Below are 69,772 nucleotides of genomic sequence, written 5' to 3' on the forward strand. Positions count from 1 at the left end.
TGAGAGTCAAAGTATTTACTTTAAAAGGTACAATGTGTAAGATCTGGTCTAAATAAAACTGCTATCTTGTAATCCTCACGTGTGGCGTCGGCCTATAGTTTGCATTAGCCATCTTTGTGTTTACTGTGCCACTAACCGGGTTCTGTACGGTCCGTGTACATTTTGATACGAGAAAACGAAACAAGAGAACAGCTTGTGTTTTTGTTTCGTCTTCACCGCCACTAGGAGACTACTTCACCGGGAGGAGAGGGGCGGCAGCTCCGGTGGAGACGGACCTTCAGTTAGCGGAGCTGTAGCAACACAAATTCAGCCAGCCCCAGGGGTTTCTGATCCCAGGGCATTGCCCCAGGTCCCCGGCAGATCAGCAAACTTTCTGTTGCCGCCGTTACACAGGTCAGACCCAGCGCTCCACCATCCCATGGAATAAAATATTAACAAGTATGTTTTCTTTAGTGTATAATCATACACTGGGCATGTCTGTAAAGGGGAGACTCGTGGGTACCCATAAAACCCATTTTCGGTCACATATCTTGAGGTTAGAGGTCAAGGGACCCCTTTGAAAATGGCCATGCCAGTTTTTCCTCGCCAAAATTTGGCATAAATTTGGAGCGTTACTTAGCCTCCTTCCCAAAATGCTAGCATGACATGGTTGGTACCAATGGATTCCTTAGGTTTTCTAGTTTCACTATCTAAGCTCTCAGCTCTAAAACTGAGCTGAAGGACAGTAAAGTCAGCCGAAGGCGGCAGCGCCCTCAAGGAGTGAAAGAGGTTAAAGAATTCGGATCAATATATGAACTTGTCAGTGCTCTCTGGTGGACAAACACTGTTTCTAAATTACAAAAAAAACACAACTTTGTCATCTCTTATCTTAAATCTGTGCTCTAAAGGTTTTTACCAACATATTTCATTATAAAACAAGTCATAAATGTGATAAAAAGACATCCGTTTGTGTGTTTTCTGGAGGCTGATTTCTGCCAACTGGCTTTTTTTATACTGGTTTATAATGAAATGAGTGAAATGTCATGAAATGGTTTATAATCCAGTAAGATGTGTCTTACCTCTGCTATGATCTCAATGACGTCTCCTATTTTCAACCCTAGCTCGTCTTCATGCTGAGGCATGTAGCTGAAAGCCGCTTTACACCTCCGCTTACGGATTTGATCTGCTGTATTACACACACACACACACACACACACACACACACACACACACACACAAAATATATATTAGGTTTACGTGTGACATAATTGGCTCCCGCTCTTATCCATAATCCATGACTTACAGTGAGCAGGTGTTCACTGACTTATTAAAAGCTTTCATGGCTGAAGACTGACACGCAGACCTTTGACCTTTCACAGTCCTACTAACCAGCTCCGACACCGAGCGCTTCCCACTGGCCTTTGCAGTTGTTTGTCTTACACTCATTAGCCTGCTCATTACTCTTGACTCATTCTACACCAGCCGGGGCATTAAGACGCAGCCCTGCGATTCCTCTTTTGTCCACAAGGTGTCACTCCTCGTGTTAAATGTCAGGGTGTGTATGCATGTACAGTATACTGTATGCAGTGGTGGAGGAAGTATTCAGATCCTATACTTAACTAGAAGTACTAACACCACATTGTTATAAACATTACAAAGAAAAGTCCTGCATTGAAAATGTTGTAAAAAAGTATGTAAGTATAATCAGGAAAATGTACTAAAATTATTAAAAGTCCCCTGTGACTGTGATACTATTTTATATTATATATTATATCTATAATGAAAATGGATGGCTCCTAGATGATAATCATACATTTAAACATCTTTTTTAATCACTTAGCCTATAAGATGTCAGAAAATACTAAAAAATATAGTTTCCCAGGGTCCAACGTCTTCAAATATCTTATTTTGTCTGACTAAAACCCAAAGATCGACAGTTACATATAGTACTGTAAAATAAAAATAAAAGAAAAAATAAAGAAAAAATAAAGAAAAAAAGAAAAAGAAAATATAGATATATATATACACAAAAAAAACAGAAAAACTGGAAATCCTCACATTTAAGAAGCTGGAATTAGGAAATATTTTACATTTTACATGAAAAACAACGATGATCAAAGTAGATACCAATTCATATTTTGTCAATCGACTATTGACGTTTCAGCTCTACTTGTACATTTTCACATTTTTGTGTGCAAAAATCTTAATTTGCAAAGTAACAGCTGATTGAAGAGGAGTAAAAGTTCAGTATTTCCCTCTGAAATGTAGTGGAGTAGAAGAATAAAATGGCCTGTATGGCTGCAACTAACGATTATTTTCATTGTTGATTAATCTGTTGATTATTTTCTCGATTAATCGATTAGTTGTTTGGTCTATAAAATGACAGAAAATAGTGAAAAATGTCGATCAGTGTTTCCCAAAGTCCAAGATGACGTCCTCAAACGTCTTGTTTTGTCCACAACTCACAACATATGTGTGTATATTGAATGAATGTAAGAGGAATGCTTGACCCAAATCCTTCCTCACACTAATAGGATCTATGTTTGAGACTGGAGACTTAAACCTGCGTAATGATTAACATGTATGGATGTGTTTGACAGTGTGTGTGTGACAGTGTGTGTGTGTGTGTGTGTGTGTGTGTGTGTGTGTGTGTGTGTGTGTGTGTGTGTGTGTGTGTGTGTGTGAGGTGAGCACCTTTCCTGCCCGGTCGTACGCTGGGGTCGGACACGGGGCTTGCCCGTCCGTTAGAAAGGTCAGATCTGATCATGCTGACCTGTCCTCCATCCCTCTTCCCCTCTTTCTTTATCTCCTACAACGAGAGAGAGGAGCAGGAGATGATTAGTGGATGAGGAAGAGGAGATGAGGAAGGAAATAAAGGAAGGTTCAAGTGAAAAAATGTAAGTTACAGAAACAGAAATGAAGCAAGAATGAGGCAAGACAGGACAGAAAAAATTAAAAAGAGTTGAACTTGACCCGTACATAATGACGAAAAGCACAAAACCACAAGGATGACAGTGGATCACGAATTTGACACAAAACAGGAAATCCCTTTTGTCAACTACATTTTAACTGAAACTAATGCACCACATGATGATTAATATCTGGCTTAGATACAATATAAGTCTGTGAATTAGTCTAGATGGCAGCTTTAACATAGAATAAGATGTCTTCCAAAGTTGTACTTGACTCATACAAAATAATAAATAGCATAAAAATAAAAAAATATGGTGCGGTTTACTGTGTAATTTTCTATTTAAAAGCACTTAATTGTCAATCATGACAATACATTTTCACTATCTATGACAAATTTGACTGTATTTTTGGAGAATTTTGACAAAATTATGAAACAACAAACCACAGTGGAGCAACAAATAACTAAAATAAGAAAGAAACTATAAGAAAAATTCATAATTTAAACAAATGGACGTGTTAAATTTCATAACCGAGCCGCCATCCAACCAAAGTACCTGAGGAACCGCCAGGTTGCACCTCTTATTGCCAAAGAAAGGAGCAATGTTTACTTGTAAAAATGGTAATATTGGATTAGGTTTGGAATATTGGACCACTAATATAGCATAGAAACAAAAGGTAATCTCACATCAAATGAAAATGCAATAATAAACTATATTTGTATTAATAAACCCACTTAATAATAGTATTAAAATCAGTACCCATATTTGCAGCATGCACATAATATACATCAATAAACACCGCAGCAGCACCAAAAATGTACTGAAGCATGTGACTACAATTGGACTAAAATGTTGGCGATCAAATTGTCGACAAACAAGTCTAAAACTCTGTAGATTTTGTCAAAAACGAACTCTTTATGTCATGAATTTGTAGTTATATGTTATATATTGCATGTCCTAATGCAAATATTTGTGCATATTTCTCATATTCTCATTTATTTTTTATTTTATTACGTTCTTATATTTCTTTACATGCTGTATATTGTGTTTATGTTGTAGCATTATGTACAAAATGTACATGTTATATACTCCTTTATTTCTATTTTCTTACAGTTCTTTATGTTTATATAAGAGCAACTGTAACGTCTGTGAATGAGTTGCATACAAACCTGAAGGTTAAACGTGCTTATGTATTCAATATTAAACTGTATCAATGTGTATGAGCCCCCCGGCTCTGCCCTGCACTGAGCTGCAGTATTAGATGTCAGTAACAAAGGTGAGCCTTCCTGTTTACCTGCAGACGATCAGCCAGAGCTCATGAAGCAAACACAAACACTCAAACAGAGTCCCCAGTCTCTCCCTCTCACTGCTGCAACCTTTCCCTCTCTGTCCACATGACTTTCACTTGCATAAAGAATCACAAGACAGCACGCGAAACTGATCAAGAGAACCGGCAAACAGACACAAGAACCAACAAGCCGGCGGATGGGACGACCACATCCAGGGAGACGTTCACACACAGAGAGAGAGACCCAGAAGAACCAGACATGACGGTTCACATCTCTCCACCACATTCATCATGACACTGTTTCATAAGCTCTGGCCCTGTGGCAAACGCAGCTCAGTGAGGCATACTGCTGTACTGACTCACAGACTCTAACCCCTCACACTCACCCTGGTTGTGTATGGCCTGGTGTGGCGTGAAAGCCTTAATGAGCCTCTGAGATCCAAAAATATCAACAAGAGAAGACGTTTCCTAGACAACAGCCAAAGCTCATCTTAGGCTAAGAGCCATTTTAGGAGCTACAAAGGTTAGAGACCGGACATGACGCTGAAGGAAGGATGATTTTTGTGTAAAAAAAAGCAAACTAATTTGGCACTCAGCAGAGAAAAGATCCACAACCTCCGTAGTGGAGAAGCCAATTAAATTCTGACATGTGGTGTGTGCACTCCTCTTCCAACAGGAAGTGATGGATTAGAACTTAAAAGCACAATGAATAGGATTTTCCCAAAACAAAAATAATCCTTCGCAATCATCACTTATCATCACTAACGAAACAAAACACCGGTCTCGAACACCAGTCTCCTGGTTAAAAGTTGCGTTTGTTCCGCCCACCATAAGCGGTCTTTCTCACTTTTTATTCTATGTCACTAGCATATTTACACAGATGCATTTACATTACAGTCGGTACAGATTACATGATGTACAAATAACACGCCAAAAGCCAGAAAAGGTGTTCTTATTGCACGCTAAATGCCTTGCTTGCGTGTTATCGTGTCATTCATACGCCTTTTCGTGCGAACAGGCTGGTATCTGCAGAGACCCTGCCCTCTGCCTGGATTTTCTTTTCTGGGTGTCAACCTCTATAAAAGCGTAGCCACCAAGTGCCAGATCGTAAGCGCGCATCGAAGAGGAAGCTACAAAAGTGGCGGACACAGCTCTGAAAAAAGACCTGCAAATACAGCGAAACACCTATGAAACACCAAACGGATATCTGGGGTTGGCACGACCACAGTCAGGGTACAGAAATTGTCCTCTAACACTCAACACAGAGAAAACTGCACTCATCAACATATTTTTTTTTGGCTTTCTACTCTCTATAAAAATATAGAACTGTATTTATAAATAAAGGAATAGGGAAGATTTTACTTTGGAAAAAGCCGGGCGAGCTGTTTCCTCCTACTTCCAGCCTTTATGCTACACTAAGCTAATCGTCTCTTGGCTGTAGCTTCAGCGCACAGACGCTGAAAAATTATGTTCCCATACAACTAAACTGCATTGTGCAATTATGTTTCGAGGGAAACGTATTTTGACGCAGATTACGTTTGTTTTTGTCACAAATACGTTTGTAGTCCACTTAAGGAGGAGGTCGTGGCGTTGGATGGGTCAAATAAACACAGGATTTTCACCCAGGAGACCACTGTTCGTGCCCAAAAGTCAACGTTCACTTATTTTAATTTCCGTCCGTAGCTTAATAACATAACAAACGTCATTTTAAGCCAATCTGTGATGTTTTTTTTACTAAACCTAACCAAGTAGTTTTGTTGCTTTTTTTGTTTTGTTTCAATTTACAACGTTAACCACGTGTTTAAAACGGCGACTGCAATCAGGGAGAAAATATGTTTCCCTCGAAACGTAATAGAGAATGCAGTTTAGTTGTATGGGAACATCATTTTGTGTTATGAGAGTGGTATCAATCTTCTCATCTTAGTTTTGGCAAGAAACACAGTAAGTGCAGTTAGTGTTTGTGTTTATTGGAGCATTTTCACTGAACCAATGAGACTGAACCAAAACTGGCAGATTTCTTGTTTTTTAATAACTGTTATTATTTCTGTCGACTGAGGTCAGGTCAGTCACACTGTTATCTTTCCGTGACATTTGGTGTTTGCATTTGTTAAGTAGGCTAATGCAGTGTTAATGTAGAACCAGGAAAATACACATTGATTCTGCAGTCAGAGTGCAGATGGACTGGCTTTAACTCGGCGTGCCTTCGTGTGCTGCAAAAACAGATACACACATTCATTCAGAAACTCACATGCACAGACACACTGGGAAAAAAAAAACACTTTTAACTTGGAGACAGCAGCCAACCTACGCAAAAACCCACAGCGGCCATTTGTTAGCCTACAGCTTTCCTTTTTTTTATGAGTGGGGGAGGTGGTGTTTACTAGCTGTTTGGCTTTATGCTTCATGAAAAGCAACATCAAATCTAAAATCCATCTGTTATCTATTAAAGCTGCTTGTTTTAAATAATTAATACATTTGAGTTTGGGAACCGGAGACTAATGACTGCATGATTTTGCAAAATGAAAATCAAGAACAAAGCAAACTGTGCTGTTCTTGGAGGCCTTTGTTACTACTTGGACCGCATTCATGCTCTACTGCAATTCCTCCTGTGGGGATATGGAGGTAACCCAGAGTTAGAGGAAACCCAGCTGAAAAGAGGAGAGGAAGACAACGTGATTCATCATATCTGAACAGGAAACACCTGCACAGTGTTAACTGCGGTGTTGGTTGTGTTTGTCTGTGTAATGTGTAAAAGCCTGACAGTAAGTATGTAGTTTACTCTGCGCTGCTTTTAATGCTAAACACCGCTTTGTGCATCCCCTCTCACCAGACCTCTGACCCCTTTTCCTCCCAGTTGCAGATAATGCAAAACAATGCAGTGTAACATCCCCTGTGTTAGCACTATAAAAGAATCAGTAACTCAGAGACATAGAGAGAGAGAGAGAAGAAGAAGTATGGGGAAGCACAGAGAGCTCTGCTTGTAAAAAATAATTGTGAAATGCAGAGGAACCATGACGCAAATTATTATTTCCCTCTTTTCATAAACCTCCTTGTTATTTCACAACTCTATTCGCTGGTCATACTGGCACAGAAAGAGAGCTGTTATAAAAGATATGTTAACATACACAGTGGGTTCAAATTAGACCTGAAACAATAAGAAACAGAATTCATCTGCAAGCATTTTGATCTTATTAGGCTATATGTAATGTCTTGTCCTTTATCTATAACCTGTTTCTGTAATAACGCTTTGACTGATTGATTGATAACTGATTTAAGGCTACAACTAACGTTTATTTTAATTGTTGATTAATCTGTCAATCATTTTTCTCTATTAATCGACTTTGTTTGTTCAATAAAATGTCAGAAAATATCAAATCAGTGTTTCCCGAAGCCCAAGATGACGTCCTCAAATGTCTTGTTTTGTCCACAACTCAAAGATATTCAGTTTACTGTCATAGAGGAGTAAAGAAACCAGAAAATATTCACATTTAAGGAGCTGGAATCAGAGAATTTTTACCTTTTTTTTCTTAAAAAATGACTCAAACCGATTAGTCGATTATCAAAATAGTTGCCGATTGATTTAATAGTTGACAACTAATCAATTAACCGTTGTAGATCGAAATTGATTGTCTTTTTTTGTAGCAAAAATGTCAAAGAATTTCCAGATCCGCGCTTCTCTCTGTTTTTGTTTTTACATATTTAATGTGTTTTATGTGTAACTATATTATCATTAAGTTTTAATTGGGCAAAGCAAGACATTTGAAGATGTTACCTTGGAGTATAATAGGTATTTTTCACTATTTTCTGACATTTTATAGACTAAGCGGTTAGCCAAATAAAAGAAATTTAAATGTATATAAATGTTATGCTCAACTAGGAATGACTCACTTCCATTACAAAAGCAGTTAAGTTGCATTCATCAAATAAAAAGAAGGTCAACTTCAGCATGTTTTTTGATAAAGTTTTCAATTTCTCAGACATCCGCAGTGACTTTACTTCTTAAACGTGACTAATGCAGCTGCTCTTCTGCACCATGAAGGACAATCAGAGCATGTGATTGTGATTTGTAACACCTGCTTATCTAATCCACAGAGTTCAGATGATTACAGCACTTCCCATAAACATGCACCCCAGGCGATGTTCAGACATTTTCATGGGGAGTTTTTTGGACTGTAGCAACTTTTTCATTGTTCTAAAGAACATCATTTATTAAGTATCACCCTTTTTATTGCGTCCGCACCGAAAGAACTAGGAACGATTTTAGCTCCTATTTCAGGGTCGGTACTTTCCCAGCACAAGAGGAACTGTGATTGACGTAGTTTATTAGTCAAACACATGAGCCAATTCATCACCGCCAACCGCCAAAAAAAAGTGTAAACGACAAACAACACAAACAACAACTCGTAATGGAAAAAAAAATGGAAGAAAAAAAACCGTAACAACGGGCCGACAGTGGCTTTACTGAGGCTTTACTGAGCATATATGCAACGGGGGAAATACAACGCGATTTTGACTCGTCAAAGCGTTGCTATACCAACAGCCGGCCGGCTTACACCTTTTCTGGCAAAAAGTCTGGCGACCACTATGTGTGTTCCGCCATCTAGCGGCGCCACCATTACCGCGGTTGCAAGTCGTAGTGACTCTACGGTCTGCTAAACGTGTTAACTGGGGACTTTCAGCCGAAAGGGTCCGTGGTTGTTCGTAGTAACTTACGTAAATGTTCCGCGTAAATAATAAACACAGATGTATTTAAAAATGATTAAAGAAAAAGTTTGTGATGCCGAGCAAATGTTTACTTTGTCGTCATTAGGTTGCCCTAGTTAGAGCGTTATATATTTGCACAATAACGCCACCGTTGGTTGATTGAGTTCATTTATTCTGTGGGACCACCGCAGCCCCTAGACAACGTCTTCAGTCCACTAACATTAGCTACGCTAGCTACACGGTGTTAACTTAGCTGACGTTACTTGTTTCACCATTTTAACTAACGTTAGGCAGCTGAGAACTGCTCAGGTTCTTCCTGTACTCCTAGACATCGTTGTCAAAAGTAACGTTACATAGAAAGTAGAGGTATAGGGAAAAAATTGTACACTTCTTAGGGACAGCTTGGATTCAAACTTGTCTGTATTGTAGGAAGACGCCACCGCCGTAACGGCGACTTGTTTACTTCCGGTACTTCCCCGGATTTGTGTATTGGCGGTGCGAATGCAAACGGGAAAAAAAAGCCCTTGAAGATATGTAGTCTCCAGAACTGTTCGAAAATGCCTATTGATGAATCCATTAACTTAGAATATTCAGCCCTAATGTTGTGTTGTATACTGTTTTGTAAGGCAGCGATATTAGAGGTCCTTGTTGTTGAGAAACAGCAGCTGATTGTGTTTCTAAATGCACCCTGCAGAGTTTAACAGATATGGTTAATGTCAAGAACTGAGCGTTTCCCCAGAGAGCAATTTGGTTTTTAGATACAAATCTGTTAGTTGATAACAGCTCCAGGCTTTTGACAGCTCGTGATATCTGTAACATCGGTTGCTTTGCTAAATTAACCGTCCAGGCAACTATCAGCGGTTTGTTAACCTGAGTTGACCCTGAAATTACAACTCTCAAAAACACCTTTCAAACTGTCTTTTACTGAACAACTTAATTCAGTGACCTGCTTCACCTTAATAATCTCAGACGTGCTGGTTGTCAGCCATGACGGCACCAGACGGGGGGTTGCTCGCATACCATCACTTCCTGTCCCCCTTTTAAACCTGCCTGTCCACATCCCCCGCTTCCTACGCACACACACACACACACACACACACACACACACACGCACACACACACACACGCACACACACACACACGCACGCACACATTCATCGGCATTGCAAAGCTTAATGTCACTGATTCCCATAACTGCAGTCTTGTGACAGACCAGTCTGGTATTACTGCATTACTCACAGCCCTTCTCTGTCTCACACACACACACACACACACACACACACACACACATGAACACGCACATTCACTCAAACACCACCAGTGGGACTTCACAGGCCCATTGTCCGGCTCCCTGACAGTGAATGAGAGCTGTGACATTCAGTCAGCACAAATAAAGCCGGGCTACACGGCCAACCACCTGACAACAGACTGACTTCTTCGGCAGCGCTGTCAAAATGTGAACGCTATTCTCTTTCACTTGGCTTGTGGCACTTCTCTACTTCCCCTCATGTTACAAGTGAACTAGATAGTTCCCTCTTCTCATTACCGCAAGCACACTGTTTTACTATGCGTACACTCACACCTACATGTCTATTTTGTGCCACCGGCAGACTGGAAGAGAATTGGAAATCTCGCCCCCACTGCCCACAGATACATTGTCGTTTTATCTGCCGGTTATTTCTTAATTAACCAGTAATCGTTCAGTCTATAAAAACATAATAAAATGGAGCAAATTATCCATGACATGTCCCCAGAGCCCAATGCGACGTCTTCAAATGTCTTGTTTTGTCCGATCAATCATCCAAAACCCCAAAGATATTCAGATTTCTATCAAAGAAGATCAAGAAAAAAACAGCATTTACATTAGAGAGGCTGGAACAACTGATTGTTTTGGGCATTTTTGCTTAAATAATGACTTAAAGGTACAGTGTGTAGGATTTAGTGGCATGTAGTGGTGTGGTTGCAGATCGCAACCAACTGAATACTGCTCCACTCACTCCTCCCTTTCCAAGACTGCGGTAACGTGAGCCGCCGAGTGCAAAACCGTGGTAACGCCGTTCACCTCGCTCAGAGGCCATCCTTACCATAATAACACTTCTTTAGGAGCAACGGAAGTCAGACTGCTGGTGGCGGAACCACGGTTTTGCACTCTGTGGCTCACGTTTCATAAGCGTGTCTGAGGCTGTCTCTAGAGCCAGTGTTTGGTTTGTCCATTCTGGGCTACTGTAGAAACATGGCGGAGCAACATGACGGACTCCATAAAGAAGACCCGCTCCCTGTGTAGATATAAAAGGCTCATTCTAATATAACAAAAACACAAAGATTCTTAGTTTCAGGCGATTATACACTAATGAAAACATAGTTATCAATATTACAGTCACGGTGACACAGGTCACATAAAAACGCGAAAGGCTGTCGCTAGAGCCAGTCTTTGGTTTGTCCATTCTGGGCTACTGTAGAAAATACATGGTAGTGCAACATGGCGGACTCCGTGAAGAAGACCCACTCCCCGTGTTGATATGAAGTAACCTTGCACGGCAGCTGGATCCTCGCGATGCACGAGATCACATGAGAATCGCAGGATCAAATGTCACACGAAAATCCATCTCGTCAAACTTCAAGTAATGTGTTTGTGTCCGGCCTGCCAGCGACCGGACCAATCAGTGTCCTGTGAGGAGATACTGGCAGCTATGGGTGTGGTTTAGGTGTGTGAGTCCCAGTGAGACCATACATAGCGTGAGACAACACAGAGAGGCAACTGTTTGTTCTAAACAACAATGGCGGCTCCTGAAGAGGTCAGCGTAGATGCTGCATTAGCATCAGTTATATCAGAACTGGAGAGGATTTCCTCATCGAAAGAAGAGCAAAGAACGAGACTTCGCCTTCAGTTAACTTCACGGTCGTTCAACAGATGATTCATCTAATCACCTGCCAAGTATATTTTTGAAAGTGCCTGCCCTTTTCCAAACAGTTTCCAATGACGGCCTCTCAGATGGTTCTGTGGAACAAACCATCATGATATTCCATTTCTGCTAATAGATCCCCCTAAATGCTACACACTGGCCCACCCTTTAAACTATGAATTCTCATTTTACCTCTGATTTGTACAGCAGAGAATTTCATTAACGTTTACATCGCTGCAGTTTCGGAATTCATATAAACTACCCATGTTTACTCCGAGTGTTTACAGCCTTATGTTTTCTGCGTTCTCACTCACTTGTCACTGTGGCTGTAAGGGTGTAGTCACAGTTTTAGCAAAACAGCTTGGTGTACGAAAGACGGAAAAAGTAAAGTTGGAGGGGAGAGAAAGAAGAAGTCGTGAGATGTGCTGAATTAACAAGTCCGCCACCCATTTTTAGTTTTATCCTTATTAGTGTTGCTAGACACTGCCAGCTAAGGATAGACTTCCAATGTACTAACTCTAACCCTTCAAGGAGACAGTACACTTCATCAGAAGTGCTTGTCAAACTTCTGAAACCCCCTCCCCACAGACATTTCCAACTTCGGAATTGCGGGGGCTGCATTCGACAATTTCTGTATCCGACATTCACATCCACTTCTGGCAGTGGAACCTTAATCTACGGTGGAATCCTGACCACAAACTCAACCTTAACGTAACTTTATCTCTTTGTCTGATTGAAATATAATCCTCATTTCCACCTTAAACTCTCACACTTTACAGAGAAAAGTGTGAAAAGATGTCTCTCACCTGCGAATGGGGCGAGAGTGTGAAAGCGCACACAAACACCCCGAGCACAACCATACTGCAGTGACACACTGGAAACTGCATGTTTACTCTGCTGCTATTTATGGAGGGCCTCTTGTGGGTTTATGGAGCGTGTAAGAGACTGAGAATGAGGAGATAAAATACATTGTGATTACTCACCCTGACAAAGTTATCCGGGAACAGGCCCCTGCGTCCCCCCAGCTCGCCCTCCCACCATCCGCCATCGTCCCGCCGTATGTTCAGGATGATGTCGCCCACCGTCAGGTTCAACTCATCGTCCTGCTGGGCCTCATAGTCGAACTCCACCACGGCCTCCACTGGGAGGAAAAGAAAGAGAGAGTAAGTAAACTGCAATAAAAAAGGTCAAGAAAGTGCAGAGGTGTCACATTGTTCTATATTTACACAGTGGTTTTCATTGTGATGATTCTGCTGCTTTTATTTATTGATTCAAAACCGAGAGTGAAAGACAAACACACAACAATGGAATTTTGCACTGAAATGCAAATTTACTGGCATGTAACGCCGCAGAGATAAATTAAACTTGAATTAATTCCTCTTTGGTGCAGCATTGATTCTGATGAGTGTTTCATTTCCTCAAAAAAATGGCCAACTCTCAAATGCACACAAACAAATATAGACCAGAAAACGCCTCGGGGGGGGGGAGGCGGAATTACCTGTGCTCACACATAACTCGAATGGTAAATTCTGCTGCTCAGAGTATCGCTTTCAAACAGGAAAACTGTTTTCACTCACTAATTAAAAGGTGCCATGTGGAGTGAAAGTCATGTTTACATTCAGTGTCTCTCACCGACAATGAGACTATCCTCTCAAGGAGAATGAAAGAATCAGTGGCTTATAGTGTTTATTATTGAAACCGTGACGACAAAGCTCCCGTAACCTTAACAAAGTAGTCATTTAAACCCAAATCACAATGTTTCCTGTGCCTAAACCTAACCAAACCTTTACCGTAGTTCAACAGTGATTTGCAATGCTTATGGAGAGAGCATCAAATCAGAAAACTATGTGTAGTATTCTAGATGGTATGGATATATTTTGTCGTTCTGTTTGGAGAACTTGTTGCATAAAACACTATTTTTTAAAACATAAAATCATCATCAATACATCTATGTTTGCTAACTTGAAATCTTCTATTTCCTAGCCTTTGTTGGCACATTGCTGCACTTCTTATTTTGTTACCACCACAAACTCTCGATCAGCGGACGTGAAACTGAAGGCATGACTGGGTATCTTGTTGGGCGTATAAAGTGCAAATGCATCTGTGAGAGCATAAAAAATACAAGTGCATACAAGCAAAATGCTACACTGTGTTAGTAGTGGTCAAAAACTCCACGAATACCTTTAATTACAGCTACTTGCTGTTCTTTCAATCGGTATCCAACCTACTGTCAGTGAAACCGAATACTTCCTGCAGATGACTTGCATTAAAAGGTCATGGTTCATGATTTATTTCATTGTGACGTGTTCCAGTAATACAAGACAGAAATTCTGGCTTCAGAACCACTTTAAACCAGAAATGTGCTCATAGGTTTGTTGGAAATCAGTCATTCAGCATGAAAAAAGCATAAAAAAACGACTAATAGACTAAAGAAATCTTAGTCGACTGAGACCAAAACGACCGATTGGTCGACTAATCGACTAAGAAGGGACAGACCTAAAAATATGCAATAAAATAAACAATATAAATAAACATCTTGACATTTGTTGTGCTAATTATTGATATATAAGGTACTGATGAAATTTATTAAATGTGAAGGAGTATATGGTATAACTGTATAACTACATGGTTGCTGCACAAAGCTGTAAACAAGGTAGACAGAAACGTAAATGTAGTCTGTCATGTCAAATCTACCAGGACAGAGAGGGATTATACGCTTTATGAGCCGCTGGAAGGTTTTCAGTGTAAAATATCTGTGCAGAAGTGTTGAGTTTCATTAACAGTAGCTTAACACCAATCAATAAAATGACAAAGTAGTTGTTAATAAGAATGAAAACAGTATTTCTTTGCTGTGGAAATGTAAATTATGCTGAATTTACTTACTGAAATTTGGCAAAAGAAAATATCTCTAAACATCACACAAACTTGTACATTCACACGCACACACAAGAAAAACTTGTGACCACTTGTGCAGCTGCTAATACTTGTAAAAATGTACTGAATGTGTCATATCATATATAGCTTTCTTAACTCTAACCTCTCACACACATACACACACACACACATACTAGCCGCCGAGGCCTGATCCTTGTCTAAACTGTGTGGGCAGCTAAAGGGGGGGCAGACGGGGGAGTTTCGGGGGTGTGGTAACCATGGGAACAACAGCATAAAAGGGGTAGCTATGACTCAGACACACTGGTGGCTTCCTCCCCAAAAACATCTCTCATTCACTCCCATGCGTATAGTATAACATGCACAAACACACAAGTGTACCAACAGGCGAACACCAAACATGAGGACACTGGTCAGAATCGGCCACAAGACCACACTTCTTGTGAAAGCAGTTGTGTTAAAGGCAAAGGTCAGAGGGCGTCGATGAGAGTTTATTTCACAGTAAAGAAGGAAGACGACTTCCATAAGACATCAATATTAAGCAGACGAAAGCACTTGATCGTAGACGAAGTTGTCCTGGTGCACAGATGGGAGTATATGATTCTGGCGTGAGATAACTAAAGAGAGATTAGCCGCAGATGAGACAGCGACGTGGCACAAATAGCATTTTCCTTTCTTGCTCTCAGTTGTTTCTGGGGGAAGTGGCACACACCACATAGTGGAAGTGGAAGGTTCTTCAGTAAGGAGAAGTGAATTGATAGCTTGTGGCAGTTGTCTTGTAAACCGCATTACAGTACATCTGAGTGGCAGAACGGGACAACACACTGCAGTCCACCCACCCATTCACGTCAGTCAACGACACGCACACTACCGGAGGAGACGACAGCTTGTGGCTCCGCACATCACTGAGTGCAAAGACGGGTGCAAGTTAAAAGTGACACAAAGTTAACGCCAGATAGGCTCTAGAGTGGAGCTTAGTCTGGTGTGAAGCTGTGCAGAAAGAGTGGATCTGAGCCTTGCAGTAGATATAAGCAAACAGCCTTCATTTTTTATATGATGTACAACACGGCGTGATGGAAAAGATGCTGACACACAATGCCCCAAGAACATTTTACAGCAAAGTAATAATGTAATACTCTGCAAAGCAATATGACAGTCATGGCAAACTCATTCTTACTAAAAGCCAGTTAAGGTGCATTAATTAATTGATAAATGAGCAAGTAATAGTTTTACATTAAAGCTACTATGAGGAACTTTCATTTTGTCTCGATTTTGGTGGAATGTATATTTAATATTTATATTATGATATTTTTATATTATGATTTATATTATGAATTATATTAATTAATTTATTCACATGTATTATTATTATTATTATTATTATTATTATTATTGTTTCATTTTAATTTTTTGCTTTTTTTTATTATATTATTAATTATAAATATATATATTTATATTTGTTTATTTTTAGACACAGTTAAACTCATGATTCAAAAGAATAACTATGTAGAAATAGCCAACCTTTTTGCGGGTGGTGTCGTTTACTTATGTAGGTCATATAGAGGCATCAGTACCAAATTGAGACTTTCATAACCAGTTAAAAATCCCTCATAGTAATGTTGATATTCTATATTTGTCTTATTGTCAACTAATCCCAAGACCAAAACCATCAGTGAATTTATTCTATAATCAACTATTGTCTGTGTATCCAAAGCCTGATATATCTTATACCTCCATTCTTGTCCAAAAACTATGTAGAAACCCATCAGTGAGCCACACTGTTGAAGTGGGTGACATGTTCCCTCATTACCATGAACACACACGCCGTAGTTTATTTTGACTCAATCCCATATGCACTGTCCTGCTGCTGTAAATACTCACTCAAGCCCCAGATTCACAGCTGAAATTAGCTCACAACAAATACATTATTTACTCATGTTTGAGTAACTTTTGCAAAAATTAGCATTTGGTTCCTCAGTAAAGGGTACATAAATTGAGCCCATACAATACCATTGCTTGACGTGGGATACATAAGCACCGTGTGTAGAGATCCGATCACAAGGCGTGCAGAATCAAGATAACAACAATGTTTATTAAATACCAGAAAAGGCCCATGATGATATAACATGTCCATATACAGACTGCATGTTAATATTCAGTGTAAATGGAGTAACAGTGACAAACCAACAGAGAATAGACCCGTAGGCTACAGCTCTAAGAAGCAAATTAGCCTCTTTTAGCTCATTGTTGTGATTTTATGGCCTGCTCATTTACTGTAGCTATATGGATCAGTCTCATTGGCTTTAATATACCTCAAAGTATGTGTTTCCAGCAATAAAGAGCTCAGATAAACTCACTGTATGGTACCTGCAGCACCAGACGATAAAGTGAATGATTAGCTGGTGAAGAAAGTTGAATATTTAGCAGCTAAAATAAGTTTGAAACAGGTTTAGGTTTAGTTTCAGGTGATTATACACTAATGAAAACATAGTTATGAATATTATATTCAATTTCTGCTAATAGATCGCCCTAAATTCTACACAGTGTTCCTTTAAACACTCCATGTTGGTGGTAATACATTGCTTTTGTGTGAAAGGGGCTAAAAATGACAGACAGGAGGCCTTGAGAGGACAAGAGACCGATTATCTGAAAGTCTGCAGACAAAACAAAACTCCCACTCAAGTGGTCGCATACAGGAACTGAGATGGACCTGCGGCGTCCCCTGAACAGCTGCAGTCAGTTTAGATAAGAGGAAACTACACATACAAACACACTGAACTCTGCAAAGCCATGCTGACATTTCACTGGTTTACAGCAGACCTGTGTTTAGTTGTGGGCTTGTCTCAGTGCTGTCGCTGATGATGTCAAGAGCAGCTGCGTTTTTTCTGTCTGTAAAACATTCGCGCTGGACCGAAGCCCACTGGGAGTCAAAGCCACCCACTCCAACTGTGGATCAGATCACAGACTTCAGCAAATTCTCCCACATTAAAGGGAAAATTCCAACTATTCCCTGCTCAACTCATCAGTATGTTGCAAGTTACTTTGTGACAAAGTGTTTGTAGCCTACTCCCTCAACCTGCATTGAATATTTCTAGTTTCCAGCACTCCCTTTTCCCATCCCCCAGATAGGAACTTGGTGCATTCATCTTTTCAATGTAGGTGGAGAGAGACAGCGACAACAACAGCGACAGCAAAAGCAAGAGTTTTTCAGTTCCGGCTGAGAAAAGTGAGTTTTGGTCACATTGCATTGCTTTCTGTTAAGATTAATTACGATAGAGAAACCAAGCTCCTTTTACAACGTCTACATGTATAACCGTTAAGTCTTTGACTTCAACACTGAGGCACTGAAGGTCACAGTTTTGGACAACAATGAGACTTTTTTTCTCCTTCAAAAAACTGCAGCGAAAGCAGAATTACAAAAAGCTATCCACTGTCTGATATTTTGCCTTCATTTTGTACGTTATCTAAAGGAGCAAGCAAAGAAATAATCAAAACAACAAAATGGGTCCTGCATCGCCCTGTCTGGGTTTATTTCACAACATTATCTGTATATTATCCTGCTTTTTACACGGCTACTTACTTAAGAAATCAATCATTTGACACAAAAATGGTCCTCCGGAGTCTGACATCAGAACTGCGTCGGTCTGCTATACATAGCAACGGTCTGCTATAGAGAAATAATAGTCCGTAGAATGTCGTGACGGACCAATCTAGTATTCAACAAAGCCGTGTGATAACTTGAATTTACATGTTAGAAACAATAAATAGCAACTCAGCAACTTATTCCTCTTGTACAAATGATATGGACAGATTACCCCACTTGGAGCCCCTATTGACACCCCCACAACCACCACCACCATCATTCTTCCTTCTATGCATTGCATAACCTTTAAGATTTATAAAGAAATATGCACCCTGTGAATGTGAACATGGAAAACCACTTTTAGACACAGGGTTTTATATTTAGGTTTTGCTAAGGACCGGTTTAAAGGCCCTTGTAATTTTCATTTCAGCTCATACTGTAATTAGTGGCGCATATTACAGCCAATTTTGCAATTAATTAAACAACCACAGTGCACACACAGTGGATCTGGTCTAGGCCCGTGGGGAAATTGCCTGCTTTTCCCAGTTGGTTATCCAGCCTTGACGGTTGTGCATAACTGTGTTTCCCTTGAGTCTAGTAGTTGTGCATTGTTTGTTTACATGCAGCAGAGGCAGAGGTCCAATAGAAAGAATGCATACAAAGGGAAGGGAATGACTATCTTCAATCCTGGTTTATATTATTGAATATTCACTTGATCGGTCATAAATTAACTAGGGCTGTCAAAGTTAACGCGATAATAACGCGTTAACGCAAATTTGTTTGAACGCCACTAATTTCTTTAACGCATTAATGCATGCAATTTTTTGGAGGTTGTAGCGGGCTCAGTTTTAAAGCTAGAGTGAAGATACTAGTATCATAAGAAACTAGAAAACCCAAGGAATCCATTGTTATACTAGCTTGTCGTGAAGGAGGTTAAATAACGCTCATGGCTATCTTCAAAGGGGTCCCTTGACCTCTGACCTCATGATATGTGAATGAAAATGGACAGATGTGAATCACAATTAACTACGGACAATCATGCGATTAATCTATTGACAGCCCTAAAATCAATTATAATGTCAAGTTATCCAAAAGACTGTCTAATAGATCTAAAAAAAAAAAGTAGCATGAAAAGAAAAAGGAAGTGCCACCTCCTGCCCCTGCATGTCATCTGTGACATAATTAGCCAATTTCTGCACTTAATTGATTGATTACTCGCCCACCAACCCTACAACTAATTAATTGCCATGCCTTGCTGTGGAAGCAGCAGCAGCAGCAGAGCTGTGGGAAATGATGGCGATGATGATGAGGAGGAGGAGGAGGAGGAGGAGGAGGAGGAATGTCACAGTCAGGCCTGTTTCATCCACAGAGAGAGCTGGAGAGTCAAACACACTGTGCAACACAATGGGCAGCAGACACACACAGAAAGAGAGTGAATGTAAACGTGTCAACATCTGCAACTCATCAATGTGACCCTGCTTGCTTTTTTTTTTTTTTTTTTTTCTGAAATCGCACCCGCACTGCTGCACACACACGCACACACCCACGCGTATAGCTTTCTAATCATGAATGTAAAAAAAAAGAAAACGCATCGGAAACGCCAGCCCCGTTGCGGTCAGGTCGGCTATATGCATGGAGCGACGTCAGTGGAGGAGAGGTGAGGTAAGAAGGAAGGAAAGAAAGGAAAGGAGGAGAGAGAGAGAGAGAGAGAGGCTGAACCCTGCGCGCATCTGGATCGAGCGTTCCATTTCTGCATCTGGAGCGAGCGTTCCATTCCATTCCATCCAGATGTGCAGAGGCGCGCTGGAGGCTATTTTAGGACATTCTCTAAATTAGAAGCAACAAAAAAAAGGGTTGCATCTCACCCATTTATGTGTCCCGGTGTGCTGGTGGTGCTCCTGTAGGCTGCTTGGTGAACTGAGAGCTATCCAGAGTCTCCAGCCTCCTGCTCGCACTACAGATCCGCTACAGCAGCGCTGGAACAGGAGGAGCGTCTGATGAAACCATATTCCTTCCTCTTTTCTCTCTCTCTCTCTCTCTCTCTCTCTGTCTCTGACACAGAAAACGGAAAAGCGCTGATGTACAAATCTCTCTCTCTCTCTCTCTCCCTCTCTCTCTCTCTTTGTTGCCTTCAAGTGTACCGCGTAAATTCCGGCTTCCCCAAGTTGCATCTTCTTCATCACAGCCCCAGACGTGACACCATTTGTTGCACCATGTGTAGCCGAGTCAATATGTTGGTCATGTTATTTTTCAAAAAGAGTTCACCGAAATGTGTTTCTGAAAACATCTGAGGCGAGAAATAAACCATGCAGTTGCTGAATCTGTCTTTATTTTGGATCGACGACGTTTATTTTAAAAGATTCTCAGGAGTTTCGAGAGGCGACGAGTCGCGTCGGACGCCCGTGATCTGCATAAAGTAGACTGGCCCTTAACTTTATGCAAATAAGGAGCGGGCGTCGTGACGCTCCGTTTCTCGAATAGCGTTAAAGAGATATTATGGTTGTTGTGTCTTTCTAGCCAAACAGCCACCATGGTGCTAATGTAGCAGCTAGGTGGCTCATGCAAGCATGCTTCAGCCGTGCTCGGCTCGTGATTGGCTCAGGCGGGTGTGAGGGCGGGACCTCGATACCGAGGCTTTGGCTTCACCTTTATAAAAAATAGTTGCATATTAATTTTCTATCAGTCGACTAGGGCTATTATATAACTGAATAATCATCACACATAACTAATCTATGTATACACATGTACTGTATGTGCAGGTATGCAGGCTAGTATACTGAGGTACCTACATGTACATACAGGAAATACCATGAAGATCAATAGTGAGATATCGGATTAAAATAGTGATATTACACAATAATAATACAAACTAAACAAAAATACAAAACGCAGGATGCAAAATAAGTCATAAACACCTTTCTTGGTCAGAAATAATGACAACATATCTTGCCAATAATAATGTTTTATTTTAGAAAATAGCAAAAGTAGACTTATTACAAGGCTTGTAATTGATTAAATTGATTAAATATAAATATTGTGTGAATTTTATTCTGCTCTCTATTGTTAAAATGGTTGAAATAAACAAGTAAATTCAGTATCCTCTAACTTCTATCACTTTTTTAGGATTGTTCATGTGTGTTTCTTTAAGAATTACAATATTTCCAACAGCCTTTGAAGGTAGCATCCTTCTAAACTCAAAGCCTCGCACCTGTGTAGCCCAAATCTCGCGAGAACTAAGTCTCCACATACTGTACAGTATACCCCAAGATTGCACTGTGGAGGGATTCTAGCTCATATGATGAACTCAAATTGACATTTTACTGTATTTTACTGTACAATCATAATAAGGTTAATCTTATTAAAAGATAGTTTTAATTAAAAGACACCTTATCAAACATACAATACAGATACACACTCTCACACACACCATGCTACACTCTGCAGTGTTTTTGTCCCCTTTGGCTCTAACTACATGCAGGGGAGAATGATGTGCTGGCAGCAGCAGAAAGATGACGATGAAATGATGCAGTGATAGAAGAGAGAGAAAGAGATGAGGAATTTAGATTATTCTTCTCAATCAGCTGTAGTACAGTGACAGAACAAGCTGCTGTACAGACAATAAAGAAGATCTAATATGATAATGTAAAGCAGAGAGAAGAGAAATGTCATTCATATGCATGTCAGCAACTCAGGTATCTGTGACGCAAGACAGATAATACATGCCTGACCTTGACTTGAATGTGGAAATGATTTTGTGGACAGTATAATGCAAGTGTATATCTATCTAGTTCTCACGGTTTAATGTCACTAAAAATAGCTCTCCTGTGGGTGTGAAAGCATGTAAAAGGTGTCAAATTTACCATCATATTTGAGGTGTTACAACACAGGTTGCTTGTCTATTATTGTTGCACCATTCGGTTACACATCCTGTCACCAAAATGTCCCAGGTTTGATCCCACAACAGCCAACAAATCCATTTACCAGCCAGACTCCTAAGTAGTGAACCACCTCTTCAGTCACAAGAACCCACTTTGAAATGTAAATAAAATGTAAAAAACGTGGTATTTTGGTCTCTAAGGGTAACAAATATTCTCCCACATAGATGCCATCTGTGCTGCTGTACAAGCAGCTTGCCTTAAGAAAGACAAATTGTTTCCTCATCCAGAGATGTAGGTTAATGTCTTCAGAGATGAGAGGTAATTTTAACACAAAGCTCTAAGGTGACACCATCTGGGACAACATTGCTATTGCATGATGTGCTGAAGCTCCAATTAAATTTTGCCACCTACTGTACATGTGGAAACACACAACCTCACACACAGTGAGACGTCTCAGCAGTGCTGACACTTTTTCTAGCACCTCCATCCCTTCCTTGGACATATTCGTTGTTTGATGGCATCTGGAATGTTGCATTTAGGGACTGTATGAAAAGTATTGGGGCTGAACTTTATGTTTGACTTTTTCAAAAAGTAAGATCCTCTCCATGGCTCTAGATATTCTGTTTAGACCTTTTCCCAGGGCCAGTTACTGCATAGACCATATAGGCGGTCGCCTATAGGGCGCCACCTTCTGGGGGGACACTGGTCACCCTAAAAAATAAATAGATAAATAATAACAATGTATATTTTTTAAAACATGCCGGTGGGCGCTCTTCCTAATTTTTTTGCATTAACAAATGAACGAAATGAATAAAGAAAGAAAGAAAGAAATACACTTTTCACTCCTGTAACACTCTTTCTCACACTTTTTCTAATGCCTTGCCGCAATTATTTGTTATTAAAAGACAATTTCTTTATTCAGCATTACCTTTAAGTAACTGTCACTCTTTCATTGTTTAATTGTTATCTTATATGTATTATTATTGTCATGCCTTCTTCCTTTTTTTTTCTCTATATTTTACATATTCTATTGTTCTTAACATGCTATTTGCTGCCTCTTTTTGTTAATCATTTGATTGCTTGGTTGGGTTTATCAGCAGTATTTAAACTTGTTTGAATTTTATTTATTCTTTGTTGTAAAGCACCTTGAACTGCACATATAAACAAAGTATATTATTATTATTATTATTATTATTATTATTGTTGTTGTTGTTGTTGTTATTATTATTACTATTATTGTTGTCATTATTATTATTATTATTATTATTATTGTTGTTGTTGTTGTTGTTGTTGTTGTTGTGTTTTGAATGCAAGATCGTAGTCTGCAAAAATAATTTCAGGTGTCAAATTAACGTAGTGAAGTAAAAAGTGGAATATTTCTCTCTAAATCTTGTGGAGTAAAAGTATAAATTATCATGAAATGGAAGTATATATACAACTGCTTTATTCAGCATTGCCTTTAAGTAACTGTCACTCTTTCATTGTTTTATTGTTATCTTACATGTAATATTTTTGTTATGCCTTCCTCCTTTTTTTCCTCTACTCTATTTTACATATTCTATTGTTCTTAGCATGCTATTTACGGCCTCTTTTTGTTAATCATTTGATTGCATGGTTGGGTTTATCAGCAGTATTTACAAATGTTTGAATTTTATTTACAAATATATATCTATATCTATATCTATATATAGATATATAGATATATATATATATCTATATATATATAGATATATATCTATATATGTATGTATAGTACTTGAGTAAGTGTCCTTGTCCTCCTCCTGCTGGTGTGCGTCACCTTTAAAAAAAAACGCGTACGTGAAGGATTGTGTGATGACGTAGGCGGAAGTGCCAGTTAAGGACTTGGCTGGAGCTCCAGGAAGCAGCTCACTAGCAAGAAGACGCGGCAAAGAGGTGAGTTATACTGACATTGACATTCCTTTTATTCATTTATATATTACAAAATCAACTAGTTGTTGAGCTGCATCACCTTTTACTCGAGTCTTCCTCTCAACTGTGAAGATATAGAGGATACAAAACGAGCAGCTAACTAGCTTAAATCACACATGATGATGCTGCAGACAGACAGATGTCACCTGTCCTCTCTCTGCCTGTTACACGAGGTTTCCTCTGTACATCCTTATTATAGCTATTATAGTGGGATGAGGAAGTATGGAGGAGTATTTTTACTCTCCTAACTCACCCAAAAAACACTAAATTATTGCCTTCAACAATAAAAAATAAGACATAAAACTGTCAAAAGGTGTCTGGAGAGAAAGAGGTGACATTATGCAACCATGTGTCTTTACACTATCTTCACCTATAACACTGTTTATTTCATTTAAATAAAATAAAAAACTACTATCTGATGCTCATAATCAAATGAATGGGTCGGTTTTCACTTGATATAATTCTAATATATATATTATAATAATATGACAGGCCTGCATGATGAGCTAAAACATTAGTAATAATGATAAATAATAAATAAAAACATGCAATATAAATATTTTTATTAGGATTGAGCCAATAACAATTCAGCTAGTCCATTAATCTGTTAATTAATTGGTATTTATTCATGATTAATTTGATGTCACCTGTCTTCTCTCTGCCTGTTACACACTGTTTCATTTGTAAATCCTTATTACAGTTATTAAAGTGTAATGAGGAAGTATGGAGGAGTATTTTTACTCTCCTTACACACCCAAAAAACACTAAATTATTGCCTTCAACAATAAAAAATAAGAGATAAAACTGTCAAAAGGTGTCTGGAGACAAATAGGTGACGTGGAGACATTATGCAACCATGTGTGACAACTCCCCAACGGTTTCTTTACACTCTCTATTGTCACCTATAACACTATTTATTTAATTAAAATAAAAAAACTAGTAGCTGATGCTCTTAAGCAGGGAATGAAATGACAATTCAGCCATTCAGTCCATTAATCTGTTAGTTAATTGGTATTTATTCATGATTACTTTGATAATCACAATCAAAATGCCAATATTTGCACAGTATATCTTCTCAAACTCTGACAATCTGCTGCTTCTAGATAGATAGATAGATAGATAGATAGATAGATGGATAGATAGTAACTTTATTGATACTGAGGGAAATTCAAGTTTCCAGCATCACAGTTCCATAGTGCATAAACATATAAGACTGTAATAGGACAAAGACGTTTGAAGAAGTCACTTTGGGCTTGAGGATAATGATGAATTTGATTAATTGAGAAAATAATGTATTGATAATGTTGCAGCTCTACTGGTGAGACTGCATCTTATATGACCTCATACATATTATTGTCTTTCTGTATTGTAATTTCTTGTTACTTGTAGGCAGTCATATAGCTAATATAGAGGATATGTTGGGCTATTATTAGCAAAAACATAAGGAAGTGTTTAGATCTCGTGTAATCCGACAAAAGGCTTTTTCTCAAGTCTTTTGAGAGCATGACTGAGCGTTTCTGGCTCATGTGTTTAATGCTTTGTTTTCATATCAGTGTCTTCAGTTTCTGCACGTCTGGGAGGAGGGAAACTGTCTGAAACGATCAATATGGACACAAACACCTTTTGCCCTTTTAGTTTTCATCAGTAAATCATTAGACGAAATCTGATCATCTGATTTTTTATCTCTTGACAATGATGAGTAGCCATTTCCCGCTTCAGCTCAGTAACAAGGAAGTGAGTTGATTAACCGGTAAGTTTGGTAAATGTTGCATCAGCCTTCCTCCTGTAAAGAAGGAGACTTCATTGAAAACATTAATCTGAAAACACGAGGGGGGGGGTTTTATCAGCTGGAACAGTCATTTCTTCTTAAGCTCTGACTCAGTGTAGTCTGAGTCTGGTATGTTTATAAATGAAACAGAGGTGTTGTTTTGTGGAAACAATAGCTGAAGGTCACTTTTTACCAGATGTTATCTTGTCTTGTTTTGTAAGTATGTGCGTTTAAAGTGAAGGTCAAACAAGTTCTTGGATGCCATTTGAGACATTTGAAATTTAGCACTGAGACAGGAACTGCAATGAATCATCAGTAGCATTCATCTTTTTATTTCTATCATTTAGTCTATTAAGTGTTCAGAATAGGGCTGTCAATTGATTAAAATTAATCACAATTTATCGCAAATTAATCACATTTTTGTATCTGTTCAAAATGTACCTTAAAGGGAGATTTGTATTTAATGCTCTTATCAACATGGGAGTGGACAAATATGCTGCTTTATGCAAATATACGTATAGATTTATCATTGGAAATCAATTGAGAACACAAACCAATGACAAATATTGTCCAGGAACCCTCACAGGTACTGCATTTAACATAAAATGTGTTCAAATCATGACATGGCAAACTCAAGCCCAACAGGCAACAACAGCTGTCTGTGTGTCAGTGTGCTGACCCGCTACAACCTCTGAAATACAGAATAGCGTCTATAATAGATTGTTAAGAGGTTAATAGTTTATGATCGATACTTGACGTCCGTGTATTGATACAATAATGACTTGCAAAATATGGGGATACTATGCTGTATTGCTTTTTTTTCCCACCCCTATTTAATACTGTATATAATAATGTTTTTAATGCTGTTGGTGGTGTGAAGGTTTCCGTGAATACCAATCAGCCTGTTGACAGAGAAAACACTCTCCACCCTGCAGACTTACAGTAACCGTTAATGGCCTTCTGAATAGCAACTCTGTTAGAAAACCAACCTCACCGTACATCCCCTCCCTCCCCCTCAGTTTCATTTGGTCTTTTCATCTTTGTATTTATGTATCTAATACGCTCACGTCATCTTCTCCGTCTCCCTCTCTCTGTCTTTGAAACAACAGCAGCAATGGATCGAGTGAGGTTTACGTTCAACAGCATGGTGAGTGTTTGTTACTTGTATTTAATTAATTGGAGACCTTGGTAACCACTCGGCCATCCATCCTCCCATGCACCTGTGGGAGCAGGAACGCATTGCTCTCATAGTTTTCACTCTTATCTTCTCCTATCTCTAGATGAAAAGTGAGCGGTACAGCAGGTTCACTATGCAGCCGGCAGAGGACGGAGAAAGACACGTCGAGGTCAAACTGTCAGATGACGCCACAGAGGCCGAGGACCAGGCAGGGGGCTCCCCGAGCTTCAGGCCAGCACTTCCACGTAAAAGCCGGACCACTCTTTGCTACCTGGCCCTGGCAACCCTGCTGATATTTGTCACCGGTAGGCCACGCTCATCATTATCATCTTTTATTACACGGCTTTGTTGAATACTCGATTCTGATTGGTCAATCACGGCGTTCTATTATTTCTTTATAGCTGTCACTATCCCTCACATGTCAACATGTCTCTCTTTCTCTATCCATCATCTAAATGATACAATATATAACATGATATTTTCATTTATAATCTTAATTGAAAATAGAAAAACAGCAAATGTTCACATTTGAGAAGCTGGTACCAGTGAGTTCTTGACTTTTTTTGCTTTAAAAAACTTAGTTGGATATGATATACTGTATGATTTTTAAATAAATGCAGAAACTTTGGAAGAATTACTGCAAACAAATGACATCATTGTTAAACTAGTTTAGACAACTGGACTCTATTTTACAACAATAATATTCATAAAATCTGATAAAATCTACTTTGGCCTTTAAAGAGGAAGTTATAACTTCTTTAGTTGTAGTTTTAGAGACCAAGAGGAAGTTACAACAAGGCAGTTTAGGGAACAAAAAGGCACAAGAGCTCACACACAAAGCGAAAAGGAAGTTTGTGGTACAATGAGGAAAATCTTGCAACATGTCAGCACTAAAGCCAAAGCTTTAAAACAAACAAAAAAACAGGAGACCAGTGCAAAAGTGTGAGAACTAGGTTGATGTGGTCCACTATCTTAGTCTTAATGTGTCTCTGTTTGTCCTCCAGGCTACGTGCTCGGTTACCTCAGCCACCGTGAAACTCAGTTGGAGCAGGTGAGCTGTGGCACAGAGCAGGGAGTGGTTAATACGCAGGTAGTAACGCCGCCAGCCATTGTTGCACCAGCTGTAGATGTTCAGCTGGACTGGAAAGACATCACCCAACTCCTCACGCAGAAACTCACCAGTGAGGCCTTTGGCAAAACTCTGAGGTACACAGACTGTTCATGTGCACACCTTTATATCACACTCAGTTTTATGTCTTCATACTGAAGGTGAAGCCAAAAGAGAACTATCACCGCCAGATGTTTTGACTAAGTAGAGCACGAGAGCAGAATCTACATTCTTACTACTTAGCGTGAACATGCGTGTGTCTAGTTTTTATTATGTAATTTTTATGTAAAGCACATTGTGTTGCATGTTATTATGTATGAAATGTGCTATATAAATAAAGTTGACTTGACTTTCTCGGAACGTAAAAGTAGAACGAGGGCTGACATTTAAAATAAGCACAGGACGTGTTCCTGTACACGTATGACTCACCTGCACCTGTGAAGAACCACGGTATCATGAAAGGTTCATTTCAGGTCATTTGTTTCTCTGCAGGGATGTCGATCGTCCCAGTCGTTCAGCAGGAAGTGTTGAAGACGTGAGTCTGGCAAACCACATCGTTGAGGAATTCACGAAAGCCAAGATGGATCCCTGGACTGACATTCACTACGTTCAGCTGCAGACGCCAGACAGGTTGATGCAACACATTCTTCACTTTACTTATACATGAACCGATTCTGATTGTTTTATTTGAGGGATATTTCTTTTAAATGGTGTGAGGATGGGGATTTATAAAAGTCCAAATTATTAAAAATATAAAAAAATAAATCTCACTTCTTGTTGGCCTGTTGGGGGCGCTGTAATCCAAAGTCAAAGGGAGGATTTATGCATATTCATGATTTGTTCATTGTGTATCTTTTTATTACGATATGAAATGTTGTTATTTTTTCCAGTTTCTTTTCTCACATCTTGTATAACTGTCCCAGAGTAGTTTTCAGGATGTTTTGGCTCTGACTTTTGCACTTGGTAGTCCTTGTGAATTTCCTTGATGGTTGTTGGCCTTTAATCATTTGACTGTAAAATGCTCTGGATCTACAATGCGTTATTTTATGAGTTTTTAATTTCCTAATAATAATTTTCTAACAATTTCCTAAGACATTTCCCATACAAGAACTATTTGATTTGGTATTAATTATAAGAATAAGCATTATTACAGGTGATAATAGGTAAAATGGAGATAGAGGCAAGTGTAAATAACAAATGAGAACAACAATAAACCAGAATAAAGTCTCTACTTTGGTTTAAGTGGAGCAGTTCTCTCCCTTTTCTCACCATCTCTTCTGGCTGAAATACCAGTTTCCTGATTTTATATTTTCAGGTTCTTTATCTACTCTTTTCTTTTTATTTATGGTGCATAATACCGTTGCATCGTCTGTCTCGAGCAGCAGCTAAATCAATCAAAGTTTAACTTTCTTAAACTTTGTACCCAGGAGCATGAATTATAAAAGGCGCTAAATGAATGCGCACATAAAAACAAATGAATGATATTATAACAAGCTTTTGTACTCCTTATCTGCAGCCAGCGTCCAAACCGTGTCAGTTTTGGTTCAGATGTCTTCGAGCCTAAAGGGTATCTGGCCTACAGTGCTCCTGGGAAAGTTGAGGTGGGTCGATATAGTCACACTTTCATAATGTGAAAATGTTTCTTTCTTGTTTACATTTACTTCAAATAAAATAAACTGTGAATTGTTGCTTTTGTTGCCTATCTGACTTGTGCTTGCGTTCGTAGGGCAAGCTGGTGTACGGTAACTACGGTCGTCAGGAGGACCTGGATGTACTGCAGAAGAAGAACATCGAATTGAAAGACAGTGTGTTGCTGCTCCGAGCTGGAAAGATCAGTTTCGCAGAGCAGGTGACGGCTGATTTGACGCCTTCATATGCTGTCGTATCATTTTTGTTATTAAGGAACTTTACTAAAAGCTTGTTTTCCCGTCTCTGATTGTGTTCCTTTAGGTGGGTAATGCTGCCACCAAGGAGGCCGCTGCTGTTCTAATCTACCCTGACTCTCAAGATCACAAGTATGTAGCGGACACGGCGCTCTACGGACATGTAAGTTTGCACGTATTAGTCTTGCAGCCGGTTGTTAAAAGCTAATGAACATTAATTCTTGATTTTGAAACTACTTGGTTAAGCATGGTGATTTTGTGTGTGTGTCCATTCAGGTCCATCTGGGTTCAGGCGACCCCTACACCCCTGGATTCCCCTCCTTCAACCACACCCAGTTCCCCCCAACGCAGTCGTCCGGCCTCCCTACAATCCCAGCCCAGACCATCACCGCCAACATGGCTACATCTCTTCTACAGTAAGGACACAAATACACACACTGTGTCTGGGATTATGCTTAACATACTGTATATATTCTCAATATAAAAGATAAAGTCAGTACACACACACACATTACATACATTCTTATTTTTATGGTAAAGCCTACTATAGGTATGATTTGTATTTATTTTGTGATTGATTGTGGACAAACTTGTTCATCTGTATTTCACCAGTATTTCTTATTATAGGAATACATTTTAATATTATATTAATGTGTATAGACAGGGCTCCAGACTAACTTTTCCACAGTAGCACATGATTTGGTCGCACCTTTTTTTTTGGCTTTTTCAGTTAACTCTCTATATCCTCTCCAGGAAAATCGGCGGTCCTGTATCGGATGCAAGCAGCGGTTTTAAAGGCAGTCTGCCGTCAGTTGATTACAAACTGGGAGGCAGCGCCAACATCACCGTTGAGGTGAACAACGTGCTGGTCAACACGGAGATCCACAATGTGTTTGGAGTCATCAAAGGATTCACCGATCCTGGTAAAAAAAAAATTCTCTCTCCCCCCTCTAATCATCAACAGTTTTTTTTCTTTGTCGTACATCTAAGATGATGTTTTGGTGTTTGTCTGTGAATCTGCAGATCGCTACGTTGTACTGGGAGCTCAGCGAGACGCCTGGGGTAAAGGTTACGCCAAAGCCTCCGTCGGCACCTCCATACTGATAGAGCTGGCCAAGGCTGTTCGCGAGATGGTGGAGAAAGGTAACAAATACAACACAATAGACACAATACACAAGGGATTCATTGATATGAGGCTCCTGCAGTCTGAGTCGGTCAAAACAAATGGATAGTCCCTCTTTTTATTATCCCACAAGTGAAGCACAGCACAGAAACACTGTCACGGAAACAAAAAGAGGGCATTTTCTGATAACTTTTAGATATACACTTTATTTCACTAACTCACTTTGACTATTTAAAAAAAAGGGAGACTTGAAAAATTATAAATGCTTGATGTTATTTTCACTCCGAACAATCTCCATCGGTATCAGAGACCCATCATACTGCTGTTATTGAGCCACTCTATGTATATGGTGCTATAATTTTGTATTTATTTATCCCATTCCATTCTCGTAACCCATATCGCATTCCTCTCTCCTTACATTTGTGCAACACTGTTGGAGATACTGTCACTTAATCCTATACACAACCCTCATTTTCATATGTACATAGTGCTATATTTAATTTGATGTCATCACTTTTTATCTTACACTTACTGTCATTGTATATCTTGTTAGTGTTATTCCATCCTATTATTGTCATTTTATCTGATGCAACTATTGCTTTTATTGCTGAGCTGACCCGTTCTCTCATCCTATACATTTCAGTGTACCGTTGTGTCAACCTGCATATGACAAATAAAACTGCAACTTGAACTTGAGAAAACCAATCACAGTTCTTTCAGTCCTCACACAGACTATGTATAACCTCGATGTGTCGTTACATTTATAAGAAGGCACACGTCAGCTACGGCTTAACCTCAGAGCCATGGCGTAACCCCCTCAAAGGGACAGTGTGTAGGATTTGGCAGCATCTAGTGGTTTGGTTGCAGATTGCAAGACTGCAGTAACGTGAGCCACCGAGTGCAAACCCTCGCTCAGAGGCCATCCTTACCATAATAACACTACTTTAGGAGCAACGGAAGTCAGACGGCGGCTGGCGGTACCACGGTTTTGCACTCTGCTGCTCACGTTACCGCAGTTTCACAAGCGTGTTGGAGAACTACGGTGGCCTTCAGGTAAAGTTAAAAACGTGAAAGACCTTCGCTTCGCTAGAGCCAGTGTTTGGCTTGTCCGTTCTGGGCTACTGTAGAAACATGGCGGTGCAACATGGAGGACTCCATGAAGAGGACCCCCTCTCTATGTAGATATGTCCTCTGTTGTAGACTCTCTGTCACAGAGTTTCAGTTTCTTCTCAGTCTCCTGCGTAACATGAATGATGTGTGTTGTTTTTTTCCAGATGGGTTCAGGCCCAGGAGAACTCTGGTGTTTGCAAGCTGGAGCGCCGGAGAGTACGGAAGTGTTGGCGCCACCGAGTGGTTGGAGGTAAAATGACCTTGATCTGGACGTACAGAAAAAACTAACTAACTAACTAATGACTAATGTTCTGTAATATGTCTGTGCTTGTTTTTAGGGTTATATGTCCTCTATTGACAAACGTGTTTGCACCTACATAAACCTGGATGGAGCGGTCATGGGTAAGTACAGGAAACGCCTACAGGCTGCAGCACATCTTCAATGTTTTCCAGTGTTTGTCAGTTGACTGAATTTATCTCCTCACAAGGTCGTGGGAGCTTCATGGCCTCGGCAAGTCCGCTGCTCTACAGCCTCCTCGAGAACACGATGAAAGAGGTAACAACACAACAACAACCCACTTAATGCTGATCCAGTTCTTTTAAAAAAACAGTCGTGTTTGCTTTAACTTTAATTTGCCTCGTCCATGCAGGTGAAGAGCCCTCTTGGTTCTGGCACAGTGTACGATATGGTGGGATCAAGTAACTGGCAGGCCAAAACGTAAGTAGATAACCACCAGTATGTAAAGCCAGATTTTCATTCAGTCGGTCACCCAAAAGCTCAAATGTCCTACTGTTAACTATTTCAATCACTAATACTTTACATCACGATATGTGCAGACTGAAGCCAATGACAATGGACGACCCAGCCTATCCCTTCCTGACCTTCTCTGGAATCCCCTCCATCTCTTTCCACTTCACCAATCTTGATGTGAGTCTTGATTTAAAAAAACGAACAGTGTATATTAAGTGATAATATTCTGTTTGTTTACATTCACCCACAATAAGTAAAAATGGGAATATTAAGATGTACACAACCCTCCTGTTAGTAGAGCTACAAACATAGTGCCACTGCTTCTGGGTCAGCTGTCTCTTATCTGTTCTAGGAATTAATATAAAGATAATGGAAAAAAATGAAAAAATTATAACCTTCCTCAGATTAAGTTAATGACATAAAGCAAAGATCAGATATGATATGATATGATAAGATAAGATATGTGTTTTTTGTGCTGTTCGTTGACATCTTGTTGATTCTGGTTGTTACATCTCGTTTCATTGTTTTCCTTGTTTTCTTTTTTTATATGTACATTGTATTGTCTAAAGACTGAGGCCTACTGCTACTATGGCACCAACCTGGACAGCATGGATCACCTCGACTACGAAACCAACCATCACACCAGTGAAATGGTGGCGGTGGCGGCACAGTTTGCCGGCCAGATGGCTCTGCGACTGGTCCACGACCACCTGCTCAGCCTGGATGTGGGCCGATACAGCAGCGTCCTCACCAAGGCTGTGGGCCGAGTCTACGTACGCGTCAACCAGCTCTCAAAGGTCGGCCCCCCCCGTCTGTCTGTCCATCTCACACCTTTAATGCTCTTGTTTGGTTCCCTTCTTCAAGGAGGCTGTGAATTATGTTTTGGACATAAAGACCAGAAACTCTGTTTTTATGTTGATGTTTGTTCGACTCTTTGTTCTGTAGTCTGGTCAGCTGAAGGAAGTGAATCCCAACTGGCTGAACCGTGCACGCGGCTCCTTCCAGCGCGCCGCTACCAGAATCTACAACGACATCGGCAACACTGACTTGAATGACAAGGAGGCCTGCCGGATCCTCAACGACAGGATCATGAGTGTAAGACGCACACTGTGACACGTCTGCTGTGTTGTCACATGCATATTTAAAATGTAACAGATGTATTACGCTCTTTGTTTATCGTTCCAGGTCGAGCACACCCTCCTCTCTCCGTACGTGTCCCCCATTGAGACCCCCTTCCGTCACCTCCTGCTGGGTCGGGGCTCCCACACTCTAGCATCCATCGCCAAGACCACCGACATGGCGGAGCTCCACACCCAGCTGGCCCTGGCCACCTGGAACCTGCAGGGATGCGCCAACGCCATGGTGGGAAACATCTGGGACATCGATGAGGAGATCTAAAGAAGGACGGGAAGTTGCAAGCGTGCGTGTCATGTGTGTATTGTTCAAAATTAAATTTGAGGTAGAGCAGAGGAGCTCCAATATCAGCACTTAAGCACAAGCTGTAAATCAGAGGTCTAAGCCCCACCCTTTTAAAAGCAGGCCACAAAGATCCAGGAGGAGATAGAAACGTATGAAACACACTCTTAAATACTTGAAGTAATATTAATGCTACTGATAAATCTGCCTCCTCTCCTCCTGGCTCTACATCCAACCAGTCAAGGCCTTTGCTGTGACCTCTCGCCATCAAAACACTGAGAAACCTTATTTATACTTACGTTTTTTATCAGTGGCAGTGCCCACTATAAAGCTATTGTTTGTCTTTTTATACGACGTTATCGGAAGCAGTGCCTTCCATAATTATGACGGTTATACTGTCTCATCCTCCGGCAGCATCTGCTACACAAATGACTCCTCAACTGTTGCTGACAAAATGGTACGACGACATATTAGAGCCATTTATGGTAAAAAAAAAAATTTAAAAAAATTACGGGGGAGAGGGTTAATATTCTGAGAAAGAAACTCTGAATTTCCATGATTAAAGTCAAAATTTGAGAAAAAAACTTGGATATTCTCTGAGATTATAAAGTATTCATTATATTATTATAAAGAAAAAAACTTGAAAAATATGAGTACAAAACCGTGGTAATGAAAAATACTGGGGTGTTTTTGTTTAGGAAAAGCGCCAGTGTGTAACTATGGTAACGCAGTGTCTCTACTTTCCTGTAACTTCTATAATATTAGTATTTATGTTCATAAAAGAAGACATTAAGAACATGAAAGAAATCCTATATATGTATCTTTCAGGACCTTTGCCTCGCTCTGTGTTTTTCACGCAAATGTTTGACTTAATAAATCGTGCTCATTTGTGAGTTTTTAGTCTCGTATATTTACCACTTTAATCTCAGAGAATATCCAAGTTATTTTCTCGGAAATTTATGACTTTAACCTCGGAAATTCAGAGTGTTTTCTCTGAATATTACCCTCCTCCTCCGGTTCCGTTATTATTATTTTTTACCTACAGTGGCCCTAATATGCCGTTGTAAAATAGAGCCCCTGGTAAAGTTAGATTTTTATTTATTATGGCCTTCATTTCTTCCTTTTTGTGTGGAGATTTTTCTAAAAATGACTTCCTCAGAATGTGGCGTACATTAGTGGCGCTTCACTCAAAATGGTTATTTAAAAGGGAGAAATGAAGGGTAGAAAAGAGAGATTTTTTCCCTGATATAGTGACAGTTTGGATTTAAATTTGTCAAAAACTAGTCAAGGAGCAGAGAGAAACTCTGAGAAATTCTTCAACAAGCCCAGAAATGAATTAAGACTAGATTTATTCTGCGCTCGTTGGCAGGACGAATGCTAAATAATAAAAAAAAAAAAGCTGATTGGTATCTTAATTTGCAAGAAAGCCATTTATGTTGCACAGTCTACTTTGGAGCAGTTAATAACATGACAAAGTTATTGGGAGCAGAGTCTTCCATATTTAAAACCCATTATCGGGAGCAGTGTCTTCCATAATGACAAGCAGTGATGGTAGTTTTTTCCTACCAGTGTGTGTGATTTACATGTGTATTTATCGAGAGCAGTGTCTCTCATACTTCACTTGAAAGGTGGAACAACTTATCGGGGACAGTGTTTTCCAGAGTTTTATACTTGAAAAATGTACTTGTTTATCTTTACGTGTGTGTGTGCTTCTGATTTTTTTATTTTCATTTTTACTCACATTTCTGCTGCTGAATTTGTTTGATTTCTGTTTTGTTTCACATCCAATCAAGCATCTCGATACACAAACGCACAGAATATTGAAATACACTATATTCCTTATAGTTGTCAGGCTTGTTATCCCCAAATCTCTCGTGTTTCTTTGTGTTAGTGACTTTAAAGATACAACAGATGCTCCACCTACATATGCATTCACTCCACAAGTCACAACTCTCTCTGCATGCGTTTCAATGACATAAACCGCTTCACTGCATGTTACTGTATTGCTTTAATGAGGTGTAGCTCAACAGACTTATATTACAAACCCCTGAAATGAATTAGGGTTCAACCGATATGTTCTATTTTTTTTTGTATTCAAGCTGCTGATAGATGATATCTATTTGACCGTTTTCTTCCCTTAAAATTTAGCCAGTAGTTTTCCCAAAATACATCAGGCCTCCGAAATAGCAGACGCAGTTAGAGCAGGCATATGGTCATGCACCCTGACCCCATGATGACACACATTGAGTGACAGCCCCCTTCATTTGCATAATAAGGCAGAATTGTATAAAGAAATGTATAAAGAAAACAGAAATAAATAAGTTTGGGGAAATAAATAAGGGGTGAAATGCAAAGGGAAAATTGTGCAGAAAAATTTAAATGCATAAATACATAAATAAATACATATATTTAAAAATAAATAAAAATTAAATGCAAACATAAATAAATAAATAAAAAAGCAAAAATAAATAAAAATTAAATGCAAACATAAATAAATAAAAAAGCAAAAATAAATTCATTTAAAAATAAATACATAAATAAGGAAAACTAAACGAGTTAATAAATAAGGGAGTTAATACAAAGATGGATAAATAAAGAAGCAAATTAAAACTGAAATATCAATTTGTCATTTGATCAATTAATTAGTGGCTTCATTTATTTTTATTATTATTTGTGCTACATTAAATTACATGTTTATTTATCGAGTTATTTATTTTTCATTTATTTTTCATTTTGGCAGCTCCTCCATATAATTGCACCTGGAATGTATTGAACATGAATACAGTTGTTAGTAAGTAAACATGTTAAAAGAACATTATCAGTCAACCCCATTCAAATCAGATTATGAACTCCAGTATCACTATATTAAAATCCATCTTCTTTATTTGAGCATACTTTCAAGACCAAACAGAGCGTCAATGTTTCATAATTCAGATTGTTACATGTTTAAAACATTTGTTTGTTTCATGATGTCCCTTCTGTTGAGCTTGGTATTGTTGCAGCCTGTTTTTACTTTCCTACCAGATGTTACAAGAATTCAAAGTACGGTTACTTAATCCCGAGAGGGGAAACTGGGTGGTTGGGAAATGTATGTTCTGCTGATTGTGTAACTTCAAGAAAAAATAATACTGTAGTGTTTCAAAACCTGTTCTTGAAATCATGTTTCCGTGATCTCCATGTGCAGCAGAAACATGTAATAAAACCTTTTGGCTTAGCATCCAGTAAATCGATGTCTGATTTCAGTTTCCATCAGTGTAAAGAAGGGAAATTCACCACAGAGGATACGCAAGTTGTTAAGGCAGTTTGCTTTCCTGTGATTCAGATCCCTTTTTCATCATTCTTGGCATTCTTGTCTTAAAGTCCCATTGTTAATATTTTGTCTTACAGCAAATGTCAAGGGCATCATCAAGAGTTTGCATCCTTCCCCTTTTAAAATTTCAGAAAAAGGGGAAGCATGTAAGATCTTTAAGCAGATGGTTCAACAGCCACTCTTCAATTAAGCAACATATTTTTATGCTTCCAGTGTTCTGCTTTTCAGATTAAAAGCACAACTGCACCCAGTGATTCCAACAGGTCTGAGAGTTGTGGTTCCAAGTTTTCCACGAGAGAAACTGTAGTTTTTCTTAAGTCCACAAGTACTGGGCTGTCACTTCACCTGCTGCACTAAATTTAAAATATCAAAAAGCCTGTGTGCCCCCTTTAAAGTCCATCTGTCATTGCTGCTTCACAAATATCAGACATGCATTATGAAAAAAAAAATCAATTAATACATATTATATGAGAAGGGCAAGATATTCATAATATTTATTTAAAATTTTAGAATAATTGAAATTTAAAATTACACTTTTTATGATCACTTTAAACCTTTTATTTTGAAAGCCTGAACCTCCAAACATGAAGTGCAATTATTTTGGTGATTCAGGGCACTTCCTGTCCAGCCGCTCTCTCTCTCTCTCTCTCATTGTTGATGTTACGCACGGTGACGCTCATACATCCAGACAGGCGCACTGAGGAGCGTCCCGGAATTAACGGAGAGAAGAGCGATAACGGATCCGAGGAATCTAACCGAATCCCCCGGTAAACAGCGCGGCTTCACGCCGGGCTGCAGCAGCTGAGAGCCGGCAGAGGGAGCGAGGAAAGGACCGGAGGAAGAACCGGAGGAAAGGAGGACTGGTCTCCTTCAAAGCCCGTCTGCACAGGTTGGTATCCTGGAGGTTGTGTTTCTTTCTGGCAGCTTGTTTCTCTCTCTGTATGTGGGAAGATGCGACATGTTGCACCAAAGAAAATGCAATAAATGAATAAATAAAATGAAGTTATTGTGTTGAGGAGTGGAACTGTGATGGTGAGGTGTTTACTGACTGACAGGCAGGTGGATAATTAACTGTGACTGAGGCTATAATCAGCTTTAGCAGCAGCCTGATCAATTAAAATCTATTCATTAGAGGTGAATAGATCTCCTCCTTCAACATGGTAAATATCCATGTAGATGCTTATTGTTGTGAACTAATATTTTCCTTTTTTAAAATATGAATTTTAGACTCCCATCTCAACCCACAGAAGATTTTAAATTAAATTAAATTAAATCGTCTTTTATTATGTTTTTATTTCACAACATGAAGATCTGAAATATTTTGATTTATTTCATAGTTTTCTGCACACTCTCAGGAAAAAAAGTTCTCATTGGAGAAATCCTACAAATTTCTGAAAATATTATGTATTTTTTTTTATTATCTGGTAATCAAAAGATTATAAATTGTGTGCACAAGATAAAAACAAATAATCTTTCAGGACGTCTAAGGCTCCGTACAGTCATATCAAGTGTTGATGAGAAAAAAAGGAAATAATTGCAATGATTTCAAGCCTATAACAGTGTAAACAAATCATTTCAACACGACTGTGTCCTCAAAAATAAGTTGATTTTTTTATTCTGATGAAGATGCAGGAGTCTCAAAACCTTGCAAATCAATTTAATTTTAATTGTAGAATATAAACACCTCGCTGGTTGCTAAAAACCCAGAAGAAATGACTATAAAAGATACAGAGGTCGTGACCTCAGTGCCCTCGGTTGTAGTTACAGACCCTGATTTAGACTTGACTCATGCGGAAACATTCAAATCTCAACAGAAGACATAATTACTTTATGGTCAGCACTCAATTGTGCAATTTGGTTATGAAGACATAACATAACTTGTCTTGGACTCAAGGACTTGAGACTCGACAACTTTGAGCTCGAGTTTAGTTTTGGTTTATTAATCATTTGGGTGAAAATAATTAAGTTGATCTCTGTCTCTCATTTCAATTCAGTTCTCTTCAGCTGCTCAAATTAATAATTTTAGACTCTCTTTATATGTTTCTCATAATAAATGCTGTTTCCTCTTCTCCGTATGTGTGTAGATGTGGGGTGTCTCCGTCCATGGCCTCCTCCAGGTGACCTCCAGTGACCTCAGTCACTCCTGACTGCAGCTTTAAACTCCTGATCCACCAGAAGACGTCTGCAGGGTGAGACCAGTTAAACACACACACACTGTATGAGACCAGTTAAACACACACACACTGTATGTGATTACTGCAGAGAAGACTGGCTGCCTGTAATGGTTTTATCTGCACCAAAACTTCCTCGGACGCTTTCTTTTAGAGCTGCAACGATTAATTGATTAGTTTTCAACTATTACATTAATCGGCAACTATTTTGATAATCAATTATTTGGTAATTAGAGTAATTTTTTAAGAAAAATAAGTTCAAATTCTCTGATTCTAGCTTCTCAAATGTGAATATTTTCTGGTTTCTATGACAGTAAACTGAATATCTTTGAGTTGTGGACAAAACAAGACATTTGAGGACGTCATCTTGGGCTTTGGGAAACACTGATCGACATTTTTCACCATTTTCTGACATTTTATTGACTAAACAACTATTCGAGAAAATAATTGACAGATTAATTGACAATGAAAATAATCGTTAGTTGCAACCTTTCTTTGTTTTACCAGCAAATTTGAATTTTCACAAGAGGAGTATATCTACTAAATCTCGCCAAAGAATACAAAACATCCTTTTCTTGTTGTATATTTTCTATGAGAATATTGTTCTTTTAATGACGGATATATTGGGTAAACATTAGAGACACAACGATTAGTTGACTAAGTCAATTGATAGAAAATTAATCACCCACTATCTTGATAATCTAGTCATTTCTTCAGGAAATTTTTCAAGTCAGAATGCCAAACTTTATCTGGTTCCAGCTTCTCAAATGTGATGTATTTCTTCATCATATAAGACAGTAAATTGAATATGAATATGAATTTTGCATTCACCGTGTGGATTTAATTTAATGCCTTATAGTTATTTATTCTTTATTATGTGCATTCCTTATGGAAAATTGGGCCGAAATAAATTATTACTGCTTATTATTACTAGTAATGTCTAATTAATCAGCATCAGCTGCTGTTGAATGCTCCCTCTCCACTTTATTCTCTGCCTCTATGCTCTAATTCAACTATAAATGTACAAAATGACAGGAACGCTGCTTTCCTGCAGTCCTTAATGACTCAGTGGTCAAATCAGTTGGGCAGTGAATGGAGAAAACCAGAAACAGAGATGCAGAATAAATCGTCATCATGCAGGGAAACATCCGTGTATCTGAGTGAATCTCAGGTATGTGAAGCCGAGATGAGAGCAGAGTAAAGCAGCTCCGCTCCTCTCTCCATGGATGACACTGAATGGAAGCTAAATTTAGCTTTCCTATATTTAGAGCATCGCCCTCGATAAAAAAATTCAAGCACACTGAGAGATGAAAGCTCTGATTTTGTGCTCATTTAGGCCACAGATTCACACACACATGTGAAATGTACAGGCGTTATATATTGTACGCGCCGGTTAGCCGTCAAATGTCACTAGTGGTGATTTTTTATTTTTTATTTGACCTTTATTTAACCAGGTAAAATCAATTGAGAACCAATTCTCATTTACAATGATGACCTGGCCAAGAGGCAGTAGCACAGTCCACACAAGTGACACAAACAGCACAGATACAATACAGTATGACAAACACATGAGAAAATGGCTAAAAACAGCATAGGTAAATTAATAAACACTATGTACAAAAAAAGGCGGATTACTGGATGTTCTTTGTAAAAATGGAAGAGAGAGAGAGAAGTGAGGGCTGGTCAGCAAGTACAGCAGTCAACTATGACTTGTTGCAACTTTTGTTTGAACATGTTGAGAGAGGTGAGAGCTGTGATGGTTCCGTATCTCACTCATGTCATTCTCCTTCTCAATGAATCTACACTCGTACATTATTTGTGTTTTATTATCTTCCACCCTTGTTTCTAAATGCTCAGTAGAAGCTAAAAATCAACGTCTCACATTGTGAATTTTCACAAGTCACCTTCATATTAGTTCTTACAGTACGACAGCTAATTGAGCTGATTATATTTTGATTGAAGCTCACAGGAGAGTTCAGTGCAAGCAGCTGGATCAGCTTTAACTGACGAGAACTAAATTATTGCTCAGTGAATGGGCAGTCTTGATGTTTAATATGTGCTTTGGGAGTCTGCAACAATCCATGTAATTAAAATGAAGGGATAAAGATTCAGTTAAGGTCATATTTCCCTGTGCACTACTGAGGTGAATGTATTAGTTTATTACACGGCATTGTTGAATACTCGATTATGATTGGTTAATCACGGAGTTCTGCGGTCTGTTATTTCTTTATAGCAGCCGTTGCTATGTATAACAGACCGTTGCTATGTATAACAGACCGTTGCTATGGGCGCAGTTCTGATGTTGGACTCTGGAGGACCGTTTTTGTGTCAAATTATTGATTTCTTTAGTAAGTAGCCGTGTAATAAGCGGGATAATGTACAACTAGCGGGTCAATGTTGTGAAAGAATCCCCTTCAGGGCGATGCTGCACCCCTCCGCTTCCTGTCGGGGTTTCTTTCACAACAATGACCGGCTCGCTGTACATTATCCCTTACAGGTTAAATATATTATCCATCATAAATCTAGAGAAGATGTGGATGCAGAGAATATGAAGAGGAGATCTAGAAGTATTTAGACAATTTAGATGTGGCATGTTCACAAATTTTAGTAAGAAACTTCATTGTTCACGATGTGGAAAATTATCTTTGGCTTCACCACAATCAACATGAATTACACACTTTCACATTTTCACATTTTCACATTTTCACATTTTCACATTTTATTTATTCATTCAATATATGCTGAAATTATTATCATCATACTTTATGGTGTAAATGTTGTTTAAAACCCTCTTATACACTGGTTTGTAATTCTTACCTTTTATTTTAATTTAGTTAAGGTTTTTTGCCTATAAACACTCCCATTTTCAAGATGTTTAGTTAACAAAAATATCTGAATTATCTTTAAAAAGCCCAACATGTGTATTACTGTGCATGTGTAATCCTAACTAGATCAAAAGTCAGGGGATCACGAATGTCACCTGCATCAAATTTCATGGCTATCCATCGTAGAGTTGCTGAGATATTTCAGTCTGGACCAAAGTGGTGGACCAACCAACAGATGGATAACGCCATCTCTAGAGCCGCACCGTTAGCATGGCTGAGGAAAGGACTTCAAATAATACTTATTTTCATTATTGCTTAAATTCTCATTTATTATTCCGATGAATCAATTAATGATTTTGTCTATAAAGTGTGACAACATTGTGAAAAAATGCTGATCATGATTTCCCAGAGCTCATCTTTAAATGGCTTATTTTGTCCAACCAACAGCGAAAGCAGCAATACTCACATTTGAGAAGCGGAAACCAGCAACGGTTTGACTTTTTATCCTGATAAATGTCTTAAACAACGGATCTAAGGTTTAAAGTAATGATTGATTTCATTATTGACTTATCTGTGGATTTTTTTTTCAATTAATTGATCAATTGTTTATTCTAAAAAAGGCCAGAAAATTTTGGAAAATGCCAAAATAACTAAAAATAAGAATTTTTCAGGTATCAAAGTTATGTCTTACTATTGCTTGTTTTGTTTTTTTCAAAACCCAAACAATACTCAATTTACAATGATATAAAACCACACTGCTTGATTAAACACTTCAGTAATTAAACAAGCTATGTATTATTGAATGAAACCATTTCTTTAAAAATGATCCTGAAATCAGTTCAAAGCTGATTTCTCAAATTCACCACATCATATTTCCATCTTTCAGAAATGTTCTGCTAGTTTGAGTTGATGTATCATCTCCATGTCTTCATCTATCAAATGCATGCTGGGAACTGTCTCCCTGTTAGGTCTGTCTGGCTCTCTGGCCATTCATCCATTTACCCATCCATCTGTCCACCTATTTGTATCTACATTTTCTCCCCTCCTTCCTCCAGGATCTCTCCCCTCTCCCTCCCTCTCATCCTCTTGTTAGCGCTGCTGAATTATTTATCGTCAGACGGTGGGCTCGGCTGCTGAGCCAAGAGGAGATGGAGAGCTAGGAGCGAGGCAAAAGATGGAGAGAGAAAGGGAAGTATGGAGGTGTCCGACGCTGCAGGAAGCCGTGAGTCAGCAGGGAGAGAAAGACCCGGTGGGAGGGAAGCTGGAGAGAGTTCATAGATAGCTTTAGGTGATACGACGAGAGAGAGAGAGAGAGAGAGAGAGAGAGTGGCGTCAAATGCCTCCCGGTGCGCTGGTGAACGTGCGTGTGCATGCGCCTATCGATTTGAGCAGAGGAAGGTCATGGAGCAGAGAGGAGATTAGCAAACTAGACTCGGAGCTAACGCCTCCTCTGAATAGCAGCTAGACAGAAAAAGAGGAGCCAAAAGAAGAGAGAGAAAGAGAGAGAGAGAGAGAGAGAGGAGGCGAAGGACGAGAGGAGCTTCTCCAGCATGGGGGAGAGCTATATGTACCAGCGACTCCCCTACACCAGAGGAGAGGCGGAGGGGGAGGATGAGGACGAAGAGGAGACAGACGGGAGGATCAGAGAGAGTGGCGGGGGACAAATGGTAAAATGTGAAGTTGTGGATGGACGTGCAGTGATTCTTCTTCTTCTCTCTCTGTAATTACAGTATGTGTGTAGATGCTGTGTGAGGATGCAAGTGTGTTTGTGATGGGGTGTGTGTATTGATGGTGATGGAAGAGCTGCAGCTACAGACTACATATAGTCCTTTTTGTTTTAATTTAAATGAATCGTTTAGTCCGGTAGTCCCCAACCTGCTGGGCCCTGTACTTCAGCCTAACATGCTGTTAACCGGCTCAAATAATCCTGTTTATTCTCATCTAATCTGATGTGTTGATGTGTTAATCCTGGATGAAGTTATCTGCAGTAACAGCACGCTCTTATTTTGAATGAGTAGAGAGTTGAAACCGTGATCAGTGTTAACATGTTTGGTTGAGTGCTGATCATGTGATTGCATGAGGTATAGGTGTGTTAAAGGGACATAAGTCTCATTTTAGGTGGCCTGAGAAGTGAAGCCAATGCTGAAGTGCCTTAAACTTGCATTCTTTCTAACAGCCAGCAGGGGGCGACTCCTCTGGTTGCAAAAAGAAGTCTGATTGTAGAGAAGTCTATGAGAAAATGAGCCTACTTCTCTCTTGATTTATTACCTCAGTAAACATTGTAAACATGAGTTTATGGTCTCAATCACTTGTTTACTAAACACACAGTTCAAATCAGAATCTTGTATGTATGCACCGATGGCGATTTGTCCTCACATGTATAGTAACCCAAGGTAAACGTGTGTGTGTGTGCGTGTGTGTGTGTGCAGATGCAGTGCGAGGAAGGGACCGAGTGGCTGCTGGAGCTGCTGACAGATGTGCAGCTGCAGCAGTACCTCCTGCGGATCCGCGACGAGCTCAACGTCACGCGACTCTCCCACTTTGACTACGTCAAGAATGAAGACCTGGAGAAGATCGGCATGGGACGCCCGGGTACGTCCTATCAGTACCTGCTCCCATTTTACTAAAGACGAGTCTTTAGTAAAATGGGAGAAGGTACTGATAGGACGTACCCGGGCGTCCATTCCGATCTTATCCAGGTCCTTCAGTCTTGAAGTAGCTCAAAGTGGAAGACAAGAGTTGCGTGATTGAGTCGTCGCGGATCCGCAGGAGGTACTGCTGCAGTGCCAGTCAGCAGCTCAGCAGCCACTCGAGTCCCTGGACTTGAGCAAGTGCATCTACACACACACACACACACACACACACACATAGGCAGTGTCCGAAATCATATACTAGCACTATCACTGCATACTCAACATGTGTGCTATCGTTCAACATACTTTTGTGTGAATAAACAGTAGTATGTGTCTAGTTGGACACACTGAGCAGTAATTACCACGTCACTTCCTGAGAGCCTCCTTGCCGGTTGGAGACATGTAACCATGGTAACCCATACCTACCTCATGTGACCAAATGATGATTTGAGAGAATCATCAAGTCTCAAGTAAATTAAAAACTGCATGGCGCCCTATATCAGTGAAATCTTACTTACACTTCAACTGAAGCGTTTTGAAATTTGTTTCACACACACACACATACAAATATTTTGCTCATTGCAAAGACAGTTTTTCAAAATGTCCTCACAGTGATTAGTTAAATATCACATTTTACTCTCTGACTCCGTAACCCCCAATGTCTCACCACCTGCTGAACAAAAGTTTGAATGCCAAATGAGATAAATTACACTTATTCATATTAAACTGACTGTCAACTGTGACTGTGTATATTTAAAGAAATGGATAAATGTTAAATGGATCTTATATAATGACACATACATACATACAGTATATATTTTTTATTTTAGCAAAACACCAGAGCAGCTTGTTAAGCTCATATTTTAGTAAAAGGCAACACTTAATGGAACAAATTGAAGACTACCGCCGTCTGCAGGACTGCGACGTTCCCTAAAAGAAACATATTAATAACAACATTATTCAGAGCAACATATAGTGAGATTGCAGAGGTTTTAATATCTTTAAAGTAAACAATAAGCTGGCTGCTTTGCCAGTCACCGTCTCAAACAATAAACTACATTTTCCCCTGTGACGGGAATTCTAACTTAAGGTATATTGATGTAGTTTGTATTGATGTAGTTTTGGTGTTAAGATTTTAGTGTTAAGTTTAATATTAATATATATTATGATATATATTTATATTATTAGTTACATGTATTTGTCATCTTATTATCCTGCATTTTGGAAATAGGTGTTGTCACTTTTCCATGTTATCCCTTGGATGCATAAATAAATCTGCTTCTGGACTCGTAGGTGTTTCCGGTTAAACGCCCCGACGCCGACCCCCAGCAGCCCGTCCCTCAGGGGGCGTCGTCCGGCGCGGCACCGGCCAACAGCGAGCCGGCAGCCTCGCTCACCTGCCTGATCAGAGAGTCGGAGCTGCAGCTGTTTGAGCGGCTGGGAGACGGCACATTTGGGGTGGTGCGGAGAGGAGAGTGGACCGGACCCAACGGCAGAGTGGTGAGACGCAGAGACACAGAGTGGAAACACCAACAAGGAAACACATGACATGGCGTTGATTGCGCAGAGTTTATGAAACGTCTGTCTTTCTTAGTTGTCGGTGGCGGTGAAGTGTCTGAAGGCCAGTGTGTTGGACTCTGACGGTCTGGACGATTTCATCAGAGAGGTGAACGCCATGCATTCGCTGAGCCACCAGAACCTCATCCGGCTGTACGGCATCGTCCTCACACAGCCCATGAAGATGGTAAAACACATTAATTCTCAAACGTACAGTATTCATGCAAAAGTAGACACAAATTAGATAAATGATAATAATGAGTGGAGTGTTTCATTTCCTGTGTGTTTGTGTGTAGGTGGTTGAGCTGGCCCCTCTGGGTTCTCTGTTGGATCGTCTGAGAAAGCGTCAGGGTCACATCCTCATCTCCTCTCTGTGTAACTACGCCGTGCAGGTCAGTTCAACACCAACAAGATAAAACACACAAGAGGAACTGGAAATGATAAACCCTCAATTTCAAGCCGTTGTATTCATTCTTTCTGACTCTGAATGGGTGTGTAGGTGGCATGCGGCATGGCCTACCTGGAGCAGAGGCGTTTCCTCCACAGGGACCTCGCCGCCCGCAACGTTCTGCTGTCCACCAATGAAACGGTGAAGATCGGAGACTTTGGCCTGATGAGAGCGCTGCCAACACACACCGACCAATACATCATGGAGGAGGGCCACAAGATCCCTTTCCCATGGTGAGAAGAGCGTCCTGGTCGCACTAAATAATGTGTCAGTTTGTAGCTTTTATAGCCGGACTCCAGTGATTCAGACACTTCTGGTGTTGCTCTCCAAAGTTTTTCTTTCTCTCTGACATTTTCTTTTCCTCTGTATCTCTGTCTCCGTCCTCATCTCTCTCCAGGTGTGCTCCGGAGTCTCTGAAGTCTCGTACTTTCTCTCACTCGTCTGATACCTGGATGTTCGGGGTCACTCTGTGGGAGATGTTCACCCACGGACAGGAGCCGTGGCTGGGCCTTAATGGGAGCCAGGTGCATGCATATGCACACGCACATCTTTTATAGTTTAGCATAAAAGTTCAGGGAGGAAGAAATTCACATTTTGGATAATATTCTTGCATATTATGTTTTCTGAAAAAGCTTAACGCACAAAACAATTGCAGCTTCTCATAAAAATCCACCAGGTAATAATGATCCTTCTGTTATTTATGTGTGTGTTTACAGATCCTCCACAAGGTGGACGTGGACGCCGAGAGGCTGACGAAACCAGACGACTGTCCTCAGGATATTTACAACGTCATGCTGCAGTGCTGGAGCCCCAAACCTGAGGACAGACCGACCTTCATCGCCCTCAGAGACTTCCTGCTGGAGGTAGCACCGTAGTTTTAGTCTAAACGAGATCCATCTTACGAGAGTTTCCCAAACTCGTGGGTTACCTTCTAGACACGACCATTTCTGAACCATCTCTGTTTAAACAAACTCAATCAGATTCCACTCATAAACTCCACAGAAATACCTCTAAAGGGATAGTTCAGGTGTTTTGAAGTGGGGTTGTATGAGGTACTTATCCATAGTCAGTGTATTACCTACTGTAGATGACAGTCGGCACGCCCCCAGCTTGGAGAAACAGACAGGAGTTACCGTACAGAAGCAAAGCAATGTACTGCTGTGGACGTGGGCAGCAGAAAAACTCATTTTAGACACCTAAAAGAAAGGCTCACATTTAAAAAAATCAATATCAGTTGTTGTATCCATCTATGCTCTCGCCAAAGCAATCAGACTCCATTGAAAAAAACAGTAATTTTACCTCACAGAACAAGAGAGCTGATAGTCTACCGCTGCCTCGATCGGGTAGTTTGTTGTGTGCCGACCGCCATCTACTGTACTGTTCTGACTATGGATAAGTACCTCATACAACCCCACTTCACCCCAACTATCCCTTTAATTATACAAATAAGAGATTTGATTTTTCTAACTCATTAAAAAATCAATCTAAATCTTGCACGACATCATATTTACCACTAAATGTGTTCTCGTTGCTCCACAAAGTAGTTTGGCAGCAAAGTGATGCACCGGGCAAACAAAGGACAATAAAGGGAAAGCGAGTGGAAACAAATAAATCACCATTATACACTATGACATGACGTGTTTGTCTCTAACGATCCTGCTGGTGCCAGTAATAAATCATCAGACTCTCTAACTGTACGTGTTTACGTGTTCTGCAGACCATGCCGACGGATATGAAAGCTCTGCAGGACTTTGAGGAGGACGACAAACTCCAGATTAAAATGAACGATGTCATCACCATCATAGAGGGAAGGTCAGTTTGTTGTGCAACACATGCAGAGGAATGCCATTTAATTATTGTACACAAAGCAGTGTTTTAACAACGTTACTGGTTTTGAAAGTAATGTGCATACTCGGAGTGAAGGTCATTCCTGCAAGACAACAAATGCATCTTTTGTTGACATTGGATTCCTCGCATTGTGGAAAATTACTGCAATTACTGACTCATTATAGAAATATTGTGGCTTCTTTGTGTGTGTAGCGCTGCCTAAATGAAAACCCACAAGTCAACAATTATTATTGCTTGATTTATACAAGTGTATTCATGTGACAGTGTTGCACTCGGGAAAGTCTCGCTATTGTTAAATTGTGTTGAATGTGAGGATACGGATTATACAAACAATCAACATGTCATGTGGTTAACAGAGTAGAAGGTAGTTTCTTCATTATCTTCTTTGTGTGTTTTCAGGGCAGAGCACTTCTGGTGGCGAGGTCAGAACAAGGGGACGCTGCGTGTCGGTCAGTTTCCGCGTCACGTGGTGACGTCAGTTGCCGGTCTGTCCGCCCACGACATCAGCCAACCGCTCAAACACTCCTTCATCCACACCGGACACGGAGACACGGACCCTCACAGGAGCTGGGGACATGCAGATCGCATCGACAGGTTAATGATACTCACTTAGTTTTATTTATATAATGTGACTTAAAACAGTGGAATGGAATGGTGGTAAGATTCAGACCTCCCTCTCGTTATAATGTCCAACTACAAAAACACCATTAACTGTGGAAAACAGACAGCGTGCTGCAGGCTGAACCCGTGTGATCACAGATATTTGAGGTTCATCTGTGCTTATTTCCACACTTTCATGCTGGTTGTTGGTGTAGTCATAAACTCTCAGCTTCCGGGTGAACAAATTCAAATATTTTGCAAGAAAAAGGCAAAAAAATAATAAAGAAAAATCAGAATAAATAAACATAACGTTGTGTAAAAGTAACAGATTGCTACTTTCTTATTCCTTTAATTATCTTTTGACCCCCTCAGATCTACCTTGAACGACAAATTTACCTTTGATAAAGTGAATATTAAACGAAAAACACCTATTTAGCAACAAACTCTAGTACATGTATATGACTATATACTGTCAATAGTATCAAGCTTGAACCATGTGCTGTTGTACTGCTTGTACTGCAACTCTCCACTGGAGTGCAGCAGTGCGTCAGTTCACCAACAGATGATGGACTTGTTGAGTAACTGCTGCAAGAATAGAAAAAAGCCTCAATGCTCAAATCAACATTTCTACTGGCAGCAACATAACAAATAATATCTAGTGGCCGTAGGACAAGAAATAATAGGTTCAGTTGTCACTTCACCTACAGCATATATAAACATATTCCTCATATAAACTAATGCTGAATTAATTCATCACTACAACTTTATTCCATTAAAGCTGAATTAGGCGAGATTAGTAGATTAGTTATCTCTCAGAACACTTGAATTACAATATGCTGAAAGGTTATTATGGATTTTTTGCTCAATGATGCCAAAAATATCCTGCCTACTGCCACTTTAAATCAAATGTACTTGTCTGCTCCCTTCCAGTCTGTACTTGGGGAACCCCATGGACCCTCCTGACGTCCTTGGGATGGACTCGGGCATCCCGAGGCCGACCAAACTCCCCAACCGCTCCAAGAGTAAGAAACACATACTGTAGACTCAGTGGTGGAATGTAACCAAATATATTTACTCAAGTACTGTACTTAAGTACAAATTTAAGTTACTTGTACTTTACTTAAGTATTTCCATTTTATGCAACATTATACTTTTTACTTCACTACATTTGTCTGACAGCTGTAGTTACTTTTCAGATTACAGTTTCTTTTTTTTTTGTGTGTTCCTTTATGCGTTGATAAAAATCCCCTACATCTTAAGATACATAAACTATTTAAAAACCCTCTTGGAACAGCTGGAAAATGCATGAAAAGTTTAGAGATATGTGGTTCTCACAGGACATTGATGCCACAAACATATGATGATCTTATAGACCATGATGCATTGCTGTAGATTAAACCAGCCAACGGTATATAAAGGAGTTACAAACATCTACAGCAGTAAAATGCAACATTAATGCAGCAGTAGTATGAATCCAGAAACATCAGATATAATAGTAAAACACTGACAGGAAACATTTTACGAATTGAAATTTCAAAGGAGAACTGTCTGTTGCATTGTTGTCAGAGAAGTGAGTATTTTAATTTAGCATGTTTCCTTAATCTCTGAAGACATGTAATGGTCATTTTATGATTTATTACAGTAAATATAGCTCACATTCATGTAGAAAGCTGAGATCATTCTTCTGTTATTTTAATGTAAACTAAATGCCTAAAACTCTCTTCATCAGAGCAACCTCCTCCTCGTCCGCCTCAACCTGCCGTCCTGTTGAAGAGTAAGTGTTTCTCTTCTTCCTCTGTGTCAATCTGTCCTTTTAAATACAAGCTTCTGTCTCCTGACTCTGGCGTTTACATGTGTGTGTGTGTTTGTGTGTCCAGAGCCGTTCTACGACTGCGTGATGGACGATTACGACGACGACGCCGACGACACCAGCACCTCGTCGGGGCTGAAGAGGCTGGGAGTGTCGCTGGGGCTGAAGCTCCGACCGTGGGAGGGGTCCAGCGGCGTGCGCTCGGCCAAGAGCGAGGTGTCGCTCATCGACTTCACCGATGACAGCTTCAGCTCCACCACGCCCTCGCCGCTCACCGAGACGCGGCAGCCGGATGACGACACACTGAAGGTGCAGTAAAAATACTTTCACTGTAAAGACTTAAGAGGAGTAAAAGCTACTCATCTTTCGTTTCCCATGCACTGATCAATCTCTAGATTCTGGGTTATTTTGCTTCCGTAACACGTCTTCTTTCAGACTAGTGGAAAGAAAACATCCAAAATACACATTTAGCTGTTTATTTTAATACTTTGTCTATTTGCGTCTGCAGATTTCTCCTAAATTCACAAAAAGTTATCATTAGATAATGCCTACTTTGCATATTTAAACATAACATTTCAGAACACTTGTATAAAAGGAAGTTTCATGGTGGTATCTGTTAGTTATATTTTTACCTGATTCACCTGTAGTGTCTTCAAAATGTATGGAATTTTGCAATCCATATCTTTAAAGGCCGTTTTCTCAGACTCTGAGCCAGAAACCTCCACTTCAGCAGCACTTACATCCACCAAACCTTCCAGTTTCATTCCTATCTGTATTCTGAAGGTTTCTACTGAGTGCTTTGTTCATTCATTCTGATTTATAGAACATTTTATTCCTAGAAAACACGGCAAAAATAGTTTTTTTCTTATAGCTGTTGACAGTATTTTCTGTATTCACTGTGACGGTGTGCTGAACCATTAATCTCGCTGCGGTTGAAGGGAAGGATGATGAACATTTTCTGGAGCAGCACATACTGTTTCACATTCATTCATTGTCACAGCTGCAATCACAGGATAGCGAGCAGTTTTACATTCCCACGCATGATGTCCCATCTGATCTGGTGATCTCAGCTACCTTTTGACCCTCCGGTTCTCCCGTCGCACGCCAACACACGCAGAACGCAATTGTGTTCCGGCATTACGTAACCTTTAAAGTCAAGTCAAAGGCCACCTCGCACATTCGTGTTCTGAAAGGAAGTCCAGCCTTCAGCCTTTGGCTAAGAAATGTCTTGAATAGGTTCAACTTTTGTCCTTTGATGAGCCCAGGGCGGGTGCATTGTGATGGATTTGAGCTCATTGATTGATCATTTGCACATTTTCAAGCTTTAGTGGTTCACTTTGGGTTTCACAGGAACCTTTCCTCTTTTCTCTTTCTCTCTCTCATCTTCTGGCTTCCTTCAATCATCTCATCTAAGCTAGAGTTTGGATGGAGTTCTGATATGTTGTTTATACATGTTTGCAACCGAAAAATGTTGCTATCTTTGCCTTTTGTGAAGTTGTTTAGTTGTAATCTCTGCTGTCGAACAAGCCCTCGACAAGCTCGCGTCGTTTGTCTCATCACTCTCTCACCTTCTCCATCCTTCTCATCCTAAGGACACTCCGTCCATCCTGGACTGGCCTCTCCCTCAGCCGGCGTACGACGAGGTTACTACGGAGCTCGAGGACCAATCGGAGGACCAGGAGGTGCGGTCTATCAACAAGGGATTCACTGAGGAGACCGCGGTCACGCCCGGCGCCACTATGGCGTGCAGGAGCGAGTCGCAGTCGGCTGACCTCTTCCAAGAACTACAGAGAGAGGTAGAGAAAGTGATGATTTTTCTCTCTCCGTGACGATAAACACAAACACATGTTAATACTTCTCTGTCTGTCTTTGTGGGTGCAGGTGATGGTGAAGCTGCAGGTTCCCATGGCAACGGGCCGCTCCCTCCCGTCTTCCCCCCTCCCTCTGCCCCTGGCTCCGTTGGGCCCCCACCGACAGATCTACCTGCCTCCTCCCTCCCCCACCTCCACCTCGTCCTTCTCCTGCTGCTTCGAGGACCGTCCCGTGCTGCCTCCTCGCAGCCCCGTCCCCCCGCTGCGTCCCTCCAAGCGCAACATCACCGCCCGCACCGCCCACCCGCCGGCGCGCTCCAGCTCCATCTCCCTGGGCGACAACGTAGACACGCCCCCTCAGATCCCACCCAGAGACCACGCCTACTCTCAGCCGGGCTCCCGCTCCTCCTCTCCACTCCCGCTGGTGCCGCCGATGTCCTCCTACCCCATTGTCCTGCCTCCTCCTCCCCTCTCCGTCTCCCCACGCCGCTCCTCCGGACTCCTGGGTCCCCTTCTGTCCTCCAACGCGTCTTCCCCCCAGACTCAAGCCACATCACATTCCTCACGGCCCGTAGCTCGTGGTTCCTCCTACTCATCCAGCTCCTTACTGGATCCTCTCGCCTTTCGTGAGGGGCGTGGCCTATCCTCGCTGATTGACAGCTCCCAGAACTCTACTCCCGCCCCGTTGCCAGAGCGACCAGCTTTTCTGGAAAGGTGTGTTTCTGATATCAAACACTGTCCAACTAGTTCGGTTAGCCAGCAAGGTGTCCTGGATCTAGCTCCCTATTAATAATAAACCATATGTTGTTTCAGATATGGAGCAGCCAATATGGCGGCAGTCAAACCCATGATTCAGCATCCCGGCGGCGCCAAACCAAACTCCTCCTACAACAACAACAACGGGGGAACTGCAGCTCCCAGCATGCAACAGGAGCAGAGTGTCGCACAGGTAAGGGAGAGGAAAATGAAATGTGTTTTTTTTTCATTTTCCTCCTTATTCAAATATCATCAAATTGTTCTTTATTTTCTTAAATGCCACACGCAGACAAATCAGTCACGTAGCTTTCTGATAACATTTAAAAGTTCCTCTTCAATTAAATCCCCTTATTAATCATTAGTTTTATAAGCAGCAGATTCTCATCATTCTCAAACTTTATCATTTGTTCCTCCTCTGTCTGGATGAATGATTGTTTTTATGTTAATTTAGGATTAAATTAAGAACATCATTAACTTTATTACTAGTTTCCTCACAGTTGGACGGAGTGTGTATTTGACTGCACAAACTTCAAAGTGCTTTTGGTTAATTAGAAAATCTGTTGCACTTGATGATGAATTGCAAATTTGAATTATTGTACAAGTGACTGAGCAAGTTTATTAAAACTGTAAATCTGAGTGTTTTCTCACTAAATTATCATTTTACGTATATTATTATATTATGAATAATTGTGTAAATACTGTAAACGAAGCATTTCTACTTGTTCAACGCTTTGTTTACAAATTCGGGTAAACTTTTTTTATCCTTATATGATAGTTACTGTTGTTGAAAATACAAACAATCCACATGTCCAGTAGTGTGTCTTTTAACTCTAATCCTTCATTCATAATAAATTCATGGTGTGATTGACAGGTCCAAGGAGCGGTGCACGGTGTCACGCTGGAGGAGTGTCTGGCAGCTCTGCAGAGTCACAACTGGAGCGTCCCTGAGGCCGTAAATCACCTGAAGGTATCTGTCTACACATCTTTTGTGTCCTTGAGTAGATGTTGTTACCAGGTAGCTTAAAACAAAAAAAGTAAAATAACATTTTAAAGCTATAAAGTTAAAGAGGACCTATTATGCTTGTGTGCTTTTTTCCCTTTCCTTTAGTGTGTTATATAGTCGTTTGTGCATGTAAAAGGTCTGTAAAGTTACAAAGCCCAAAGTCCACACCAAAGGGAGTTACTCTCCTTGATTAAAGTCCTTCCCTTTCTTCCGTAACGTGGTGATGTCACCAAGTAACACATTTGCATAATACCTGCCTAACGGCTAGTTTGGCACGCCCTCAAACAAAGCTACGACCAGCTGGGAGGAGGCCACGGGGAAGACCCAGGACTAGGTGGAGAGATTATATCGCCACACTGGCCTGGGAATGTGGCCCGGGGAAAGGGAAGTTTGGGGTCCCCTGCTGGAGCTGAGCTTGAGGTCCTCTGTAACATATAAAATATAAAATGAGCAGAAATTTCTCCTGTGATTTTAACGTTTTTGCACTCTCTTACAAGGAAAACTGTGATTACCATAAATTAAGTTTAATATGAAACGCAGAACTGTGGATACAGTAATTTCCCACAGCTATTTTTCCCCACAAAAGTTGATTTTGGCAAGAAATTCCCAGGAAATACCGGGATCTCATCCAAACTCACAGTACACACGCTCCAATGACAGAGCACAGCCCCAAAAAAAGTAGATGATACTGGGTGATACAAAAAAAAGGATGAGTGGAGCAAAGGAGACGAAACAATTACGCAATTACGACAGAACACTAATGTAAAAGATTTAAACATTTATTGCAGCAGTACGCATTTTATTTTGGCGGTGTGTCTCTACTCATGTGATGCTCTGGACAAAATCTGAGTAAGCTTGATACACAGACTGTCCCTGAGCTCACAAAACTCCCCCTGACAGAGCCTGAGATACACAACAGTTAATGAAACCAAAAACTAAATAAAGACAAGCATTCAAAATTCACTAACAATTAAATGTTGACGCAGATGGAGGCTGAGGAGGTGGAAAGCAGGCAGCAGTGTAGCAGCGAGGACGCAGAGTTCAGCGTTGTTGTATCGGTTCTACCCAGATACCCAGCCAAAACAGACACAGGACTATAAAAAATACATATAGGACAGTGCATAAAATGTCATCTTGCTGTCTGTATTGTAGACGGAGCAGTTGTTTCGTCTGGGTCTGCGGTCGAGAGCCGAGTGTGAGGAGCTTCTGCAGCGCTGCCAGCTGAACCTGGAACAGGCCAGCAAGCTCATGCTGGACACATACGGACCACATCGAAACAGGTAAGTTAAACTAAACAAAAAAAACAAGAAAAACAGCTGCCCACTTTGTAAAGGTTCTTATGTAAGTTTTATGTAGTCAGTCTGCGAAATAAAAACAATGCCAGTTTGTATACTGTTCAGTATGTAGCAGCTGTTTTCTGTGTGTTTTCTGAGTTTGATGCAGCGATAGTTACAAAACCCTCCCACGTTTCTCTGACAACACAACCACATAAGGGATGACTCGTCCGACCCGTCTGTCTGGTGTTCTTAAGAGCTGTTTTGTCTGAGCGCCCACATGCTGTCACAGCTTCTCTGAGAAGTTTTGCATTGTTTTCTTCAGTCAGTTTATTGGTTGTCACATTTTTAAGTCTGATGGTTGTTTGAAAGCAGAACAAGTGGGACATTTTCCTTTTGTCAAAAACAAGTATGGTGTGCCTCAGGGGTCCATTTTGGGACCTTTTTTATTCTCCTTATATGTGATTTTTCTGGGTCACATTATTTGTAGACCTGGTATCTCTTATCACCAATGACATTCAATGGTACTTTGACTTGCTGCAAACTGCATGTGATTATCATAATGTGGGCATGTCTGTAAAGGGGAGACTCGTGGGTACCCATAGAACCCATTCACATATCTGGAGGTCAGAGGTCAAGGGAGCCCTTTGAAAATGGTCATGACAGTTTTTCCTCGCCAAAATTTAGCTTAAGTTTGGAGCGTTACTTAGCCTGCTTCGCAACAAGCTAGTATGACATGGTTTAGGTTTTGTAGTTTCATTTGATACCAGTATCTTCACTTTGGCTTTAAAACAGAATCCGCTACAACCTAAAAATCACAAATTGCGTTAATGCGTCTAAGAAGTTAGTGGCGTTAAAACAAATTTGCGTTATCATCACGTTAACTTTGACAGACGTATTTTTTACTTAACTTAACCAAGTAGATTTTTTTCAGGTTTGTTTTGTTTTAATTTACAACGTTAACCACGTGTTTAAATGTGCGACCGTAATCCGGGAGAAACTATGTTTCCCTCGAAACGTAATTGACAACGCCGTTTAGTTGTATGGGAATGCAATTATTGTAGGAGACAGGATTGTAATTTCCTGCAGGTACATCATAAAGGTAGTAATTTGATGCATTGTTACTATAGAAACTGTTATCAGTGCAACTTTAAATGTTTCCTCTTTTACACTATCCTAAATTTGGGTGAAAAAAAATCTGAATTTTCCCTTCCTCAAACACTTCAGTCGAGGATTTTGCAGTTACATAATAGATTTTCTCACCCTGCACATACAGTATGATGCCGTCTCTCTCTGTATGTCTCACAGGAAGTGACCTCAAGAGGACAAACTTAGCGGTAATCGAGCGCTTACGAGTTCCTGATGTTATTCGGATCATTGCGCCGACACTGACCTGCCTGGATGACTCACCGCTCCGAGCCCTCGAGACGATGCTTTTTAATGAACGGAGGAACATGAAGCAGTAGACTGTACTGTGAAGACCTGCTGTTACCTGCTGTGTCATACACACACACGCATGCTCATCATTAGCTAACAGGGCAGCTTGTTGAATGACTCACATTTACTTGAACATTTATGTTTTTTTATTATTATTATTATTATTATTACCTGAATAATGAGAAGTTTCCGCTGATAGCTACGGCGTGTGTGTCTGCTGTGAATGCGTGCATGTCAAGGTGTGTGTGCGCATAAGCTTACATTTATGTTTAAACACTGTAAATGCCCATGCCTTTCTGCTGTTAATGAATATCAAATCAGGGAAATGTCAGCTAGTGATATGGTTGTATGTTTTTATGATAAGATGCTGTATTGTTTCGCACTTTACTGAGTGTGTCGACACACGAGCGGATATTTTTGAGGACACATTAACTGCTGGTCAGAATAAGATTTATCTAGTTGGCGAAGTGATAAGATACTGATATGGACTGAAAGCATATCAGGTGTTATTAATGTACCATTTGTTGTTGTAAACATAAGCTTTGTAGGCTTTATAAAGACGTGAAAAAAATTTACAAAAAATGTGAAGATATCTACCATCTCCTTATGAACACAGGGTGTTAGGCACAGTTGGACCTCCACAAGTTAGATATTTAATTAACCTAAAATTGATGTTTAGTATTTCTTCCTATGAGAATTACTGCTGCATGATAATCATAAACACATGCTGAAGTGCTTAATTCACCTGAATAAGTAGGCTATGTGTGCACGTTTTCTTAGCGCTGCAGGTAGTGATAGCAGCCGACGTCCAACTTCTTAGTGTGTGTGTTTGTCCGCGCAGATGTTGATCATGAATGTGATCAGTTACTAATTATAAGCAGCTAAACAGAGGTGGGAACGGATAACTAATCGTTCATTCTTGCAGCTACTTTGCATGTAAGAGAGCATCAGTTACAGGTCGCTCTCTTCTTCGAGATACAACTTAGACAATAAGATTAGAAAAGTCAAACACGTGGCAAAAATGTTAATAACATTTGTGTTTCTGTGTTTGCGTCTGTGTGTGCCAGCAACACGTTTTCATCCCAGCTCGTCACATACTGACGCTTTGTCACGATCTGTTGGTGTCACTTTCTAACGCACTGGGTAGCCCAGTGCATCAAACTATGAGGCTCCCCTATAGTCGCAGTGAACATAGTTAATGTTGTAAACATTTAGGTTAAGGAAAAAAGATGGTTGAAAGATGGTGGAAGTGAAACTCCAAGACAAACAACACATTGTTGGTCTCGCCCCGCGGCAATTTGTGAAATAATCATGAAGTTTAATCTGTTTGATTTGTGTACATAGACATGAATTTCCACTTTTTTTTTCGTGACGCTCAGCACGACTTTTAGTGACGTATTTTCATTGCGTTTTCCTATGAACGTCCAGCAACATGTGTCAATTTCCGCTCCAGTCTTTTCAAAATAAAACTACTTAGTTTGGCTTAAGAAAAGATCGACTTGGTTAGGTTTAGGAAAAGATCGTGGTCTGGGTTAAAATAACTCCGGAAGTGTGGTAACGTAACTACGGAAGTTGCGTGACATAAATCAATGTTGACTTCTGGTTTCACACGTGACACAAACAGCGGCCTCCTGGGTGAAAGTCTGTTTTTTGACTCACCCATCCAACCCAACCTTCTCCCTACGCGGCGTTCACCGCTCTCTATACTTCACGGGTTCACAATTATTAGACACTGATTTCATGCTGACCATCACGAAAAAAATGGGAAATTCCTGTCTATGTACGCTAAATAATTAACATTACATTTTGTGACTATTTCACAAACTGCTGTGTGACTGGGCTGGTATTTTTATTTGTCCCACCCGCCCTTCGTGGGTTTTCCCGCTCTTTACACTACGTCACCACGCTCCCCGACCGCTTTCTCTGAGTGTCTAATATTGACGCAGATTGGTTTACATTGTAGTTACTTGAAAGCCCGGTGCGTCTCATACAGAAGCTAAAGGGTGCTTTGTGCTTTGCTACCAGACTCCGAGCAGCGTGACAAAACCATCGATGTTTGACGCACTGGGAATGACAACGGGCTGTTGCCAGACATTCTTCTCTCTTATGCTCATTTGTAAGCTCTTGTAGTCACTCTGCTGTATGTGATGCCGACTGCATTATACTGTAACATTAGAGCAGCTTATTAATGAAAAATGCAAATATGGCCTCCAGTGTTTATAATAAAGTGAAATTTGAGTCTTTCTCTTTTCAAAACTGTTTGTGTTCTCTGATTATTTCATAAATATCTGAAACAAACAGCTAGCAGTAAAGTCTCCTCTCGTGCCCTTTCCATAGATGAGCATACAGATAATACAACATAGTCGTGGTCTTTGTAAAATCACAAGAAAATGTCGTTTTGATGGAGTGTTTTCCCAGGGGAAACAGGACTTGTGTCTCAACTTTGATCTCAAAGCGAACAACTCTTGCCACGGGGGTATAGAAGACAAAAGATGACTTATAATGGACTAAATAAATGGATACGTTACTGCATAAATATGATCAAATAATCTGGAAATAAAAACATTTTAAAAAGAAACAATATCTTTGAGGTTTCGCTTGGATGCCTTATAATTTTTTTATGTTTTTTTAGAGTGAACGTAAATCTATTAAATATTTACGTAGAGTATAAGTTTTAATGCAATTCTGCTAAAGGAAAAATAAAACCTGTTGAGGGGAAATAAATCCAACTAAAGAAGAAGAGGAATATAATGTGGACTTTTACACTTTTACACATTTTATATTTATTTTTCATTTCTATTTGACATAACTTTAAATATTACCAATATTTTAATTTATTTTATTAATGCATTTTTTTAAACTTTTAATTTTATTTATTTAATTTAATTTAGATTTTTATTTAATTTATTAATTTATTAATAAGTCAGTCCATAACGGTGGAAACCACCTTGAAAAGTGAATAAGAGGAAATGAAGGGGAAACCCAAATATTCACATCTGCATTTTTGCTTTGATTGCTTTGACAAATAAACAAATTTATTCTTGATTGCACCGAGTTTTCTCCAATGTCACTTTGAAAATGTTGTATTATAATCAGAGGAGTGCAATCTGAAATCAAAAAAAAAAATGGTAGTTGACTTCAAACAGGAAGTAAGTCCCGGAGTTCAAGTCTAAACATGTTTACTAAAACTCCTGTTAGTCACTAAACTGCTGTGCGCAGACTGACGGGTTCAAACAGGGCAGGAGTCCTTTCTCTAATGGAAGTCTTGTCTCTTGCTTCCTCAGGGATCAAACCTGTGACCTTTCCATTATGGGACCATCAGGCCACCACACCTCCCCCACCCCCCATCTCCCTCACTCACACACTCCCTCACACACTCCCTCACATCCTAAATTGATCGCAGCTGCAGTGCATTGCGGTCCGATTGCTCGGTGTGATCCCTGGACTCCACCGGTCGCTCGCTCTGCACTTATTTGCTACAGCAGTAAGCACTCTGTCACATTCACTGATGATGCATGGGACACACATATATACTGTATATATACCGTACACTCATACACATGCACCTTTTGTGTCTCACGCACACAAATACGGAGACTCATGGAACCGCGAGGTGTCACCACGTCTCTGCTTCACAAAAATCACTTCATATAATGGGTGTTTTTGTGTGTGTGCATGTGGGATTATGTATGGTTTTGTAATGTGAACAGGAAATAAGAAAATAGGTTATATTTTGTTTGTGTGTTCAAAGCTTACAGGTGTCGTGTCAAGTCAGTTTGTTGGTAATGATTCTTACCTGCTGTTCCAATAGAGAGCCTAAGTCCCGCCCCTTCCGGTAGACCCCATGGGACCTTATTTCAGAAAAAATATGTACGGTAGTCGATGGCAAGAGACAATTCTTTTTTTGATCCCGTTTGAATGTCTATTTAAAACATAATTTTGCAAATCAAGAAAGTTTGTTGTAAAACTATTGAAGGTATCAGACTGTGAAAATACGTAATTTGAAAGACTACACACCCAAAAGTCGCGTAAGTGATGTCTCTCTCTCTGAAGCTACGATGTCTGTGTGTTTCCTACTGTGATGAACTCACACCAGCAACGGGTCTGATCGTTCTTTCTCTTCCCGGCTGATAAAAAGACCAGGAGTCGCTGGATAAAACCAAGCCCCCAGGAAGTGCGCCGGTTGTCGATCCCAACCTTCGTAGTGGCCAAACGGCGGTACTGCAACTTACATGTCAGTCACGTGATGCATTGGGCCCAATGTCATGATAGCGCCACAACCGTGCAAGATGCAGTCAACGAAACTTTACAGGTGTGTAGTTGAAATCAAAAGAAGACCAAGTTTGAAGATGGGTGTCATCTGAGCAATGGCACCAGTAGTAGGGGGTAGGAAGTGGGGAAGGGGCCATTGGCCCTCCATTTTTATGGTCTGATTTGGCACAGCGCAAGATGGTCTCTAGTTAACTAGTGCATCCAATCCTTGCATCAATTTGCACCACCCTGGGCATTTTTGCTTATTGCATCTTTCCATTGATTTTGCATGCATTCAAGCCACCAAATCTGCCACCATTTTAACCCGAACCCGAACCCTGAGGTCATTGTGTACAAGCAGCGCAAGAACGGAGAGCTTAACAACAGTAACTAAGGGAAGCAAGACTTAACCAACAGTTTCTCAGTCAATAGAAATAATTAAAAAAAAGTCTATTTCAGGGAACATCAATAAGTCAATCAATAACTCCATCATCATTATGCAAGCACAACAGAATAGCAGTTGCATCAACCTCAAACGGTGCATTATATTAAAAGACTTCACACATATTTACAAGGAATAAAATAAGGCATGATGAGATAAAAGATAATAAATATCAGCGATAAAAAGAACAGAAATATTACAAAAATATAAACAATATGAAGTATAATACAATACCAATGATACAACTAACAAGTGTGCAAGACATCGGCAGCAGCATATGGAGTGATGGGTGTTGAATGACGTGTCAGTAAAAATTGCTCGTGCTCCAAATGATTGCAGGACAGTCTGTTTGTGCTCCTGCCAGAGCTGACCGGAAAACAGGCAACCATGCCTGACTGGGGCTCTAATGAGAGAACTTAAAAGGGTCAACATCTTAGAGGAAATGAGCGAGCCAGACACAAAACACACACACACGCCCTCATAACTTCAATTAGAAACTGAGTAATTGCACATTTTTAGGATGAGACAGACCGCACCAGAGCGCACACGCACCAGGTGCTCCCGAGTGACTAACCCTAAATCACTCTTTGTACAGGTACCCTCTGCAGGCAGGTGGCTTTGTTCACACCATCAAGGTGAAAACGGGCAAAAACAAATCATCTACATAGAAACTTTTTAAACAACAAAGTATCCTCAGCCTCAACTTGTCAAATGATGATAATAATAATAATGATGGCGGGAGTAAAGGAAGAAGTCGGGTTACGTAGTATACAGAGCAATAAAGTCTACTTAGGGACGAGGTCAGGGTGGATGGATGAGTTAAAAAACACAGGACTTTCACCCAGGAGGCTGATGTTCGTGTCTTGTGTGAAACCAAAATCAACGCTGAATTATTTTAAGTTACGTAACATTACTATGTTAAAGTAGAGGCTAGAGCAAGCCCCCAGGAAGAGCGCCGAACCAAACGGCGGAATTACAACCTCTGTGTCCGTCACGTGATGTCATTGGACCCAAAAATACTTTTTTCCCATAGACTTACATTGAGAAAGAGACGTCTGTAACTCAGTATTTAGCCCTTATTTAAATCATTAGGTCGTAAAAGTTGTAAAATGCACTGTTGGAATAGCTGAATACAGAGTTATTCTTCGTTCATGTGACGGAGCGGCTGGGAGGCGGAGTTAAAGGAAAAGCTACTGCGCCTGCTCTATGGGACCAATGGATGCTGAAGATCGTCAGATGATCTGGGTACTTTATCACTCTATCACTATTTTAGCTTCATGCGCCACTGAGCAACTCTCCTAGGAATGAACGGGAGCCCGCCTCCAACGTTGTATCCAGTTCTCTTCATACATCCATGGGCTATAGGGGTACCTACAGCGTCATAGTTTGAAGCGTAGGGCCACTGACCCGGCCTTGGGTCAGAATATCTTTTAAACAAAAAATAAAGATATGAGGAACGCGGACCGTGTCATTAAATCAATCTGCAAGTCCTTAGTAGGGGAGACCGGGGGCAATTGTAACAAGAGGCAATTGTAACATCTCAAATATCTCCCATTAGAAACGAGACGTAACCATGAAACTCATTACGCACATGGTCTTGGATGATCCCTCTCTGCCTGCCAAAGGACAAACTGCTGTGTCAAACTTATCGAAGACTCATTTTTGAGGTATAAAAGTATTTTTTTCATCTACAGTATACCGTCTTAACCTTTTAATGTCTATGAATTTAAATCTGTCTAGTTTTGGTTACCATTGTGTGATAACATTTGAAATCTTTGTCAAATGTTAGCTTTGTTGTTTCTAGCCAGCTGGGTTGCTTTTTTCATCGGTGGTACGGTCGGGGTCGATTGTAACGCTGTTTTACAGTTGACCGACTTAGTAACAACTTACAAAATACATGATTTGTTTTTTAATAACTAAAGAAAGTGTTTTGTGTTCAGTTTAAATGTCTACGTAGACTCTATTCATCATGTATTTTATGGGTCATGAGTCCAGTGGTTCAGTCTCTTGCCGTCTACGCAGTGAAAGATCCATCGTGGCGCAGCACAAACCTATCCTCATACAACGGTTCGTATGATATCTTATGAAAAGTTCATTTGTGGTTTTGTTTTTGTTGTTTTTATTTTGCCCCTGAGGTGTTCAGGAAAAGATCGTGGTTTGGGTTGAAATAACCAACCGTAAGAGGCGTAACTTAAGTTAGGTGACAAATAAGTCAACGTTGACGTCTGGTTTCACACAGGACACAAACAAACAGACTATGACCCGAAAAGCCAGCCTCTGGCCCATTCCCTGTTTTTTTAAATCTTACTGTAGTTTGATTGCTTTAAACAGTTCTATAATTGCCATATTTAACTTCTGGCCATATGATTGTTTTGTATAGTAAAGAGTCAGGCTGCCACTGAGTGGAATATACTGTGGAGAACTGGATTTTAAAAAGTTTCACAGAGTAATTTCGATTCTCTCATCTTAAAAACTTTTCACCATTGAAGTCAATTGTAACTCGAGTCTGAGCTCGTACGGCTGCCACGCTCTGTGAAGAAGATAAATATAGCAATTTTTCTGGCACTTTTCTCAAGGCAACAGGGTGACTGACACCTCATATACTTTCCTTGATCAAAACACACAAACATGACCCACTAAAAGGGAGTGTGATTTCAAGCAATCGCCATATGGGTAAGGCTTCTCAGAGCAAAATGGATTATTATGAGTGAAGATGCGACGCAGGGCAGCACCGGCTCTGGTGAAAGGGGCACTTTTGTTTATAGGATATTTGTCAAAACTGTCAGACTGCAAATACAGAGACAAGATTGAAATATTGAAATAACAGAAACATTTGCAACACAATCTCACGGCAGCTCGAGAAATGGTCACGAAATTTAATCTATTTGATTCGTGAACATAGTCACAAATTTCACTTTTTTTCGTGACCCTCAGTCAAGCCCCCAGGAAAAACGCCGGTCGTCGATCCCAACTTTTGTAGTGGCCAAACGGCGTTACTACAACTTCCGTGTGCGTCAAGTGATGCCATTGGGCCCAAAAAACCATTTCCCCATAGACTTACATCGGGAAAGAGACGTCTGTAACTCAGCGGATAATCTTTTTTGAGGTGAATCAACTCCCCAGTACCAACACCTAAATAGCCCTTATTTAAAAAATTGAGATTTTAAAGTTGTAAAATGAGCTAATAGCTGAATTCAGAGTTATTTCCCTTCCTCCGTTCAATGAATGAGACCCAGACCGAGGCTGGAGCGCAAGCCGTGACAACATTGGGCGTGACGTTGGGACCCCGTGACATAGTCATGTGACCAAGCGGACGCTACTGCTCATGTTCCATGTGCCCAAGATCCGGGTACTTTTAAAGACAGAAGTCGAGCCATTTTGTCTTTATGCGCCACTGAGCAACTTTCATAGGAATGAACAGGGACCCGCCTCCAACGCTGTATCCAGCTCTCTTCATACATCCATGCCCTCAGCACGACTTTCAACAACATGTGACGCACGTGTGAATTTCTGCTCCAGTCTTTTCAAGATAAAACTACTTAGTTAGGCTTAGGAAAACATCGACTTGGTTAGGCTTAGGCAACAAACTACTTAGTTAGGTTTAGGAGAACATCGTGGTTTGGCTTAAAATTACACCAGAAGTGCCGTAACTTAAGAACAGAAGTTCTGTGACAAAAGTGGAAGTTACGTGACAAATAAATCCACTTTGACTTGTGGTTTCACACGAACACCGGTCTCCTGTGTGGAAGTCCTGTGGTTCTTTGACCCACCCTCATCCACCCCGACCTCCTCCCTACACGACGTTCGCCGCTCTCTATACTTCATAGGTTCACAATGACGTGGATTACATACGAATTGATTTCATGCTGACCATCATGAAAAAAATGTGAAATTCGTGTCTACAGTATGTACACGAAATAAATACATTACATTTTCACCAACTTCTGTGCAACTGGGCTGACATCTGAGTTGTCCTCATGTTGTTTTATCAAGAGCACATGTCAGGGCTGCAGAGTTGAGAAACTCTTGACAAATAGAGGATGCTGTTATTTTAGTGTGAGAAAACAGACGTGGTAAAACTTGCAGGGAGGAAGAGCTAAAGTGTCGAAGAGGTTCTGCCACCTGCTTCGCTTTAACCTGATTAGCAGCGTGATGTTAACTGCACGCCTCCTTTTCTTCAGTGCCAACAATGACCGTGTGTATAGGACACAAGCGTGGCTATGCACTGAAATTTGATTTAATTTGATCGGATTGGATTAAAGGAAGGAAGTAATTGGATACTATATAAATATGTACAGAGAAAGAGAGAGGAGAGGTGGAGGGAGACGGGAAGAAAATGACTCATCCTTGAACCGGGTTGAAATCGATTGTGTCAAACGGAGAGGAAAATGTGTTCTCCCTGAGGAGAGGTAAAAGGACACAGTAGAGGCAGGAGGTGCAAGAAAAGGGAAGAAAAAAGAGGCTTCTCTTCCCAAAAACAAAACGAAACCACACAAAGGTGCAGAAACACATTCTGGTATGAAGCATTTATGCATTGTGCAAAAAGCTGCAGACACGCCTGAGACCAGCCAGGCAGCCAAACAACAACTCAGGTCCGGAGAATGTTTTTGTTTTAGGTCTTATTTGACCTTTGTTGTCCACTTATTATTTCTAAAAATCTATCTGAAGGCTATCTTGCAGATGTTTTCCTCTGGAAAACTTACATTTCTGGAGCCTTTTCTGCACACTTTCTATTAGTTTGCCATTATGCAGACTTTGCTTGAGGGAATTAATCACAATTTGCAGCACTCATGTTAAAAATCAGGGGTGGAAATTGACATAATCAAAGATATATATATAAGAGCTGGCAAGAACAGGAATTTCAGCCCAAATCAGGAATGTCATCTTCCTCTAATCGTCTTCGGCTGTCCTCTAACTGTCTCTGATGAGCACCAGCTGACCTGAATTACCTGCCTGTCCAGCTGCTCCCTGTTACTCATTAGCTCCAGTACACATAGAGGCTGCACTCGATGCTGGCTTTGAATCTTTATCGGCTGATACTCAAACAGCGGCAGGCAGTAAAGATGCTGTTGTAAACTTTCATTTAAGCTTTTAAGTGTTGATGGTGTAGTGTTTCACAACACGCCATGTTAAATATGTGTTTGTATATGTGCTGGTTATAATGGTACATGTGGTGATCTTGCCACACAGAGCCATCAATTCACGTACGCATGAGCGGCACGTGCCGTTTAATCTACCGATTATTTTCTTAGATAATCGCGTGGTTTGGAAAATCACTTTCCCAGAGGCAAAGATGACGTCTTCAAATGTCTTTGTTTGTCCAAAACCATCAGATATTCAGTTAACAATCATAGAAAACAAAGGAAACAAGCACATAGGAGGATGTCTCTGACATTGAAGAAGCTGGAACCAGAGAATTAAATTTTTTCGTTGTGATTTATTATCACTATTTACTTTGTTTTCTCTTTATTTTAATTTTATTTTTTTCTCTATTTAGTTTGTATTCATTTTTGTTTATCATTCCTATTCTATTTTTTTCTAACTTTATCTCTAATTTTTATTTTATTTTTATTTATTTATCTATTTAATTATTATTTTTCAATTCCTTTTCTATATTTATCTTCTCTTCTCTCCTAATATAAGAATATTGTTTCCTTCGATAATCAGACTTATTCACTGCTGATGATGCATGCTTTTTGATATTTACCTGCCTTCACCCTCTAACTTTGTTTCCTTAATCTATCTTCACATTGCCTGTCTTTTTACCAAATAAAAAATGCTTAACAACATTGCACAACCCACTGAGTTTGCACATCAGCAGCCCAGCTTCCTGAGCAAGTTTTAAGGGTAGACACTGCAAGGGAATACGGTTAATTACTTACATTATTTTTTGTATTACAAGTTTTCTGAAATGTTATGTTTAAATATGCAAATGAGGCATTATTTTATTAAATATGTGCTAATTTGCATACATTTCCATTTTGTTGACATTAGGGTCAACGTTTTTTCTAGAGGGGATTTCAGTTTTTATTGCTCTATGTAGGAAGTACTATCAATCAAAAAGCCGCCAAGAGGCTAAGTAGGCTCTTAACTTGTGACTCGTTCCAAGAAATTCACACTAAAGCCCAGATGCGTTTATGTTGTTTATTAACTGCAAAGAATTACAAACAATAACTTAACTGGAATATCTAAAGTGTGACGTCACGTCACGTCACATCACGTCACGTGACGTGACGGTCAACAGAAAAGATCAGAACCACATCCTTGTGCCAATTACCGCAAGTATGCAGCCTAAACAAATCATAATAAACAGGCTGAATACAAATTGTGGCTCCTATATTCCATAAATCATAAAATACTGTCATAGGACATAACAATTTCGATTTTTGACATGTTTTAGGAATAAAATGTTCTATAAATCAGGCTATGAATGATGTTTGAACAAATCCCTCTGGAAAAACCTTCAGAATATAGATAGGAAGTAAACTGGACAGTCTTGTGGATGTAAGTGCTACTGGAGTGGAGATTTCTGCCTCAGAGTGTGAGAAAAAACTAATTTTGAGAAAACGGCTAAGACAATTATTTTTTGTATTACAAGCTTTCTGAAAAGTTGTGTTTTAAATATGCAAATGAGGCATTATCTAATGCTAACTTTAGGTGAATTTAGGAGAAATCTACAGACGCAAATAGACAAAGTAGTAAAATAAACACCTACATTTTGGATGTTTTCTTTCCACTAGTCTGAAAGAAGACATGCCATGGAAGCAAAATAGCCCAAAATCAGCATGAAATTGTTTTTGCCTGTCTTGCCTTAAGAACTGTTATTATTTTTAGTTCAGATTGCCATTTTGTTTTGTTTTCTTATAGATGTTACCTCAGTTACAAGGACTACATACACCCTCTGTTAACTCGGAAACCCTTTGGGGTTTTGCAGAGGTCAAATCTGTGACCTTTACTTATGAAGCGTTGTCTCTCGACACTGCTTCCTGCTGTAATATCCTCAGTGGTTTAGTTATAAAGAGAAATACCTTCAGGCCTTCTATTATTGATTGTCAGAGCGAGCATCTGGCTAAAGCTGTTTTTATCTGCTGCTCTCCTCTCTGTTTGCTTATTTACGTGAGGATCCTCTCGACCCAGTCAGTGGAAGTGATAAGCAGGACTGCCAATATAA

At 40.1% G+C, this 69,772-nt stretch overlaps 3 protein-coding genes across 5 annotated transcripts in view; 2 read left to right on the plus strand and 1 right to left on the minus strand.

Moving 5' to 3' along the window:
• The window catches only part of sh3kbp1 (SH3-domain kinase binding protein 1), a 38,489-nt gene extending 18,221 nt beyond the window's left edge, over nucleotides 1-20,268 (minus strand). For 2 of the 3 annotated variants that reach the window (XM_074622694.1, XM_074622692.1), the window contains exons 1-4: nucleotides 20,127-20,268; nucleotides 12,770-12,927; nucleotides 2,674-2,788; nucleotides 1,059-1,165 (exon numbers count right to left, since the gene is read on the minus strand). In XM_074622694.1, the coding sequence (XP_074478795.1) occupies nucleotides 1,059-1,165; nucleotides 2,674-2,788; nucleotides 12,770-12,927; nucleotides 20,127-20,130 (384 nt within the window). In that variant the 5' untranslated portion in view covers nucleotides 20,131-20,268. The remainder of the gene's footprint in view (nucleotides 1-1,058; nucleotides 1,166-2,673; nucleotides 2,789-12,769; nucleotides 12,928-20,126) is intronic. The other variant, XM_074622693.1, reaches the window with a different exon arrangement.
• A 3,677-nt stretch (nucleotides 20,269-23,945) lies between these two features.
• Nucleotides 23,946-36,825, plus strand: tfr1b (transferrin receptor 1b). The gene is made up of 20 exons (XM_074622470.1): nucleotides 23,946-24,053; nucleotides 26,967-27,004; nucleotides 27,138-27,339; nucleotides 28,039-28,240; nucleotides 28,635-28,772; nucleotides 29,659-29,743; nucleotides 29,869-29,991; nucleotides 30,093-30,188; nucleotides 30,302-30,441; nucleotides 30,779-30,948; nucleotides 31,049-31,168; nucleotides 32,423-32,508; nucleotides 32,597-32,660; nucleotides 32,747-32,814; nucleotides 32,909-32,976; nucleotides 33,096-33,186; nucleotides 33,579-33,806; nucleotides 33,955-34,104; nucleotides 34,195-35,091; nucleotides 35,124-36,825. The coding sequence occupies exons 2-19, from the start codon at nucleotides 26,972-26,974 to the stop codon at nucleotides 34,405-34,407; spliced, it is 2,277 nt and encodes a 758-aa protein (XP_074478571.1). The 5' UTR covers nucleotides 23,946-24,053; nucleotides 26,967-26,971; the 3' UTR covers nucleotides 34,408-35,091; nucleotides 35,124-36,825.
• Nucleotides 36,826-38,412: 1,587 nt separating this feature from the next.
• On the plus strand, nucleotides 38,413-60,164 carry tnk2a (tyrosine kinase, non-receptor, 2a). Its single transcript, XM_074621436.1, has 20 exons — nucleotides 38,413-38,624; nucleotides 39,820-39,924; nucleotides 45,161-45,386; nucleotides 46,658-46,864; nucleotides 46,959-47,108; nucleotides 47,218-47,313; nucleotides 47,421-47,602; nucleotides 47,767-47,893; nucleotides 48,086-48,232; nucleotides 49,087-49,181; nucleotides 49,617-49,811; nucleotides 50,748-50,839; nucleotides 51,547-51,591; nucleotides 51,695-51,936; nucleotides 53,220-53,423; nucleotides 53,509-54,152; nucleotides 54,252-54,387; nucleotides 55,066-55,161; nucleotides 56,350-56,477; nucleotides 57,780-60,164. The coding sequence occupies exons 3-20, from the start codon at nucleotides 45,207-45,209 to the stop codon at nucleotides 57,784-57,786; spliced, it is 2,973 nt and encodes a 990-aa protein (XP_074477537.1). The 5' UTR covers nucleotides 38,413-38,624; nucleotides 39,820-39,924; nucleotides 45,161-45,206; the 3' UTR covers nucleotides 57,787-60,164.
• Nucleotides 60,165-69,772: the final 9,608 nt, after the last annotated feature.

This window comes from Sebastes fasciatus, chromosome 21 (genome assembly GCF_043250625.1).
Source record: "Sebastes fasciatus isolate fSebFas1 chromosome 21, fSebFas1.pri, whole genome shotgun sequence".
NCBI classification, from domain to species: Eukaryota; Metazoa; Chordata; class Actinopteri; order Perciformes; family Sebastidae; genus Sebastes; species Sebastes fasciatus.

Bases quoted from the DNA above. Each gene is read 5' to 3' on its own strand.
- tfr1b (XM_074622470.1), top strand. From the start codon at position 26,972: ATGGATCGAGTGAGGTTTACGTTCAACAGCATG. The intron at 27,005-27,137 runs GTGAGTGTTTGT...TCCTATCTCTAG, and splicing joins GGTTTACGTTCAACAGCATG to ATGAAAAGTGAGCGGTACAG. The intron at 30,949-31,048 runs GTAAAAAAAAAA...GTGAATCTGCAG, and splicing joins CAAAGGATTCACCGATCCTG to ATCGCTACGTTGTACTGGGA.
- tnk2a (XM_074621436.1), top strand. From the start codon at position 45,207: ATGTGCAGCTGCAGCAGTACCTCCTGCGGATCCGCGACGAGCTCAACG. The intron at 47,603-47,766 runs GTGAGAAGAGCG...ATCTCTCTCCAG, and splicing joins CACAAGATCCCTTTCCCATG to GTGTGCTCCGGAGTCTCTGA. The intron at 55,162-56,349 runs GTATCTGTCTAC...TCTGTATTGTAG, and splicing joins AGGCCGTAAATCACCTGAAG to ACGGAGCAGTTGTTTCGTCT.